Source organism: Amia ocellicauda, chromosome 2, assembly GCF_036373705.1.
Source record: "Amia ocellicauda isolate fAmiCal2 chromosome 2, fAmiCal2.hap1, whole genome shotgun sequence".
Classification (NCBI taxonomy): domain Eukaryota; kingdom Metazoa; phylum Chordata; class Actinopteri; order Amiiformes; family Amiidae; genus Amia; species Amia ocellicauda.
Window position 1 is genome coordinate 56379336 of NC_089851.1, and position 72089 is coordinate 56451424.

General features: G+C 43.3%; 4 non-coding genes across 4 annotated transcripts; all 4 read right to left on the reverse strand.

The window, feature by feature from the left end:
• Positions 1-44065: 44065 nt before the first annotated feature.
• Positions 44066-44139, reverse strand: trnat-ugu (transfer RNA threonine (anticodon UGU)). Its single transcript has one exon. It is a non-coding gene; the product is annotated as a tRNA-Thr (tRNA).
• Positions 44140-44578: 439 nt separating this feature from the next.
• On the reverse strand, positions 44579-44652 carry trnat-agu (transfer RNA threonine (anticodon AGU)). The gene has a single exon. It is a non-coding gene; the product is annotated as a tRNA-Thr (tRNA).
• A 7131-nt stretch (positions 44653-51783) lies between these two features.
• Positions 51784-51857, reverse strand: trnat-ugu (transfer RNA threonine (anticodon UGU)). The gene has a single exon. It is a non-coding gene; the product is annotated as a tRNA-Thr (tRNA).
• Positions 51858-52316: 459 nt separating this feature from the next.
• trnat-agu (transfer RNA threonine (anticodon AGU)) lies at positions 52317-52390 on the reverse strand. The gene has a single exon. It is a non-coding gene; the product is annotated as a tRNA-Thr (tRNA).
• Between the last annotated feature and the right edge of the window lie 19699 nt (positions 52391-72089).

The following is a 72089-nucleotide window of genomic DNA, read 5'->3' on the forward strand; positions in this document are numbered from 1 at the left end:
ACTCTTGATATCTAACTCTCTTGCTTGCTATCGCTCCCCCAATGGTCAGTAGCATAGTAGCATAACAGCAGATCTCGGACCACTGTCAATCAGATGCTTGCCTTGCCGTCCATCCATCCATCTATCTATCTATCTATCTATGACTCTTGATATCTAACTCTCTTGCTTGCTATTGCTCCCCCAATGGTCAGTAGCATTGTAGCATAACAGCAGATCACGGACCAATGTCAATCAGATGCTTGCCTTGCCGTCCATCCATCCATCTATCTATCTATCTATCTATGACTCTCGATATCTAACTCTCTTGCTTGCTATCGCTCCCCCAATGGTCAGTAGCATAGTAGCATAACAGCAGATCACGGACCACTGTCAATCAGATGCTTGCCTTGCCGTCCATCCATCCATCCATCTATCTATCAATCTATCAATGACTCTCGATATCTAACTCTCTTATTTGCTATCGCTCCCCCAATGGTCAGTAGCATAGTAGCATAACAGCAGATCACGGACCACTGTCAATCAGATGCTTGCCTTGCCGTCCATCCATCCATCCATCTATCTATCTATCTATCAATGACTCTCGATATCTAACTCTCTTACTTGCTATCGCTCCCCCAATGGTCAGTAGCATAGTAGCATAACAGCAGATCACGGACCACTGTCAATCAGATGCTTGCCTTGCCGTCCATCCATCCATCTATCTATCTATCTATCTATCTATGACTCTTGATATCTAACTCTCTTGCTTGCTATCGCTCCCCCAATGGTCAGTAGCATAGTAGCATAACAGCAGATCACGGACCACTGTCACTCAGATGCTTGCCTTGCCGTCCATCCATCCATCCATCTATCTATCTATCTATCAATGACTCTCGATATCTAACTCTCTTGCTTGCTATCGCTCCCCCAATGGTCAGTAGCATAGTAGCATAACAGCAGATCACGGACCACTGTCAATCAGATGCTTGCCTTGCCGTCCATCCATCCATCTATCCATCTACCTATCTATGACTCTTGATATCTAACTCTCTTGCTTGCTATCGCTCCCCCAATGGTCAGTAGCATAGTAGCATAACAGCAGATCACGGACCACTGTCACTCAGATGCTTGCCTTGCCGTCCATCCATCCATCCATCTATCTATCTATCTATCAATGACTCTCGATATCTAACTCTCTTGCTTGCTATCGCTCCCCCAATGGTCAGTAGCATAGTAGCATAACAGCAGATCACGGACCACTGTCAATCAGATGCTTGCCTTGCCGTCCATCCATCCATCTATCTATCTATCTATCTATGACTCTTGATATCTAACTCTCTTGCTTGCTATTGCTCCCCCAATGGTCAGTAGCATTGTAGCATAACAGCAGATCACGGACCAATGTCAATCAGATGCTTGCCTTGCCGTCCATCCATCCATCTATCTATCTATCTATCTATGACTCTCGATATCTAACTCTCTTGCTTGCTATCGCTCCCCCAATGGTCAGTAGCATAGTAGCATAACAGCAGATCACGGACCACTGTCAATCAGATGCTTGCCTTGCCGTCCATCCATCCATCCATCTATCTATCAATCTATCAATGACTCTCGATATCTAACTCTCTTACTTGCTATCGCTCCCCCAATGGTCAGTAGCATAGTAGCATAACAGCAGATCACGGACCACTGTCAATCAGATGCTTGCCTTGCCGTCCATCCATCCATCCATCTATCTATCTATCTATCAATGACTCTCGATATCTAACTCTCTTACTTGCTATCGCTCCCCCAATGGTCAGTAGCATAGTAGCATAACAGCAGATCACGGACCACTGTCAATCAGATGCTTGCCTTGCCGTCCATCCATCCATCCATCTATCTATCAATCTATCAATGACTCTCGATATCTAACTCTCTTACTTGCTATCGCTCCCCCAATGGTCAGTAGCATAGTAGCATAACAGCAGATCACGGACCACTGTCAATCAGATGCTTGCCTTGCCGTCCATCCATCCATCCATCTATCTATCTATCTATCAATGACTCTCGATATCTAACTCTCTTACTTGCTATCGCTCCCCCAATGGTCAGTAGCATAGTAGCATAACAGCAGATCACGGACCACTGTCACTCAGATGCTTGCCTTGCCGTCCATCCATCCATCCATCTATCTATCTATCTATCAATGACTCTCGATATCTAACTCTCTTGCTTGCTATCGCTCCCCCAATGGTCAGTAGCATAGTAGCATAACAGCAGATCACGGACCACTGTCAATCAGATGCTTGCCTTGCCGTCCATCCATCCATCTATCTATCTATCTATCTATGACTCTCGATATCTAACTCTCTTGCTTGCTATCGCTCCCCCAATGGTCAGTAGCATAGTAGCATAACAGCAGATCACGGACCACTGTCAATCAGATGCTTGCCTTGCCGTCCATCCATCCATCCATCTATCTATCAATCTATCAATGACTCTCGATATCTAACTCTCTTACTTGCTATCACTCCCCCAATGGTCAGTAGCATAGTAGCATAACAGCAGATCACGGACCACTGTCAATCAGATGCTTGCCTTGCCGTCCATCCATCCATCCATCTATCTATCTATCTATCAATGACTCTCGATATCTAACTCTCTTACTTGCTATCGCTCCCCCAATGGTCAGTAGCATAGTAGCATAACAGCAGATCACGGACCACTGTCAATCAGATGCTTGCCTTGCCGTCCATCCATCCATCTATCTATCTATCTATCTATCTATGACTCTTGATATCTAACTCTCTTGCTTGCTATCGCTCCCCCAATGGTCAGTAGCATAGTAGCATAACAGCAGATCACGGACCACTGTCACTCAGATGCTTGCCTTGCCGTCCATCCATCCATCCATCTATCTATCTATCTATCAATGACTCTCGATATCTAACTCTCTTGCTTGCTATCGCTCCCCCAATGGTCAGTAGCATAGTAGCATAACAGCAGATCACGGACCACTGTCAATCAGATGCTTGCCTTGCCATCCATCCATCCATCTATCCATCTACCTATTTATGACTCTTGATATCTAACTCTCTTGCTTGCTATCGCTCCCCCAATGGTCAGTAGCATAGTAGCATAACAGCAGATCACGGACCACTGTCAATCAGATGCTTGCCTTGCCGTCCATCCATCCATCCATCTATCTATCTATCTATCAATGACTCTCGATATCTAACTCTCTTGCTTGCTATCGCTCCCCCAATGGTCAGTAGCATAGTAGCATAACAGCAGATCACGGACCACTGTCAATCAGATGCTTGCCTTGCCGTCCATCCATCCATCTATCCATCTACCTATCTATGACTCTTGATATCTAACTCTCTTGCTTGCTATCGCTCCCCCAATGGTCAGTAGCATAGTAGCATAACAGCAGATCTCGGACCACTGTCAATCAGATGCTTGCCTTGCCGTCCATCCATCCATCTATCTATCTATCTATCTATGACTCTTGATATCTAACTCTCTTGCTTGCTATTGCTCCCCCAATGGTCAGTAGCATTGTAGCATAACAGCAGATCACGGACCAATGTCAATCAGATGCTTGCCTTTCCGTCCATCCATCCATCTATCTATCTATCTATCTATGACTCTCGATATCTAACTCTCTTACTTGCTATCGCTCCCCCAATGGTCAGTAGCATAGTAGCATAACAGCAGATCACGGACCACTGTCAATCAGATGCTTGCCTTGCCGTCCATCCATCCATCCATCTATCTATCTATCTATCAATGACTCTCGATATCTAACTCTCATACTTGCTATCGCTCCCCCAATGGTCAGTAGCATAGTAGCATAACAGCAGATCACGGACCACTGTCAATCAGATGCTTGCCTTGCCGTCCATCCATCCATCCATCTATCTATCTATCTATCAATGACTCTCGATATCTAACTCTCTTACTTGCTATCGCTCCCCCAATGGTCAGTAGCATAGTAGCATAACAGCAGATCACGGACCACTGTCAATCAGATGCTTGCCTTGCCGTCCATCCATCCACCCATCCATCTACCTATCTATGACTCTTGATATCTAACTCTCTTGCTTGCTATCGCTCCCCCAATGGTCAGTAGCATTGTAGCATAACAGCAGATCACGGACCAATGTCAATCAGATGCTTGCCTTGCCGTCCATCCATCCATCTATCTATCTATCTATCTATCTATGACTCTTGATATCTAACTCTCTTGCTTGCTATCGCTCCCCCAATGGTCAGTAGCATAGTAGCATAACAGCAGATCTCGGACCACTGTCAATCAGATGCTTGCCTTGCCGTCCATCCATCCATCTATCTATCTATCTATCTATGACTCTTGATATCTAACTCTCTTGCTTGCTATTGCTCCCCCAATGGTCAGTAGCATTGTAGCATAACAGCAGATCACGGACCAATGTCAATCAGATGCTTGCCTTGCCGTCCATCCATCCATCTATCTATCTATCTATCTATGACTCTCGATATCTAACTCTCTTGCTTGCTATCGCTCCCCCAATGGTCAGTAACATAGTAGCATAACAGCAGATCACGGACCACTGTCAATCAGATGCTTGCCTTGCCGTCCATCCATCCATCCATCTATCTATCAATCTATCAATGACTCTCGATATCTAACTCTCTTACTTGCTATCGCTCCCCCAATGGTCAGTAGCATAGTAGCATAACAGCAGATCACGGACCACTGTCAATCAGATGCTTGCCTTGCCGTCCATCCATCCATCCATCTATCTATCTATCTATCAATGACTCTCGATATCTAACTCTCTTACTTGCTATCGCTCCCCCAATGGTCAGTAGCATAGTAGCATAACAGCAGATCACGGACCACTGTCAATCAGATGCTTGCCTTGCCGTCCATCCATCCATCCATCTATCTATCTATCTATCAATGACTCTCGATATCTAACTCTCTTACTTGCTATCGCTCCCCCAATGGTCAGTAGCATAGTAGCATAACAGCAGATCACGGACCACTGTCAATCAGATGCTTGCCTTGCCGTCCATCCATCCACCCATCCATCTACCTATCTATGACTCTTGATATCTAACTCTCTTGCTTGCTATTGCTCCCCCAATGGTCAGTAGCATTGTAGCATAACAGCAGATCACGGACCAATGTCAATCAGATGCTTGCCTTGCCGTCCATCCATCCATCCATCTATCTATCTATCTATGACTCTCGATATCTAACTCTCTTGCTTGCTATCGCTCCCCCAATGGTCAGTAGCATAGTAGCATAACAGCAGATCACGGACCACTGTCAATCAGATGCTTGCCTTGCCGTCCATCCATCCATCCATCTATCTATCAATCTATCAATGACTCTCGATATCTAACTCTCTTACTTGCTATCGCTCCCCCAATGGTCAGTAGCATAGTAGCATAACAGCAGATCACGGACCACTGTCAATCAGATGCTTGCCTTGCCGTCCATCCATCCATCCATCTATCTATCTATCTATCAATGACTCTCGATATCTAACTCTCTTACTTGCTATCGCTCCCCCAATGGTCAGTAGCATAGTAGCATATCAGCAGATAACGGACCACTGTCAATCAGATGCTTGCCTTGCCGTCCATCCATCCATCTATCTATCTATCTATCTATCTATGACTCTTGATATCTAACTCTCTTGCTTGCTATCGCTCCCCCAATGGTCAGTAGCATAGTAGCATAACAGCAGATCACGGACCACTGTCACTCAGATGCTTGCCTTGCCGTCCATCCATCCATCCATCTATCTATCTATCTATCAATGACTCTCGATATCTAACTCTCTTACTTGCTATCGCTCCCCCAATGGTCAGTAGCATAGTAGCATAACAGCAGATCACGGACCACTGTCAATCAGATGCTTGCCTTGCCGTCCATCCATCCATCCATCTATCTATCAATCTATCAATGACTCTCGATATCTAACTCTCTTACTTGCTATCGCTCCCCCAATGGTCAGTAGCATAGTAGCATAACAGCAGATCACGGACCACTGTCAATCAGATGCTTGCCTTGCCGTCCATCCATCCATCCATCTATCTATCTATCTATCAATGACTCTCGATATCTAACTCTCTTACTTGCTATCGCTCCCCCAATGGTCAGTAGCATAGTAGCATAACAGCAGATCACGGACCACTGTCACTCAGATGCTTGCCTTGCCGTCCATCCATCCATCCATCTATCTATCTATCTATCAATGACTCTCGATATCTAACTCTCTTGCTTGCTATCGCTCCCCCAATGGTCAGTAGCATAGTAGCATAACAGCAGATCACGGACCACTGTCAATCAGATGCTTGCCTTGCCGTCCATCCATCCATCTATCTATCTATCTATCTATGACTCTCGATATCTAACTCTCTTGCTTGCTATCGCTCCCCCAATGGTCAGTAGCATAGTAGCATAACAGCAGATCACGGACCACTGTCAATCAGATGCTTGCCTTGCCGTCCATCCATCCATCCATCTATCTATCAATCTATCAATGACTCTCGATATCTAACTCTCTTACTTGCTATCACTCCCCCAATGGTCAGTAGCATAGTAGCATAACAGCAGATCACGGACCACTGTCAATCAGATGCTTGCCTTGCCGTCCATCCATCCATCCATCTATCTATCTATCTATCAATGACTCTCGATATCTAACTCTCTTACTTGCTATCGCTCCCCCAATGGTCAGTAGCATAGTAGCATAACAGCAGATCACGGACCACTGTCAATCAGATGCTTGCCTTGCCGTCCATCCATCCATCTATCTATCTATCTATCTATCTATGACTCTTGATATCTAACTCTCTTGCTTGCTATCGCTCCCCCAATGGTCAGTAGCATAGTAGCATAACAGCAGATCACGGACCACTGTCACTCAGATGCTTGCCTTGCCGTCCATCCATCCATCCATCTATCTATCTATCTATCAATGACTCTCGATATCTAACTCTCTTGCTTGCTATCGCTCCCCCAATGGTCAGTAGCATAGTAGCATAACAGCAGATCACGGACCACTGTCAATCAGATGCTTGCCTTGCCGTCCATCCATCCATCTATCCATCTACCTATTTATGACTCTTGATATCTAACTCTCTTGCTTGCTATCGCTCCCCCAATGGTCAGTAGCATAGTAGCATAACAGCAGATCACGGACCACTGTCAATCAGATGCTTGCCTTGCCGTCCATCCATCCATCTATCCATCTACCTATCTATGACTCTTGATATCTAACTCTCTTGCTTGCTATCGCTCCCCCAATGGTCAGTAGCATAGTAGCATAACAGCAGATCACGGACCACTGTCAATCAGATGCTTGCCTTGCCGTCCATCCATCCATCTATCTATCTATCTATCTATGACTCTCGATATCTAACTCTCTTGCTTGCTATCGCTCCCCCAATGGTCAGTAGCATAGTAGCATAACAGCAGATCACGGACCACTGTCAATCAGATGCTTGCCTTGCCGTCCATCCATCCATCCATCTATCTATCAATCTATCAATGACTCTCGATATCTAACTCTCTTACTTGCTATCGCTCCCCCAATGGTCAGTAGCATAGTAGCATAACAGCAGATCACGGACCACTGTCAATCAGATGCTTGCCTTGCCGTCCATCCATCCATCCATCTATCTATCTATCTATCAATGACTCTCGATATCTAACTCTCTTACTTGCTATCGCTCCCCCAATGGTCAGTAGCATAGTAGCATAACAGCAGATCACGGACCACTGTCAATCAGATGCTTGCCTTGCCGTCCATCCATCCATCCATCTATCTATCTATCTATCAATGACTCTCGATATCTAACTCTCTTACTTGCTATCGCTCCCCCAATGGTCAGTAGCATAGTAGCATAACAGCAGATCACGGACCACTGTCACTCAGATGCTTGCCTTGCCGTCCATCCATCCATCCATCTATCTATCTATCTATCAATGACTCTCGATATCTAACTCTCTTGCTTGCTATCGCTCCCCCAATGGTCAGTAGCATAGTAGCATAACAGCAGATCACGGACCACTGTCACTCAGATGCTTGCCTTGCCGTCCATCCATCCATCCATCTATCTATCTATCTATCAATGACTCTCGATATCTAACTCTCTTGCTTGATATCGCTCCCCCAATGGTCAGTAGCATAGTAGCATAACAGCAGATCTCGGACCACTGTCAATCAGATGCTTGCCTTGCCGTCCATCCATCCATCTATCTATCTATCTATCTATGACTCTCGATATCTAACTCTCTTGCTTGCTATCGCTCCCCCAATGGTCAGTAGCATAGTAGCATAACAGCAGATCACGGACCACTGTCAATCAGATGCTTGCCTTGCCGTCCATCCATCCATCCATCTATCTATCAATCTATCAATGACTCTCGATATCTAACTCTCTTACTTGCTATCACTCCCCCAATGGTCAGTAGCATAGTAGCATAACAGCAGATCACGGACCACTGTCAATCAGATGCTTGCCTTGCCGTCCATCCATCCATCCATCTATCTATCTATCTATCAATGACTCTCGATATCTAACTCTCTTACTTGCTATCGCTCCCCCAATGGTCAGTAGCATAGTAGCATAACAGCAGATCACGGACCACTGTCAATCAGATGCTTGCCTTGCCGTCCATCCATCCATCTATCTATCTATCTATCTATCTATGACTCTTGATATCTAACTCTCTTGCTTGCTATCGCTCCCCCAATGGTCAGTAGCATAGTAGCATAACAGCAGATCACGGACCACTGTCACTCAGATGCTTGCCTTGCCGTCCATCCATCCATCCATCTATCTATCTATCTATCAATGACTCTCGATATCTAACTCTCTTGCTTGCTATCGCTCCCCCAATGGTCAGTAGCATAGTAGCATAACAGCAGATCACGGACCACTGTCAATCAGATGCTTGCCTTGCCGTCCATCCATCCATCTATCCATCTACCTATTTATGACTCTTGATATCTAACTCTCTTGCTTGCTATCGCTCCCCCAATGGTCAGTAGCATAGTAGCATAACAGCAGATCACGGACCACTGTCAATCAGATGCTTGCCTTGCCGTCCATCCATCCATCTATCCATCTACCTATCTATGACTCTTGATATCTAACTCTCTTGCTTGCTATCGCTCCCCCAATGGTCAGTAGCATAGTAGCATAACAGCAGATCACGGACCACTGTCAATCAGATGCTTGCCTTGCCGTCCATCCATCCATCTATCTATCTATCTATCTATGACTCTCGATATCTAACTCTCTTGCTTGCTATCGCTCCCCCAATGGTCAGTAGCATAGTAGCATAACAGCAGATCACGGACCACTGTCAATCAGATGCTTGCCTTGCCGTCCATCCATCCATCCATCTATCTATCAATCTATCAATGACTCTCGATATCTAACTCTCTTACTTGCTATCGCTCCCCCAATGGTCAGTAGCATAGTAGCATAACAGCAGATCACGGACCACTGTCAATCAGATGCTTGCCTTGCCGTCCATCCATCCATCCATCTATCTATCTATCTATCAATGACTCTCGATATCTAACTCTCTTACTTGCTATCGCTCCCCCAATGGTCAGTAGCATAGTAGCATAACAGCAGATCACGGACCACTGTCAATCAGATGCTTGCCTTGCCGTCCATCCATCCATCCATCTATCTATCTATCTATCAATGACTCTCGATATCTAACTCTCTTACTTGCTATCGCTCCCCCAATGGTCAGTAGCATAGTAGCATAACAGCAGATCACGGACCACTGTCACTCAGATGCTTGCCTTGCCGTCCATCCATCCATCCATCTATCTATCTATCTATCAATGACTCTCGATATCTAACTCTCTTGCTTGCTATCGCTCCCCCAATGGTCAGTAGCATAGTAGCATAACAGCAGATCACGGACCACTGTCACTCAGATGCTTGCCTTGCCGTCCATCCATCCATCCATCTATCTATCTATCTATCAATGACTCTCGATATCTAACTCTCTTGCTTGATATCGCTCCCCCAATGGTCAGTAGCATAGTAGCATAACAGCAGATCTCGGACCACTGTCAATCAGATGCTTGCCTTGCCGTCCATCCATCCATCTATCTATCTATCTATCTATGACTCTTGATATCTAACTCTCTTGCTTGCTATTGCTCCCCCAATGGTCAGTAGCATTGTAGCATAACAGCAGATCACGGACCAATGTCAATCAGATGCTTGCCTTGCCGTCCATCCATCCATCTATCTATCTATCTATCTATGACTCTCGATATCTAACTCTCTTGCTTGCTATCGCTCCCCCAATGGTCAGTAGCATAGTAGCATAACAGCAGATCACGGACCACTGTCAATCAGATGCTTGCCTTGCCGTTCATCCATCCATCCATCTATCTATCAATCTATCAATGACTCTCGATATCTAACTCTCTTACTTGCTATCGCTCCCCCAATGGTCAGTAGCATAGTAGCATAACAGCAGATCACGGACCACTGTCAATCAGATGCTTGCCTTGCCGTCCATCCATCCATCCATCTATCTATCTATCTATCAATGACTCTCGATATCTAACTCTCTTACTTGCTATCGCTCCCCCAATGGTCAGTAGCATAGTAGCATAACAGCAGATCACGGACCACTGTCAATCAGATGCTTGCCTTGCCGTCCATCCATCCATCTATCTATCTATCTATCTATCTATGACTCTTGATATCTAACTCTCTTGCTTGCTATCGCTCCCCCAATGGTCAGTAGCATAGTAGCATAACAGCAGATCACGGACCACTGTCACTCAGATGCTTGCCTTGCCGTCCATCCATCCATCCATCTATCTATCTATCTATCAATGACTCTCGATATCTAACTCTCTTACTTGCTATCGCTCCCCCAATGGTCAGTAGCATAGTAGCATAACAGCAGATCACGGACCACTGTCAATCAGATGCTTGCCTTGCCGTCCATCCATCCATCCATCTATCTATCAATCTATCAATGACTCTCGATATCTAACTCTCTTACTTGCTATCGCTCCCCCAATGGTCAGTAGCATAGTAGCATAACAGCAGATCACGGACCACTGTCAATCAGATGCTTGCCTTGCCGTCCATCCATCCATCCATCTATCTATCTATCTATCAATGACTCTCGATATCTAACTCTCTTACTTGCTATCGCTCCCCCAATGGTCAGTAGCATAGTAGCATAACAGCAGATCACGGACCACTGTCACTCAGATGCTTGCCTTGCCGTCCATCCATCCATCCATCTATCTATCTATCTATCAATGACTCTCGATATCTAACTCTCTTGCTTGCTATCGCTCCCCCAATGGTCAGTAGCATAGTAGCATAACAGCAGATCACGGACCACTGTCAATCAGATGCTTGCCTTGCCGTCCATCCATCCATCTATCTATCTATCTATCTATGACTCTCGATATCTAACTCTCTTGCTTGCTATCGCTCCCCCAATGGTCAGTAGCATAGTAGCATAACAGCAGATCACGGACCACTGTCAATCAGATGCTTGCCTTGCCGTCCATCCATCCATCCATCTATCTATCAATCTATCAATGACTCTCGATATCTAACTCTCTTACTTGCTATCACTCCCCCAATGGTCAGTAGCATAGTAGCATAACAGCAGATCACGGACCACTGTCAATCAGATGCTTGCCTTGCCGTCCATCCATCCATCCATCTATCTATCTATCTATCAATGACTCTCGATATCTAACTCTCTTACTTGCTATCGCTCCCCCAATGGTCAGTAGCATAGTAGCATAACAGCAGATCACGGACCACTGTCAATCAGATGCTTGCCTTGCCGTCCATCCATCCATCTATCTATCTATCTATCTATCTATCTATGACTCTTGATATCTAACTCTCTTGCTTGCTATCGCTCCCCCAATGGTCAGTAGCATAGTAGCATAACAGCAGATCACGGACCACTGTCACTCAGATGCTTGCCTTGCCGTCCATCCATCCATCCATCTATCTATCTATCTATCAATGACTCTCGATATCTAACTCTCTTGCTTGCTATCGCTCCCCCAATGGTCAGTAGCATAGTAGCATAACAGCAGATCACGGACCACTGTCAATCAGATGCTTGCCTTGCCGTCCATCCATCCATCTATCCATCTACCTATTTATGACTCTTGATATCTAACTCTCTTGCTTGCTATCGCTCCCCCAATGGTCAGTAGCATAGTAGCATAACAGCAGATCACGGACCACTGTCAATCAGATGCTTGCCTTGCCGTCCATCCATCCATCTATCCATCTACCTATCTATGACTCTTGATATCTAACTCTCTTGCTTGCTATCGCTCCCCCAATGGTCAGTAGCATAGTAGCATAACAGCAGATCTCGGACCACTGTCAATCAGATGCTTGCCTTGCCGTCCATCCATCCATCTATCTATCTATCTATCTATGACTCTTGATATCTAACTCTCTTGCTTGCTATTGCTCCCCCAATGGTCAGTAGCATTGTAGCATAACAGCAGATCACGGACCAATGTCAATCAGATGCTTGCCTTGCCGTCCATCCATCCATCTATCTATCTATCTATCTATGACTCTCGATATCTAACTCTCTTGCTTGCTATCGCTCCCCCAATGGTCAGTAGCATAGTAGCATAACAGCAGATCACGGACCACTGTCAATCAGATGCTTGCCTTGCCGTCCATCCATCCATCCATCTATCTATCAATCTATCAATGACTCTCGATATCTAACTCTCTTACTTGCTATCGCTCCCCCAATGGTCAGTAGCATAGTAGCATAACAGCAGATCACGGACCACTGTCAATCAGATGCTTGCCTTGCCGTCCATCCATCCATCCATCTATCTATCTATCTATCAATGACTCTCGATATCTAACTCTCTTACTTGCTATCGCTCCCCCAATGGTCAGTAGCATAGTAGCATAACAGCAGATCACGGACCACTGTCAATCAGATGCTTGCCTTGCCGTCCATCCATCCATCCATCTATCTATCTATCTATCAATGACTCTCGATATCTAACTCTCTTACTTGCTATCGCTCCCCCAATGGTCAGTAGCATAGTAGCATAACAGCAGATCACGGACCACTGTCACTCAGATGCTTGCCTTGCCGTCCATCCATCCATCCATCTATCTATCTATCTATCAATGACTCTCGATATCTAACTCTCTTGCTTGCTATCGCTCCCCCAATGGTCAGTAGCATAGTAGCATAACAGCAGATCACGGACCACTGTCACTCAGATGCTTGCCTTGCCGTCCATCCATCCATCCATCTATCTATCTATCTATCAATGACTCTCGATATCTAACTCTCTTGCTTGATATCGCTCCCCCAATGGTCAGTAGCATAGTAGCATAACAGCAGATCTCGGACCACTGTCAATCAGATGCTTGCCTTGCCGTCCATCCATCCATCTATCTATCTATCTATCTATGACTCTTGATATCTAACTCTCTTGCTTGCTATTGCTCCCCCAATGGTCAGTAGCATTGTAGCATAACAGCAGATCACGGACCAATGTCAATCAGATGCTTGCCTTGCCGTCCATCCATCCATCTATCTATCTATCTATCTATGACTCTCGATATCTAACTCTCTTGCTTGCTATCGCTCCCCCAATGGTCAGTAGCATAGTAGCATAACAGCAGATCACGGACCACTGTCAATCAGATGCTTGCCTTGCCGTCCATCCATCCATCCATCTATCTATCAATCTATCAATGACTCTCGATATCTAACTCTCTTACTTGCTATCGCTCCCCCAATGGTCAGTAGCATAGTAGCATAACAGCAGATCACGGACCACTGTCAATCAGATGCTTGCCTTGCCGTCCATCCATCCATCCATCTATCTATCTATCTATCAATGACTCTCGATATCTAACTCTCTTACTTGCTATCGCTCCCCCAATGGTCAGTAGCATAGTAGCATAACAGCAGATCACGGACCACTGTCAATCAGATGCTTGCCTTGCCGTCCATCCATCCACCCATCCATCTACCTATCTATGACTCTTGATATCTAACTCTCTTGCTTGCTATTGCTCCCCCAATGGTCAGTAGCATTGTAGCATAACAGCAGATCACGGACCAATGTCAATCAGATGCTTGCCTTGCCGTCCATCCATCCATCCATCTATCTATCTATCTATGACTCTCGATATCTAACTCTCTTGCTTGCTATCGCTCCCCCAATGGTCAGTAGCATAGTAGCATAACAGCAGATCACGGACCACTGTCAATCAGATGCTTGCCTTGCCGTCCATCCATCCATCCATCTATCTATCAATCTATCAATGACTCTCGATATCTAACTCTCTTACTTGCTATCGCTCCCCCAATGGTCAGTAGCATAGTAGCATAACAGCAGATCACGGACCACTGTCAATCAGATGCTTGCCTTGCCGTCCATCCATCCATCCATCTATCTATCTATCTATCAATGACTCTCGATATCTAACTCTCTTACTTGCTATCGCTCCCCCAATGGTCAGTAGCATAGTAGCATAACAGCAGATCACGGACCACTGTCAATCAGATGCTTGCCTTGCCGTCCATCCATCCATCTATCTATCTATCTATCTATCTATGACTCTTGATATCTAACTCTCTTGCTTGCTATCGCTCCCCCAATGGTCAGTAGCATAGTAGCATAACAGCAGATCACGGACCACTGTCACTCAGATGCTTGCCTTGCCGTCCATCCATCCATCCATCTATCTATCTATCTATCAATGACTCTCGATATCTAACTCTCTTGCTTGCTATCGCTCCCCCAATGGTCAGTAGCATAGTAGCATAACAGCAGATCACGGACCACTGTCAATCAGATGCTTGCCTTGCCGTCCATCCATCCATCTATCCATCTACCTATCTATGACTCTTGATATCTAACTCTCTTGCTTGCTATCGCTCCCCCAATGGTCAGTAGCATAGTAGCATAACAGCAGATCACGGACCACTGTCAATCAGATGCTTGCCTTGCCGTCCATCCATCCATCCATCTATCTATCTATCTATGACTCTTGATATCTAACTCTCTTGCTTGATATCGCTCCCCCAATGGTCAGTAGCATAGTAGCATAACAGCAGATCACGGACCACTGTCAATCAGATGCTTGCCTTGCCGTCCATCCATCCACCCATCCATCTACCTATCTATGACTCTTGATATCTAACTCTCTTGCTTGCTATCGCTCCCCCAATGGTCAGTAGCATAGTAGCATAACAGCAGATCACGGACCACTGTCAATCAGATGCTTGCCTTGCCGTCCATCCATCCATCCATCTATCTATCTATCTATGACTCTTGATATCTAACTCTCTTGCTTGATATCGCTCCCCCAATGGTCAGTAGCATAGTAGCATAACAGCAGATCTCGGACCACTGTCAATCAGATGCTTGCCTTGCCGTCCATCCATCCATCTATCTATCTATCTATCTATGACTCTTGATATCTAACTCTCTTGCTTGCTATTGCTCCCCCAATGGTCAGTAGCATTGTAGCATAACAGCAGATCACGGACCAATGTCAATCAGATGCTTGCCTTGCCGTCCATCCATCCATCTATCTATCTATCTATCTATCAATGACTCTCGATATCTAACTCTCTTACTTGCTATCGCTCCCCCAATGGTCAGTAGCATAGTAGCATAACAGCAGATCACGGACCACTGTCAATCAGATGCTTGCCTTGCCGTCCATCCATCCATCTATCTATCTATCTATCTATCTATGACTCTTGATATCTAACTCTCTTGCTTGCTATCGCTCCCCCAATGGTCAGTAGCATAGTAGCATAACAGCAGATCACGGACCACTGTCACTCAGATGCTTGCCTTGCCGTCCATCCATCCATCCATCTATCTATCTATCTATCAATGACTCTCGATATCTAACTCTCTTGCTTGCTATCGCTCCCCCAATGGTCAGTAGCATAGTAGCATAACAGCAGATCACGGACCACTGTCAATCAGATGCTTGCCTTGCCGTCCATCCATCCATCTATCCATCTACCTATCTATGACTCTTGATATCTAACTCTCTTGCTTGCTATCGCTCCCCCAATGGTCAGTAGCATAGTAGCATAACAGCAGATCACGGACCACTGTCAATCAGATGCTTGCCTTGCCGTCCATCCATCCATCCATCTATCTATCAATCTATCAATGACTCTCGATATCTAACTCTCTTACTTGCTATCGCTCCCCCAATGGTCAGTAGCATAGTAGCATAACAGCAGATCACGGACCACTGTCAATCAGATGCTTGCCTTGCCGTCCATCCATCCATCTATCCATCTACCTATCTATGACTCTTGATATCTAACTCTCTTGCTTGCTATCGCTCCCCCAATGGTCAGTAGCATAGTAGCATAACAGCAGATCTCGGACCACTGTCAATCAGATGCTTGCCTTGCCGTCCATCCATCCATCTATCTATCTATCTATCTATGACTCTTGATATCTAACTCTCTTGCTTGCTATTGCTCCCCCAATGGTCAGTAGCATTGTAGCATAACAGCAGATCACGGACCAATGTCAATCAGATGCTTGCCTTGCCGTCCATCCATCCATCTATCTATCTATCTATCTATGACTCTCGATATCTAACTCTCTTGCTTGCTATCGCTCCCCCAATGGTCAGTAGCATAGTAGCATAACAGCAGATCACGGACCACTGTCAATCAGATGCTTGCCTTGCCGTCCATCCATCCATCCATCTATCTATCAATCTATCAATGACTCTCGATATCTAACTCTCTTACTTGCTATCGCTCCCCCAATGGTCAGTAGCATAGTAGCATAACAGCAGATCACGGACCACTGTCAATCAGATGCTTGCCTTGCCGTCCATCCATCCATCCATCTATCTATCTATCTATCAATGACTCTCGATATCTAACTCTCTTACTTGCTATCGCTCCCCCAATGGTCAGTAGCATAGTAGCATAACAGCAGATCACGGACCACTGTCAATCAGATGCTTGCCTTGCCGTCCATCCATCCATCTATCTATCTATCTATGACTCTTGATATCTAACTCTCTTGCTTGCTATCGCTCCCCCAATGGTCAGTAGCATAGTAGCATAACAGCAGATCACGGACCACTGTCACTCAGATGCTTGCCTTGCCGTCCATCCATCCATCCATCTATCTATCTATCTATCAATGACTCTCGATATCTAACTCTCTTGCTTGCTATCGCTCCCCCAATGGTCAGTAGCATAGTAGCATAACAGCAGATCACGGACCACTGTCAATCAGATGCTTGCTTTGCCGTCCATCCATCCATCTATGCATCTACCTATCTATGACTCTTGATATCTAACTCTCTTGCTTGCTATCGCTCCCCCAATGGTCAGTAGCATAGTAGCATAACAGCAGATCACGGACCACTGTCACTCAGATGCTTGCCTTGCCGTCCATCCATCCATCCATCTATCTATCTATCTATCAATGACTCTCGATATCTAACTCTCTTGCTTGCTATCGCTCCCCCAATGGTCAGTAGCATAGTAGCATAACAGCAGATCACGGACCACTGTCAATCAGATGCTTGCCTTGCCGTCCATCCATCCATCTATCTATCTATCTATCTATGACTCTTGATATCTAACTCTCTTGCTTGCTATTGCTCCCCCAATGGTCAGTAGCATTGTAGCATAACAGCAGATCACGGACCAATGTCAATCAGATGCTTGCCTTGCCGTCCATCCATCCATCTATCTATCTATCTATCTATGACTCTCGATATCTAACTCTCTTGCTTGCTATCGCTCCCCCAATGGTCAGTAGCATAGTAGCATAACAGCAGATCACGGACCACTGTCAATCAGATGCTTGCCTTGCCGTCCATCCATCCATCCATCTATCTATCAATCTATCAATGACTCTCGATATCTAACTCTCTTGCTTGCTATCGCTCCCCCAATGGTCAGTAGCATAGTAGCATAACAGCAGATCACGGACCACTGTCAATCAGATGCTTGCCTTGCCGTCCATCCATCCATCCATCTATCTATCAATCTATCAATGACTCTCGATATCTAACTCTCTTACTTGCTATCGCTCCCCCAATGGTCAGTAGCATAGTAGCATAACAGCAGATCACGGACCACTGTCAATCAGATGCTTGCCTTGCCGTCCATCCATCCATCTATCCATCTACCTATCTATGACTCTTGATATCTAACTCTCTTGCTTGCTATCGCTCCCCCAATGGTCAGTAGCATAGTAGCATAACAGCAGATCTCGGACCACTGTCAATCAGATGCTTGCCTTGCCGTCCATCCATCCATCTATCCATCTACCTATCTATGACTCTTGATATCTAACTCTCTTGCTTGCTATCGCTCCCCCAATGGTCAGTAGCATAGTAGCATAACAGCAGATCACGGACCACTGTCAATCAGATGCTTGCCTTGCCGTCCATCCATCCATCCATCTATCTATCAATCTATCAATGACTCTCGATATCTAACTCTCTTACTTGCTATCGCTCCCCCAATGGTCAGTAGCATAGTAGCATAACAGCAGATCACGGACCACTGTCAATCAGATGCTTGCCTTGCCGTCCATCCATCCATCTATCCATCTACCTATCTATGACTCTTGATATCTAACTCTCTTGCTTGCTATCGCTCCCCCAATGGTCAGTAGCATAGTAGCATAACAGCAGATCTCGGACCACTGTCAATCAGATGCTTGCCTTGCCGTCCATCCATCCATCTATCTATCTATCTATCTATGACTCTTGATATCTAACTCTCTTGCTTGCTATTGCTCCCCCAATGGTCAGTAGCATTGTAGCATAACAGCAGATCACGGACCAATGTCAATCAGATGCTTGCCTTGCCGTCCATCCATCCATCTATCTATCTATCTATCTATGACTCTCGATATCTAACTCTCTTGCTTGCTATCGCTCCCCCAATGGTCAGTAGCATAGTAGCATAACAGCAGATCACGGACCACTGTCAATCAGATGCTTGCCTTGCCGTCCATCCATCCATCCATCTATCTATCAATCTATCAATGACTCTCGATATCTAACTCTCTTACTTGCTATCGCTCCCCCAATGGTCAGTAGCATAGTAGCATAACAGCAGATCACGGACCACTGTCAATCAGATGCTTGCCTTGCCGTCCATCCATCCATCCATCTATCTATCTATCTATCAATGACTCTCGATATCTAACTCTCTTACTTGCTATCGCTCCCCCAATGGTCAGTAGCATAGTAGCATAACAGCAGATCACGGACCACTGTCAATCAGATGCTTGCCTTGCCGTCCATCCATCCATCTATCTATCTATCTATGACTCTTGATATCTAACTCTCTTGCTTGCTATCGCTCCCCCAATGGTCAGTAGCATAGTAGCTTAACAGCAGATCACGGACCACTGTCACTCAGATGCTTGCCTTGCCGTCCATCCATCCATCCATCTATCTATCTATCTATCAATGACTCTCGATATCTAACTCTCTTGCTTGCTATCGCTCCCCCAATGGTCAGTAGCATAGTAGCATAACAGCAGATCACGGACCACTGTCAATCAGATGCTTGCCTTGCCGTCCATCCATCCATCTATGCATCTACCTATCTATGACTCTTGATATCTAACTCTCTTGCTTGCTATCGCTCCCCCAATGGTCAGTAGCATAGTAGCATAACAGCAGATCACGGACCACTGTCACTCAGATGCTTGCCTTGCCGTCCATCCATCCATCCATCTATCTATCTATCTATCAATGACTCTCGATATCTAACTCTCTTGCTTGCTATCGCTCCCCCAATGGTCAGTAGCATAGTAGCATAACAGCAGATCACGGACCACTGTCAATCAGATGCTTGCCTTGCCGTCCATCCATCCATCTATCTATCTATCTATCTATGACTCTTGATATCTAACTCTCTTGCTTGCTATTGCTCCCCCAATGGTCAGTAGCATTGTAGCATAACAGCAGATCACGGACCAATGTCAATCAGATGCTTGCCTTGCCGTCCATCCATCCATCTATCTATCTATCTATCTATGACTCTCGATATCTAACTCTCTTGCTTGCTATCGCTCCCCCAATGGTCAGTAGCATAGTAGCATAACAGCAGATCACGGACCACTGTCAATCAGATGCTTGCCTTGCCGTCCATCCATCCATCCATCTATCTATCAATCTATCAATGACTCTCGATATCTAACTCTCTTGCTTGCTATCGCTCCCCCAATGGTCAGTAGCATAGTAGCATAACAGCAGATCACGGACCACTGTCAATCAGATGCTTGCCTTGCCGTCCATCCATCCATCCATCTATCTATCAATCTATCAATGACTCTCGATATCTAACTCTCTTACTTGCTATCGCTCCCCCAATGGTCAGTAGCATAGTAGCATAACAGCAGATCACGGACCACTGTCAATCAGATGCTTGCCTTGCCGTCCATCCATCCATCCATCTATCTATCTATCTATCAATGACTCTCGATATCTAACTCTCTTACTTGCTATCGCTCCCCCAATGGTCAGTAGCATAGTAGCATAACAGCAGATCACGGACCACTGTCAATCAGATGCTTGCCTTGCCGTCCATCCATCCATCTATCTATCTATCTATGACTCTTGATATCTAACTCTCTTGCTTGCTATCGCTCCCCCAATGGTCAGTAGCATAGTAGCATAACAGCAGATCACGGACCACTGTCACTCAGATGCTTGCCTTGCCGTCCATCCATCCATCCATCTATCTATCTATCTATCAATGACTCTCGATATCTAACTCTCTTGCTTGCTATCGCTCCCCCAATGGTCAGTAGCATAGTAGCATAACAGCAGATCACGGACCACTGTCAATCAGATGCTTGCTTTGCCGTCCATCCATCCATCTATCCATCTACCTATCTATGACTCTTGATATCTAACTCTCTTGCTTGCTATCGCTCCCCCAATGGTCAGTAGCATAGTAGCATAACAGCAGATCACGGACCACTGTCACTCAGATGCTTGCCTTGCCGTCCATCCATCCATCCATCTATCTATCTATCTATCAATGACTCTCGATATCTAACTCTCTTGCTTGCTATCGCTCCCCCAATGGTCAGTAGCATAGTAGCATAACAGCAGATCACGGACCACTGTCAATCAGATGCTTGCCTTGCCGTCCATCCATCCATCTATCTATCTATCTATCTATGACTCTTGATATCTAACTCTCTTGCTTGCTATTGCTCCCCCAATGGTCAGTAGCATTGTAGCATAACAGCAGATCACGGACCAATGTCAATCAGATGCTTGCCTTGCCGTCCATCCATCCATCTATCTATCTATCTATCTATGACTCTCGATATCTAACTCTCTTGCTTGCTATTGCTCCCCCAATGGTCAGTAGCATTGTAGCATAACAGCAGATCACGGACCAATGTCAATCAGATGCTTGCCTTGCCGTCCATCCATCCATCTATCTATCTATCTATCTATGACTCTCGATATCTAACTCTTTTGCTTGCTATCGCTCCCCCAATGGTCAGTAGCATAGTAGCATAACAGCAGATCACGGACCACTGTCAATCAGATGCTTGCCTTGCCGTCCATCCATCCATCCATCTATCTATCAATCTATCAATGACTCTCGATATCTAACTCTCTTACTTGCTATCGCTCCCCCAATGGTCAGTAGCATAGTAGCATAACAGCAGATCACGGACCACTGTCAATCAGATGCTTGCCTTGCCGTCCATCCATCCATCCATCTATCTATCTATCTATCAATGACTCTCGATATCTAACTCTCTTACTTGCTATCGCTCCCCCAATGGTCAGTAGCATAGTAGCATAACAGCAGATCTCGGACCACTGTCAATCAGATGCTTGCCTTGCCGTCCATCCATCCATCTATCTATCTATCTATCTATGACTCTTGATATCTAACTCTCTTGCTTGCTATTGCTCCCCCAATGGTCAGTAGCATTGTAGCATAACAGCAGATCACGGACCAATGTCAATCAGATGCTTGCCTTGCCGTCCATCCATCCATCTATCTATCTATCTATCTATGACTCTCGATATCTAACTCTCTTGCTTGCTATCGCTCCCCCAATGGTCAGTAGCATAGTAGCATAACAGCAGATCACGGACCACTGTCAATCAGATGCTTGCCTTGCCGTCCATCCATCCATCTATCTATCTATCTATCTATCTATGACTCTTGATATCTAACTCTCTTGCTTGCTATCGCTCCCCCAATGGTCAGTAGCATAGTAGCATAACAGCAGATCACGGACCACTGTCACTCAGATGCTTGCCTTGCCGTCCATCCATCCATCCATCTATCTATCTATCTATCAATGACTCTCGATATCTAACTCTCTTGCTTGCTATCGCTCCCCCAATGGTCAGTAGCATAGTAGCATAACAGCAGATCACGGACCACTGTCAATCAGATGCTTGCCTTGCCGTCCATCCATCCATCTATCCATCTACCTATCTATGACTCTTGATATCTAACTCTCTTGCTTGCTATCGCTCCCCCAATGGTCAGTAGCATAGTAGCATAACAGCAGATCACGGACCACTGTCAATCAGATGCTTGCCTTGCCGTCCATCCATCCATCTATCTATCTATCTATCTATCTATGACTCTTGATATCTAACTCTCTTGCTTGCTATCGCTCCCCCAATGGTCAGTAGCATAGTAGCATAACAGCAGATCACGGACCACTGTCACTCAGATGCTTGCCTTGCCGTCCATCCATCCATCCATCTATCTATCTATCTATCAATGACTCTCGATATCTAACTCTCTTGCTTGCTATCGCTCCCCCAATGGTCAGTAGCATAGTAGCATAACAGCAGATCACGGACCACTGTCAATCAGATGCTTGCCTTGCCGTCCATCCATCCATCTATCCATCTACCTATCTATGACTCTTGATATCTAACTCTCTTGCTTGCTATCGCTCCCCCAATGGTCAGTAGCATAGTAGCATAACAGCAGATCTCGGACCACTGTCAATCAGATGCTTGCCTTGCCGTCCATCCATCCATCTATCTATCTATCTATCTATGACTCTTGATATCTAACTCTCTTGCTTGCTATTGCTCCCCCAATGGTCAGTAGCATTGTAGCATAACAGCAGATCACGGACCAATGTCAATCAGATGCTTGCCTTGCCGTCCATCCATCCATCTATCTATCTATCTATCTATCTATGACTCTCGATATCTAACTCTCTTGCTTGCTATCGCTCCCCCAATGGTCAGTAGCATAGTAGCATAACAGCAGATCACGGACCACTGTCAATCAGATGCTTGCCTTGCCGTCCATCCATCCATCCATCTATCTATCAATCTATCAATGACTCTCGATATCTAACTCTCTTACTTGCTATCGCTCCCCCAATGGTCAGTAGCATAGTAGCATAACAGCAGATCACGGACCACTGTCAATCAGATGCTTGCCTTGCCGTCCATCCATCCATCCATCTATCTATCTATCTATCAATGACTCTCGATATCTAACTCTCTTACTTGCTATCGCTCCCCCAATGGTCAGTAGCATAGTAGCATAACAGCAGATCACGGACCACTGTCAATCAGATGCTTGCCTTGCCGTCCATCCATCCATCTATCTATCTATCTATGACTCTTGATATCTAACTCTCTTGCTTGCTATCGCTCCCCCAATGGTCAGTAGCATAGTAGCATAACAGCAGATCACGGACCACTGTCACTCAGATGCTTGCCTTGCCGTCCATCCATCCATCCATCTATCTATCTATCTATCAATGACTCTCGATATCTAACTCTCTTGCTTGCTATCGCTCCCCCAATGGTCAGTAGCATAGTAGCATAACAGCAGATCACGGACCACTGTCAATCAGATGCTTGCCTTGCCGTCCATCCATCCATCTATCCATCTACCTATCTATGACTCTTGATATCTAACTCTCTTGCTTGCTATCGCTCCCCCAATGGTCAGTAGCATAGTAGCATAACAGCAGATCACGGACCACTGTCACTCAGATGCTTGCCTTGCCGTCCATCCATCCATCCATCTATCTATCTATCTATCAATGACTCTCGATATCTAACTCTCTTGCTTGCTATCGCTCCCCCAATGGTCAGTAGCATAGTAGCATAACAGCAGATCACGGACCTCTGTCAATCAGATGCTTGCCTTGCCGTCCATCCATCCATCTATCTATCTATCTATCTATGACTCTTGATATCTAACTCTCTTGCTTGCTATTGCTCCCCCAATGGTCAGTAGCATTGTAGCATAACAGCAGATCACGGACCAATGTCAATCAGATGCTTGCCTTGCCGTCCATCCATCCATCTATCTATCTATCTATCTATGACTCTCGATATCTAACTCTCTTGCTTGCTATCGCTCCCCCAATGGTCAGTAGCATAGTAGCATAACAGCAGATCACGGACCACTGTCAATCAGATGCTTGCCTTGCCGTCCATCCATCCATCCATCTATCTATCAATCTATCAATGACTCTCGATATCTAACTCTCTTACTTGCTATCGCTCCCCCAATGGTCAGTAGCATAGTAGCATAACAGCAGATCACGGACCACTGTCAATCAGATGCTTGCCTTGCCGTCCATCCATCCATCCATCTATCTATCTATCTATCAATGACTCTCGATATCTAACTCTCTTACTTGCTATCGCTCCCCCAATGGTCAGTAGCATAGTAGCATAACAGCAGATCACGGACCACTGTCACTCAGATGCTTGCCTTGCCGTCCATCCATCCATCTATCTATCTATCTATGACTCTTGATATCTAACTCTCTTGCTTGCTATCGCTCCCCCAATGGTCAGTAGCATAGTAGCATAACAGCAGATCACGGACCACTGTCACTCAGATGCTTGCCTTGCCGTCCATCCATCCATCCATCTATCTATCTATCTATCAATGACTCTCGATATCTAACTCTCTTGCTTGCTATCGCTCCCCCAATGGTCAGTAGCATTGTAGCATAACAGCAGATCACGGACCAATGTCAATCAGATGCTTGCCTTGCCGTCCATCCATCCATCTATCTATCTATCTATCTATGACTCTCGATATCTAACTCTCTTGCTTGCTATCGCTCCCCCAATGGTCAGTAGCATAGTAGCATAACAGCAGATCACGGACCACTGTCAATCAGATGCTTGCCTTGCCGTCCATCCATCCATCTATCTATCTATCTATCTATCTATGACTCTTGATATCTAACTCTCTTGCTTGCTATCGCTCCCCCAATGGTCAGTAGCATAGTAGCATAACAGCAGATCACGGACCACTGTCACTCAGATGCTTGCCTTGCCGTCCATCCATCCATCCATCTATCTATCTATCTATCAATGACTCTCGATATCTAACTCTCTTGCTTGCTATCGCTCCCCCAATGGTCAGTAGCATAGTAGCATAACAGCAGATCACGGACCACTGTCAATCAGATGCTTGCCTTGCCGTCCATCCATCCATCTATCCATCTACCTATCTATGACTCTTGATATCTAACTCTCTTGCTTGCTATCGCTCCCCCAATGGTCAGTAGCATAGTAGCATAACAGCAGATCTCGGACCACTGTCAATCAGATGCTTGCCTTGCCGTCCATCCATCCATCTATCTATCTATCTATCTATGACTCTTGATATCTAACTCTCTTGCTTGCTATTGCTCCCCCAATGGTCAGTAGCATTGTAGCATAACAGCAGATCACGGACCAATGTCAATCAGATGCTTGCCTTGCCGTCCATCCATCCATCTATCTATCTATCTATCTATCTATGACTCTCGATATCTAACTCTCTTGCTTGCTATCGCTCCCCCAATGGTCAGTAGCATAGTAGCATAACAGCAGATCACGGACCACTGTCAATCAGATGCTTGCCTTGCCGTCCATCCATCCATCCATCTATCTATCAATCTATCAATGACTCTCGATATCTAACTCTCTTACTTGCTATCGCTCCCCCAATGGTCAGTAGCATAGTAGCATAACAGCAGATCACGGACCACTGTCAATCAGATGCTTGCCTTGCCGTCCATCCATCCATCCATCTATCTATCTATCTATCAATGACTCTCGATATCTAACTCTCTTACTTGCTATCGCTCCCCCAATGGTCAGTAGCATAGTAGCATAACAGCAGATCACGGACCACTGTCAATCAGATGCTTGCCTTGCCGTCCATCCATCCATCTATCTATCTATCTATGACTCTTGATATCTAACTCTCTTGCTTGCTATCGCTCCCCCAATGGTCAGTAGCATAGTAGCATAACAGCAGATCACGGACCACTGTCACTCAGATGCTTGCCTTGCCGTCCATCCATCCATCCATCTATCTATCTATCTATCAATGACTCTCGATATCTAACTCTCTTGCTTGCTATCGCTCCCCCAATGGTCAGTAGCATAGTAGCATAACAGCAGATCACGGACCACTGTCAATCAGATGCTTGCCTTGCCGTCCATCCATCCATCTATCCATCTACCTATCTATGACTCTTGATATCTAACTCTCTTGCTTGCTATCGCTCCCCCAATGGTCAGTAGCATAGTAGCATAACAGCAGATCACGGACCACTGTCACTCAGATGCTTGCCTTGCCGTCCATCCATCCATCCATCTATCTATCTATCTATCAATGACTCTCGATATCTAACTCTCTTGCTTGCTATCGCTCCCCCAATGGTCAGTAGCATAGTAGCATAACAGCAGATCACGGACCACTGTCAATCAGATGCTTGCCTTGCCGTCCATCCATCCATCTATCTATCTATCTATCTATGACTCTTGATATCTAACTCTCTTGCTTGCTATTGCTCCCCCAATGGTCAGTAGCATTGTAGCATAACAGCAGATCACGGACCAATGTCAATCAGATGCTTGCCTTGCCGTCCATCCATCCATCCATCTATCTATCAATCTATCAATGACTCTCGATATCTAACTCTCTTACTTGCTATCGCTCCCCCAATGGTCAGTAGCATAGTAGCATAACAGCAGATCACGGACCACTGTCAATCAGATGCTTGCCTTGCCGTCCATCCATCCATCCATCCATCTATCTATCTATCTATGACTCTCGATATCTAACTCTCTTACTTGCTTTCGCTCACCCAATGGTCAGTAGCATAGTAGCATAACAGCAGATCACGGACCACTGTCAATCAGGTGCTTGCCTTGCCGTCCATCCATCCATCTATCTATCTATCTATCTATCTATCTATCTATCTATCTATCTATCTATCTATCTATCTATCTATCTATCTATCTATCTATGACTCTCGATATCTAACTCTCTTGCTTGCTATCGCTCCCCCAATGGTCAGTAGCATAGTAGCATAACAGCAGATCACCGACCACTGTCAATCAGATGCTTGCCTTGCCGTCCATCCATCCATCCATCTATCTATCTATCTATCAATGACTCTCGATATCTAACTCTCTTGCTTGCTATCGCTCCCCCAATGGTCAGTAGCATTGTAGCATAACAGCAGATCACGGACCACTGTCAATCAGATGCTTGCCTTGCCGTCCATCCATCCATCTATCTATCTATCTATCTATGACTCTCGATATCCTCTCTTGCTTGCTATCGCTCCCCCAATGGTCAGTAGCATAGTAGCATAACAGCAGATCGCGGACCACTGTCAATCAGATGCTTGCCTTGCCGTCCATCCATCTATCTATCTATCTTTCTATGACTCTTGATATCTAACTCTCTTGCTTGCTATCGCTCCCCCAATGGTCAGTAGCATAGTAGCATAACAGCAAATCACGGACCACTGTCAATCAGATGCTTGCCTTGCCATCCATCCATCTATCTATCTATCTATCTATCTATGACTCTTGATATCTAACTCTCTTGCTTGCTATCGCTCCCCCAATGGTCAGTAGCATAGTAGCATAACAGCAGATCACGGACCACTGTCAATCAGATGCTTGCCTTGCCGTCCATCTATCCATCCATCTATCTATCTATGACTCTTGATATCTAACTCTCTTGCTTGTTATCGCTCCCCCAATGGTAAGTAGCATAGTAGCATAACAGCAGATCACGGACCACTGTCAATCAGATGCTTGCCTTGCCGTCCATCCATCCATCTATCTATCTATCTATCTATGACTCTCGATATCCTCTCTTGCTTGCTATCGCTCCCCCAATGGTCAGTAGCATAGTAGCATAACAGCAGATCACGGACCACTGTCAATCAGATGCTTGCCTTGCCGTCCATCCATCCATCTATCTATCTATCTATCTATGACTCTTGATATCTAACTCTCTTGCTTGCTATCGCTCCCCCAATGGTCAGTAGCATTGTAGCATAACAGCAGATCACGGACCACTGTCAATCAGATGCTTGCCTTGCCGTCCATCCATCCATCTATCTATCTATCTATCTATCTATGACTCTCGATATCTAACTCTCTTGCTTGCTATCGCTCCCCCAATGGTCAGTAGCATAGTAGCATAACAGCAGATCACGGACCACTGTCAATCAGATGCTTGCCTTGCCGTCCATCCATCTATCTATCTATCTATCTATGACTCTTGATATCTAACTCTCTTGCTTGCTATCGCTTCCCCAATGACAGTAGCATAGTAGCATAACAGCAGATCACGGACCACTGTCAATCAGATGCTTGCCTTGCCGTCCATCCATCCATCTCTCTATTTCTCTATCTATCTATGACTCTTGATATCTAACTCTCTTGCTTGCTATCGCTCCCCCAATGGTCAGTAGCATAGTATCATAACAGCAGATCACGGACCACTGTCAATCAGATGCTTGCCTTGCCGTCCATCCATCCATCTATCTATCTATCTATCTATGACTCTTGATATCTAACTCTCTTGCTTGCTATCGCTCCCCCAATGGTCAGTAGCATAGTAGCATAACAGCAGATCACGGACCACTGTCAATCAGATGCTTGCCTTGCCGTCCATCCATCCATCTATCTATCTATCTATCTATGACTCTTGATATCTAACTCTCTTGCTTGCTATCGCTCCCCCAATGGTCAGTAGCATTGTAGCATAACAGCAGATCACGGACCCACTGTCAATCAGATGCTTGCCTTTCCGTCCATCCATCCATCCATCTATCTATCTATCTATCTATGACTCTCGATATCTAACTCTCTTGCTTGCTATCGCTCCCCCAATGGTCAGTAGCATAGTAGCATAACAGCAGATCACGGACCACTGTCAATCAGATGCTTGCCTTGCCGTCCATCCATCCATCCATCTATCTATCTATGACTCTTGATATCTAACTCTCTTGCTTGCTATCGCTCCCCCAATGGTCAGTAGCATAGTAGCATAACAGCAGATCACGGACCACTGTCAATCAGATGCTTGCCTTGCCGTCCATCCATCCATCTATCTATCTATCTATCTATCTATGACTCTTGATATCTAACTCTCTTACTTGCTTTCGCTCACCCAATGGTCAGTAGCATAGTAGCATAACAGCAGATCACGGACCACTGTCAATCAGATGCTTGCCTTGCCGTCCATCCATCCATCTATCTATCTATCTATCTATGACTCTTGATATCTAACTCTCTTGCTTGCTATCGCTCCCCCAATGGTCAGTAGCATAGTAGCATAACAGCAGATCACGGACCACTGTCAATCAGATGCTTGCCTTTCCGTCCATCCATCCATCCATCTATCTATCTATCTATCAATGACTCTCGATATCTAACTCTCTTGCTTGCTATCGCTCCCCCAATGGTCAGTAGCATAGTAGCATAACAGCAGATCACGGACCACTGTCAATCAGATGCTTGCCTTGCCGTCCATCCATCCATCCATCTATCTATCTATCTATGACTCTCGATATCTAACTCTCTTACTTGCTTTCGCTCACCCAATGGTCAGTAGCATAGTAGCATAACAGCAGATCACGGACCACTGTCAATCAGGTGCTTGCCTTGCCGTCCATCCATCCATCTATCTATCTATCTATCTATCTATCTATCTATCTATCTATCTATCTATCTATCTATCTATCTATCTATGACTCTCGATATCTAACTCTCTTGCTTGCTATCGCTCCCCCAATGGTCAGTAGCATAGTAGCATAACAGCAGATCACCGACCACTGTCAATCAGATGCTTGCCTTGCCGTCCATCCATCCATCCATCTATCTATCTATCTATCAATGACTCTCGATATCTAACTCTCTTGCTTGCTATCGCTCCCCCAATGGTCAGTAGCATTGTAGCATAACAGCAGATCACGGACCACTGTCAATCAGATGCTTGCCTTGCCGTCCATCCATCCATCTATCTATCTATCTATCTATGACTCTCGATATCCTCTCTTGCTTGCTATCGCTCCCCCAATGGTCAGTAGCATAGTAGCATAACAGCAGATCGCGGACCACTGTCAATCAGATGCTTGCCTTGCCGTCCATCCATCTATCTATCTATCTTTCTATGACTCTTGATATCTAACTCTCTTGCTTGCTATCGCTCCCCCAATGGTCAGTAGCATAGTAGCATAACAGCAAATCACGGACCACTGTCAATCAGATGCTTGCCTTGCCATCCATCCATCTATCTATCTATCTATCTATCTATGACTCTTGATATCTAACTCTCTTGCTTGCTATCGCTCCCCCAATGGTCAGTAGCATAGTAGCATAACAGCAGATCACGGACCACTGTCAATCAGATGCTTGCCTTGCCGTCCATCTATCCATCCATCTATCTATCTATGACTCTTGATATCTAACTCTCTTGCTTGTTATCGCTCCCCCAATGGTAAGTAGCATAGTAGCATAACAGCAGATCACGGACCACTGTCAATCAGATGCTTGCCTTGCCGTCCATCCATCCATCTATCTATCTATCTATCTATGACTCTCGATATCCTCTCTTGCTTGCTATCGCTCCCCCAATGGTCAGTAGCATAGTAGCATAACAGCAGATCACGGACCACTGTCAATCAGATGCTTGCCTTGCCGTCCATCCATCCATCTATCTATCTATCTATCTATGACTCTTGATATCTAACTCTCTTGCTTGCTATCGCTCCCCCAATGGTCAGTAGCATTGTAGCATAACAGCAGATCACGGACCACTGTCAATCAGATGCTTGCCTTGCCGTCCATCCATCCATCTATCTATCTATCTATCTATCTATGACTCTCGATATCTAACTCTCTTGCTTGCTATCGCTCCCCCAATGGTCAGTAGCATAGTAGCATAACAGCAGATCACGGACCACTGTCAATCAGATGCTTGCCTTGCCGTCCATCCATCTATCTATCTATCTATCTATGACTCTTGATATCTAACTCTCTTGCTTGCTATCGCTTCCCCAATGACAGTAGCATAGTAGCATAACAGCAGATCACGGACCACTGTCAATCAGATGCTTGCCTTGCCGTCCATCCATCCATCTCTCTATTTCTCTATCTATCTATGACTCTTGATATCTAACTCTCTTGCTTGCTATCGCTCCCCCAATGGTCAGTAGCATAGTAGCATAACAGCAGATCACGGACCACTGTCAATCAGATGCTTGCCTTGCCGTCCATCCATCCATCCATCTATCTATCTATCTATCTATGACTCTTGATATCTAACTCTCTTGCTTGCAATCGCTCCCCCAATGGTCAGTAGCATAGTAGCATAACAGCAGATCACGGACCACTGTCAATCAGATGCTTGCCTTGCCGTCCATCCATCTATCTATCTATCTATCTATTTATGACTCTCGATATCTAACTCTCTTGCTTGCTATCGCTCCCCCAATGGTCAGTAGCATTGTAGCATAACAGCAGATCACGGACCACTGTCAATCAGATGCTTGCCTTGCCATCCATCCATCCATCTATCTATCTATCTATCTATGACTCTCGATATCTAACTCTCTTACTTGCTTTCGTTTACCCAATGGTCAGTAGCATAGTAGCATAACAGCAGATCACGGACCACTGTCAATCAGGTGCTTGCCTTGCCGTCCATCCATCCATCTATCTATCTATCTATCTATGACTCTCGATATCTAACTCTCTTACTTGCTTTCGTTTACCCAATGGTCAGTAGCATAGTAGCATAACAGCAGATCACGGACCACTGTCAATCAGGTGCTTGCCTTGCCGTCCATCCATCCATCCATCTATCTATCTATCTATCTATCAATGACTCTCGATATCTAACTCTCTTGCTTGCTATCGCTCCCCCAATGGTCAGTAGCATTGTAGCATAACAGCAGATCACGGACCACTGTCAATCAGATGCTGGCCTTGCCGTCCATCCATCCATCTATCTATCTATCTATCTTTGACTCTTGATATCTAACTCTCTTGCTTGCTATCGCTCCCCCAATGGTCAGTAGCATTGTAGCATAACAGCAGATCACGGACCACTGTCAATCGGATGCTTGCCTTGCCGTCCATCCATCCATCTATCTATCTATCTATCTAAGACTCTTGATATCTAACTCTCTTGCTTGCTATCGCTCCCCCAATGGTCAGTAGCATAGTATCATAACAGCAGATCACGGACCACTGTCAATCAGATGCTTGCCTTGCCGTCCATCCATCCATCTATCTATCTATCTATCTATCTATGACTCTTGATATCTAACTCTCTTGCTTGCTATCGCTCCCCCAATGGTCAGTAGCATTGTAGCATAAGAGCAGATCACGGACCACTGTCAATCAGATGCTTGCCTTGCCGTCCATCCATCCATCTATCTATCTATCTATCTATCTATGACTCTTGATATCTAACTCTCTTACTTGCTTTCGCTCACCCAATGGTCAGTAGCATAGTAGCATAACAGCAGATCACGGACCACTGTCAATCAGATGCTTGCCTTGCCGTCCATCCATCCATCTATCTATCTATCTATCTATGACTCTTGATATCTAACTCTTTTGCTTGCTATCGCTCCCCCAATGGTCAGTAGCATTGTAGCATAACAGCAGATCACGGACCACTGTCAATCAGATGCTTGCCTTTCCGTCCATACATCCATCCATCTATCTATCTATCTATCAATGACTCTCGATATCTAACTCTCTTGCTTGCTATCGCTCCCCCAATGGTCAGTAGCATAGTAGCATAACAGCAGATCACGGACCACTGTCAATCAGATGCTTGCCTTGCCGTCCATCCATCCATCCATCTATCTATCTATGACTCTTGATATCTAACTCTCTTGCTTGCTATCGCTCCCCCAATGGTCAGTAGCATAGTAGCATAACAGCAGATCACGGACCACTGTCAATCAGATGCTTGCCTTGCCGTCCATCCATCCATATATCTATCTATCTATCTACGACTCTTGATATCTAACTCTCTTGCTTGCTATCGCTCCCCCAATGGTCAGTAGCATAGTATCATAACAGCAGATCACGGACCACTGTCAATCAGATGCTTGCCTTGCCGTCCATCCATCCATCTATCTATCTATCTATCTATGACTCTTGATATCTAACTCTCTTGCTTGCTATCGCTCCCCCAATGGTCAGTAGCATAGTAGCATAACAGCAGATCACGGACCACTGTCAATCAGATGCTTGCCTTGCCGTCCATCCATCCATCTATCTATCTATCTATCTATGACTCTTGATATCTAACTCTCTTGCTTGCTATCGCTCCCCCAATGGTCAGTAGCATTGTAGCATAACAGCAGATCACGGACCCACTGTCAATCAGATGCTTGCCTTTCCGTCCATCCATCCATCCATCTATCTATCTATCTATCTATGACTCTCGATATCTAACTCTCTTGCTTGCTATCGCTCCCCCAATGGTCAGTAGCATAGTAGCATAACAGCAGATCACGGACCACTGTCAATCAGATGCTTGCCTTGCCGTCCATCCATCCATCCATCTATCTATCTATGACTCTTGATATCTAACTCTCTTGCTTGCTATCGCTCCCCCAATGGTCAGTAGCATAGTAGCATAACAGCAGATCACGGACCACTGTCAATCAGATGCTTGCCTTGCCGTCCATCCATCCATCTATCTATCTATCTATCTATCTATGACTCTTGATATCTAACTCTCTTACTTGCTTTCGCTCACCCAATGGTCAGTAGCATAGTAGCATAACAGCAGATCACGGACCACTGTCAATCAGATGCTTGCCTTGCCGTCCATCCATCCATCTATCTATCTATCTATCTATGACTCTTGATATCTAACTCTCTTGCTTGCTATCGCTCCCCCAATGGTCAGTAGCATAGTAGCATAACAGCAGATCACGGACCACTGTCAATCAGATGCTTGCCTTTCCGTCCATCCATCCATCCATCTATCTATCTATCTATCAATGACTCTCGATATCTAACTCTCTTGCTTGCTATCGCTCCCCCAATGGTCAGTAGCATAGTAGCATAACAGCAGATCACGGACCACTGTCAATCAGATGCTTGCCTTGCCGTCCATCCATCCATCCATCTATCTATCTATCTATGACTCTCGATATCTAACTCTCTTACTTGCTTTCGCTCACCCAATGGTCAGTAGCATAGTAGCATAACAGCAGATCACGGACCACTGTCAATCAGGTGCTTGCCTTGCCGTCCATCCATCCATCTATCTATCTATCTATCTATGACTCTTGATATCTAACTCTCTTGCTTGCTATCGCTCCCCCAATGGTCAGTAGCATTGTAGCATAACAGCAGATCACGGACCCACTGTCAATCAGATGCTTGCCTTTCCGTCCATCCATCCATCCATCTATCTATCTATCTATCTATGACTCTCGATATCTAACTCTCTTGCTTGCTATCGCTCCCCCAATGGTCAGTAGCATAGTAGCATAACAGCAGATCACGGACCACTGTCAATCAGATGCTTGCCTTGCCGTCCATCCATCCATCCATCTATCTATCTATGACTCTTGATATCTAACTCTCTTGCTTGCTATCGCTCCCCCAATGGTCAGTAGCATAGTAGCATAACAGCAGATCACGGACCACTGTCAATCAGATGCTTGCCTTGCCGTCCATCCATCCATCTATCTATCTATCTATCTATCTATGACTCTTGATATCTAACTCTCTTACTTGCTTTCGCTCACCCAATGGTCAGTAGCATAGTAGCATAACAGCAGATCACGGACCACTGTCAATCAGATGCTTGCCTTGCCGTCCATCCATCCATCTATCTATCTATCTATCTATGACTCTTGATATCTAACTCTCTTGCTTGCTATCGCTCCCCCAATGGTCAGTAGCATAGTAGCATAACAGCAGATCACGGACCACTGTCAATCAGATGCTTGCCTTTCCGTCCATCCATCCATCCATCTATCTATCTATCTATCAATGACTCTCGATATCTAACTCTCTTGCTTGCTATCGCTCCCCCAATGGTCAGTAGCATAGTAGCATAACAGCAGATCACGGACCACTGTCAATCAGATGCTTGCCTTGCCGTCCATCCATCCATCCATCTATCTATCTATCTATGACTCTCGATATCTAACTCTCTTACTTGCTTTCGCTCACCCAATGGTCAGTAGCATAGTAGCATAACAGCAGATCACGGACCACTGTCAATCAGGTGCTTGCCTTGCCGTCCATCCATCCATCTATCTATCTATCTATCTATCTATCTATCTATCTATCTATCTATCTATCTATCTATCTATCTATCTATCTATCTATCTATCTATGACTCTCGATATCTAACTCTCTTGCTTGCTATCGCTCCCCCAATGGTCAGTAGCATAGTAGCATAACAGCAGATCACCGACCACTGTCAATCAGATGCTTGCCTTGCCGTCCATCCATCCATCCATCTATCTATCTATCTATCAATGACTCTCGATATCTAACTCTCTTGCTTGCTATCGCTCCCCCAATGGTCAGTAGCATTGTAGCATAACAGCAGATCACGGACCACTGTCAATCAGATGCTTGCCTTGCCGTCCATCCATCCATCTATCTATCTATCTATCTATGACTCTCGATATCCTCTCTTGCTTGCTATCGCTCCCCCAATGGTCAGTAGCATAGTAGCATAACAGCAGATCGCGGACCACTGTCAATCAGATGCTTGCCTTGCCGTCCATCCATCTATCTATCTATCTTTCTATGACTCTTGATATCTAACTCTCTTGCTTGCTATCGCTCCCCCAATGGTCAGTAGCATAGTAGCATAACAGCAAATCACGGACCACTGTCAATCAGATGCTTGCCTTGCCATCCATCCATCTATCTATCTATCTATCTATCTATGACTCTTGATATCTAACTCTCTTGCTTGCTATCGCTCCCCCAATGGTCAGTAGCATAGTAGCATAACAGCAGATCACGGACCACTGTCAATCAGATGCTTGCCTTGCCGTCCATCTATCCATCCATCTATCTATCTATGACTCTTGATATCTAACTCTCTTGCTTGTTATCGCTCCCCCAATGGTAAGTAGCATAGTAGCATAACAGCAGATCACGGACCACTGTCAATCAGATGCTTGCCTTGCCGTCCATCCATCCATCTATCTATCTATCTATCTATGACTCTCGATATCCTCTCTTGCTTGCTATCGCTCCCCCAATGGTCAGTAGCATAGTAGCATAACAGCAGATCACGGACCACTGTCAATCAGATGCTTGCCTTGCCGTCCATCCATCCATCTATCTATCTATCTATCTATGACTCTTGATATCTAACTCTCTTGCTTGCTATCGCTCCCCCAATGGTCAGTAGCATTGTAGCATAACAGCAGATCACGGACCACTGTCAATCAGATGCTTGCCTTGCCGTCCATCCATCCATCTATCTATCTATCTATCTATCTATGACTCTCGATATCTAACTCTCTTGCTTGCTATCGCTCCCCCAATGGTCAGTAGCATAGTAGCATAACAGCAGATCACGGACCACTGTCAATCAGATGCTTGCCTTGCCGTCCATCCATCTATCTATCTATCTATCTATGACTCTTGATATCTAACTCTCTTGCTTGCTATCGCTTCCCCAATGACAGTAGCATAGTAGCATAACAGCAGATCACGGACCACTGTCAATCAGATGCTTGCCTTGCCGTCCATCCATCCATCTCTCTATTTCTCTATCTATCTATGACTCTTGATATCTAACTCTCTTGCTTGCTATCGCTCCCCCAATGGTCAGTAGCATAGTAGCATAACAGCAGATCACGGACCACTGTCAATCAGATGCTTGCCTTGCCGTCCATCCATCCATCCATCTATCTATCTATCTATCTATGACTCTTGATATCTAACTCTCTTGCTTACAATCGCTCCCCCAATGGTCAGTAGCATAGTAGCATAACAGCAGATCACGGACCACTGTCAATCAGATGCTTGCCTTGCCGTCCATCCATCTATCTATCTATCTATCTATGACTCTTGATATCTAACTCTCTTGCTTGCTATCGCTCCCCCAATGGTCAGTAGCATAGTAGCATAACAGCAGATCACGGACCACTGTCAATCAGATGCTTGCCTTGCCGTCCATCCATCCATCTATCTATCTATCTATCTATGACTCTTGATATCTAACTCTCTTGCTTGCTATCGCTCCCCCAATGGTCAGTAGCATAGTAGCATAACAGCAGATCACGGACCACTGTCAATCAGATGCTTGCCTTGCCGTCCATCCATCCATCTCTCTATTTCTCTATCTATCTATGACTCTTGATATCTAACTCTCTTGCTTGCTATCGCTCCCCCAATGGTCAGTAGCATAGTAGCATAACAGCAGATCACGGACCACTGTCAATCAGATGCTTGCCTTGCCGTCCATCCATCCATCCATCTATCTATCTATCTATCTATGACTCTTGATATCTAACTCTCTTGCTTACAATCGCTCCCCCAATGGTCAGTAGCATAGTAGCATAACAGCAGATCACGGACCACTGTCAATCAGATGCTTGCCTTGCCGTCCATCCATCTATCTATCTATCTATCTATGACTCTTGATATCTAACTCTCTTGCTTGCTATCGCTTCCCCAATGACAGTAGCATAGTAGCATAACAGCAGATCACGGACCACTGTCAATCAGATGCTTGCCTTGCCGTCCATCCATCCATCTATCTATCTATCTATCTATCTATGACTCTTGATATCTAACTCTCTTGCTTGCTATCGCTCCCCCAATGGTCAGTAGCATAGTAGCATAACAGCAGATCACGGACCACTGTCAATCAGATGCTTGCCTTGCCGTCCATCCATCCATCCATCTATCTATCTATCTATCTATGACTCTTGATATCTAACTCTCTAGCTTGCTATCGCTCCCCCAATGGTCAGTAGCATAGTAGCATAACAGCAGATCACGGACCACTGTCAATCAGATGCTTGCCTTGCCGTCCATCTATCCATCCATCTATCTATCTATGACTCTTGATATCTAACTCTCTTGCTTGTTATCGCTCCCCCGATGGTAAGTAGCATAGTAGCATAACAGCAGATCACGGACCACTGTCAATCAGATGCTTGCCTTGCCGTCCATCCATCCATCTATCTATCTATCTATCTATGACTCTCGATATCCTCTCTTGCTTGCTATCGCTCCCCCAATGGTCAGTAGCATAGTAGCATAACAGCAGATCACGGACCACTGTCAATCAGATGCTTGCCTTGCCGTCCATCCATCCATCTATCTATCTATCTATCTATGACTCTTGATATCTAACTCTCTTGCTTGCTATCGCTCCCCCAATGGTCAGTAGCATTGTAGCATAACAGCAGATCACGGACCACTGTCAATCAGATGCTTGCCTTGCCGTCCATCCATCCATCTATCTATCTATCTATCTATCTATGACTCTCGATATCTAACTCTCTTGCTTGCTATCGCTCCCCCAATGGTCAGTAGCATAGTAGCATAACAGCAGATCACGGACCACTGTCAATCAGATGCTTGCCTTGCCGTCCATCCATCTATCTATCTATCTATCTATGACTCTTGATATCTAACTCTCTTGCTTGCTATCGCTTCCCCAATGACAGTAGCATAGTAGCATAACAGCAGATCACGGACCACTGTCAATCAGATGCTTGCCTTGCCGTCCATCCATCCATCTCTCTATTTCTCTATCTATCTATGACTCTTGATATCTAACTCTCTTGCTTGCTATCGCTCCCCCAATGGTCAGTAGCATAGTAGCATAACAGCAGATCACGGACCACTGTCAATCAGATGCTTGCCTTGCCGTCCATCCATCCATCCATCTATCTATCTATCTATCTATGACTCTTGATATCTAACTCTCTTGCTTACAATCGCTCCCCCAATGGTCAGTAGCATAGTAGCATAACAGCAGATCACGGACCACTGTCAATCAGATGCTTGCCTTGCCGTCCATCCATCTATCTATCTATCTATCTATGACTCTTGATATCTAACTCTCTTGCTTGCTATCGCTCCCCCAATGGTCAGTAGCATAGTAGCATAACAGCAGATCACGGACCACTGTCAATCAGATGCTTGCCTTGCCGTCCATCCATCCATCTATCTATCTATCTATCTATGACTCTTGATATCTAACTCTCTTGCTTGCTATCGCTCCCCCAATGGTCAGTAGCATAGTAGCATAACAGCAGATCACGGACCACTGTCAATCAGATGCTTGCCTTGCCGTCCATCCATCCATCTATCTATCTATCTATCTATGACTCTTGATATCTAACTCTCTTGCTTGCTATCGCTCCCCCAATGGTCAGTAGCATTGTAGCATAACAGCAGATCACGGACCACTGTCAATCAGATGCTTGCCTTGCCGTCCATCCATCCATCTATCTATCTATCTATCTATGACTCTCGATATCTAACTCTCTTGCTTGCTATCGCTCCCCCAATGGTCAGTAGCATAGTAGCATAACAGCAGATCACGGACCACTGTCAATCAGATGCTTGCCTTGCCGTCCATCCATCTATCTATCTATCTATCTATGACTCTTGATATCTAACTCTCTTGCTTGCTATCGCTTCCCCAATGACAGTAGCATAGTAGCATAACAGCAGATCACGGACCACTGTCAATCAGATGCTTGCCTTGCCGTCCATCCATCCATCTATCTATCTATCTATCTATCTATCTATGACTCTTGATATCTAACTCTCTTGCTTGCTATCGCTCCCCCAATGGTCAGTAGCATAGTAGCATAACAGCAGATCACGGACCACTGTCAATCAGATGCTTGCCTTGCCGTCCATCCATCCATCCATCTATCTATCTATCTATCTATGACTCTTGATATCTAACTCTCTAGCTTGCTATCGCTCCCCCAATGGTCAGTAGCATAGTAGCATAACAGCAGATCACGGACCACTGTCAATCAGATGCTTGCCTTGCCGTCCATCTATCCATCCATCTATCTATCTATGACTCTTGATATCTAACTCTCTTGCTTGTTATCGCTCCCCCGATGGTAAGTAGCATAGTAGCATAACAGCAGATCACGGACCACTGTCAATCAGATGCTTGCCTTGCCGTCCATCCATCCATCTATCTATCTATCTATCTATGACTCTTGATATCTAACTCTCTTGCTTGCTATCGCTCCCCCAATGGTCAGTAGCATTGTAGCATAACAGCAGATCACGGACCACTGTCAATCAGATGCTTGCCTTGCCGTCCATCCATCCATCTATCTATCTATCTATTTATGACTCTCGATATCTAACTCTCTTGCTTGCTATCGCTCCCCCAATGGTAGGTAGCATAGTAGCATAACAGCAGATCACGGACCACTGTCAATCAGATGCTTGCCTTGCCGTCCATCCATCCATCCATCTATCTATCTATCTATCTATCAATGACTCTCGATATCTAACTCTCTTGCTTGCTATCACTCCCCCAATGGTCAGTAGCATAGTAGCATAACAGCAGATCACGGACCACTGTCAATCAGATGCTTGCCTTGCCGTCCATCCATCTATCTATCTATCTATCTATGACTCTTGATATCTAACTCTCTTGCTTGCTATCGCTCCCCCAATGGTCAGTAGCATAGTAGCATAACAGCAGATCACGGACCACTGTCAATCAGATGCTTGCCTTGCCGTCCATCCATCCATCTATCTATCTATCTATCTATGACTCTTGATATCTAACTCTCTTGCTTGCTATCGCTCCCCCAATGGTCAGTAGCATTGTAGCATAACAGCAGATCACGGACCACTGTCAATCGGATGCTTGCCTTGCCGTCCATCCATCCATCTATCTATCTATCTATCTAAGACTCTTGATATCTAACTCTCTTGCTTGCTATCGCTCCCCCAATGGTCAGTAGCATAGTATCATAACAGCAGATCACGGACCACTGTCAATCAGATGCTTGCCTTGCCATCCATCCATCCATCTATCTATCTATCAATCTATGACTCTTGATATCTAACTCTCTTGCTTGCTATCGCTCCCCCAATGGTCAGTAGCATTGTAGCATAACAGCAGATCACGGACCACTGTCAATCAGATGCTTGCCTTGCCATCCATCCATCCATCTATCTATCTATCTATCTATGACTCTCGATATCTAACTCTCTTACTTGCTTTCGTTTACCCAATGGTCAGTAGCATAGTAGCATAACAGCAGATCACGGACCACTGTCAATCAGGTGCTTGCCTTGCCGTCCATCCATCCATCCATCTATCTATCTATCTATCTATCAATGACTCTCGATATCTAACTCTCTTGCTTGCTATCGCTCCCCCAATGGTCAGTAGCATTGTAGCATAACAGCAGATCACGGACCACTGTCAATCAGATGCTGGCCTTGCCGTCCTTCCATCCATCTATCTATCTATCTATCTTTGACTCTTGATATCTAACTCTCTTGCTTGCTATCGCTCCCCCAATGGTCAGTAGCATTGTAGCATAACAGCAGATCACGGACCACTGTCAATCGGATGCTTGCCTTGCCGTCCATCCATCCATCTATCTATCTATCTATCTAAGACTCTTGATATCTAACTCTCTTGCTTGCTATCGCTCCCCCAATGGTCAGTAGCATAGTATCATAACAGCAGATCACGGACCACTGTCAATCAGATGCTTGCCTTGCCATCCATCCATCCATCTATCTATCTATCAATCTATGACTCTTGATATCTAACTCTCTTGCTTGCTATCGCTCCCCCAATGGTCAGTAGCATTGTAGCATAACAGCAGATCACGGACCACTGTCAATCAGATGCTTGCCTTGCCATCCATCCATCCATCTATCTATCTATCTATCTATGACTCTCGATATCTAACTCTCTTACTTGCTTTCGTTTACCCAATGGTCAGTAGCATAGTAGCATAACAGCAGATCACGGACCACTGTCAATCAGGTGCTTGCCTTGCCGTCCATCCATCCATCCATCTATCTATCTATCTATCTATCAATGACTCTCGATATCTAACTCTCTTGCTTGCTATCGCTCCCCCAATGGTCAGTAGCATTGTAGCATAACAGCAGATCACGGACCACTGTCAATCAGATGCTGGCCTTGCCGTCCTTCCATCCATCTATCTATCTATCTATCTTTGACTCTTGATATCTAACTCTCTTGCTTGCTATCGCTCCCCCAATGGTCAGTAGCATTGTAGCATAACAGCAGATCACGGACCACTGTCAATCGGATGCTTGCCTTGCCGTCCATCCATCCATCTATCTATCTATCTATCTAAGACTCTTGATATCTAACTCTCTTGCTTGCTATCGCTCCCCCAATGGTCAGTAGCATAGTATCATAACAGCAGATCACGGACCACTGTCAATCAGATGCTTGCCTTGCCGTCCATCCATCCATCTATCTATCTATCTATCTATCTATGACTCTTGATATCTAACTCTCTTACTTGCTTTCGCTCACCCAATGGTCAGTAGCATAGTAGCATAACAGCAGATCACGGACCACTGTCAATCAGATGCTTGCCTTGCCGTCCATCCATCCATCTATCTATCTATCTATCTATGACTCTTGATATCTAACTCTCTTGCTTGCTATCGCTCCCCCATTGGTCAGTAGCATAGTAGCATAACAGCAGATCACGGACCACTGTCAATCAGATGCTTGCCTTGCCGTCCATCCATCCATCTATCTATCTATCTATCTATGACTCTTGATATCTAACTCTCTTGCTTGCTATCGCTCCCCCAATGGTCAGTAGCATTGTAGCATAACAGCAGATCACGGACCCACTGTCAATCAGATGCTTGCCTTGCCGTCCATCCATCCATCTATCTATCTATCTATCTAAGACTCTTGATATCTAACTCTCTTGCTTGCTATCGCTCCCCCAATGGTCAGTAGCATAGTATCATAACAGCAGATCACGGACCACTGTCAATCAGATGCTTGCCTTGCCGTCCATCCATCCATCTATCTATCTATCTATCTATCTATGACTCTTGATATCTAACTCTCTTGCTTGCTATCGCTCCCCCAATGGTCAGTAGCATTGTAGCATAACAGCAGATCATGGACCACTGTCAATCAGATGCTTGCCTTGCCGTCCATCCATCCATCTATCTATCTATCTATCTATGACTCTTGATATCTAACTCTCTTACTTGCTTTCAGTCACCCAATGGTCAGTAGCATAGTAGCATAACAGCAGATCACGGACCACTGTCAATCAGATGCTTGCCTTGCCGTCCATCCATCCATCTATCTATCTATCTATCTATGACTCTTGATATCTAACTCTCTTGCTTGCTATCGCTCCCCCAATGGTCACGTATGTTGCATTCAATGACAAAGAAAATCATGTGCTGGAAATGATTTTTGGCAACTGTGAAGGAACTGCACGAGTGCAGTGACCACAACACTTCTCTGTGGTGCAATCAGTCAGTGCGTTTGGCTGTTAAGTGAAAGGATGTTGGTTCGAATCCACCAAGGGACGGCCCACTTTTCCCCCCGCCCCTTGTTATTGTTTCTACTTCTGGCGGTCAGCTTGCCAGACTGCGGCTACAGTAACCTTAAGCTGCTTGCTGCGGACGGCCATCTTGCAAAAATGTATTGAGCGTTTAGAAACTTCCTTTCCATTGCCTAGGCCAACATAAACCAAGGCACTGCTGGGAGTCGAACCCAGGGTTTCCTGTTTACAAGACAGGCGCTTTGACCAACTAAGCCACGGTGCCAGGACTCTCCCATTCCCCAGTGCCTACACTCAGGCGTAAGGCACAAAACAAAACAAAACAAAACAAAACAAAACAAAACAAAACAAAACAAAACAAAACAAAACAAAACAAAACAAAACAAAACAAAACAAAACAAAACAAAACAAAACAAAATCTGGATGCAGGCTGCAACAAAGGAAGCACACAGAGGTGAAAACGTAAGGTTGACGGGAGCAACAAGCTCCCTGTTGCGACTGTCCAGGGGCGGCAATGGGAATTGGACGTTGGCCGTAGCGCGTGTCCTTTGGGTTCTGGATCTTCTTTACAAACCGGCGTCTGTCCAGTTGGCTTTCCGGTTCATTACGTCCTCTGATGGCTTTACGATAAGCCTATCTTGCTAAAACTGATGGTCGACAAAGCGGAAGCACAAGCTTCGCAAGGAGCACAGAAAGCCGGCCTAAGGCACCGCTGGGATTTGAACCCAGGACCTCCTGTTTACTAGACAGGCGCTTTAACCAACTAAGCCACGGCGCCAAATCTGCCTGTGCTGCTGCTGATAGTAGAATAACAGCAGATCACGGACCACTGTCAATCAGATGCTTGCCTTGCCGTCCATCCATCCATCCATCCATCTATCTATCTATCTATCTATCTATCTATCTATCTATCTATCTATCTATCTATCTATCTATCTATCTATCTATCTATCTATGACTCTTGATATCTAACTCTCTTGCTTGCTATCGCTCCCCCAATGGTCAGTAGCATTGTAGCATAACAGCAGATCACGGACCAATGTCAATCAGATGCTTGCCTTGCCGTCCATCCATCCATCTATCTATCTATCTATCCATGACTCTCGATATCTAACTCTCTTGCTTGCTATCGCCCCCCCAATGGTCAGTAGCATAGTAGCATAACAGCAGATCACGGACCACTGTCAATCAGATGCTTGCCTTGCCGTCCATCCATCCACCCATCCATCTACCTATCTATGACTCTTGATATCTAACTCTCTTGCTTGCTATCGCTCCCCCAATGGTCAGTAGCATAGTAGCATAACAGCAGATCACGGACCACTGTCAATCAGATGCTTGCCTTGCCGTCCATCCATCCATCCATCTATCTATCTATCTATCTATGACTCTTGATATCTAACTCTCTTGCTTACAATCGCTCCCCCAATGGTCAGTAGCATAGTAGCATAACAGCAGATCACGGACCACTGTCAATCAGATGCTTGCCTTGCCGTCCATCCATCTATCTATCTATCTATCTATGACTCTTGATATCTAACTCTCTTGCTTGCTATCGCTCCCCCAATGGTCAGTAGCATAGTAGCATAACAGCAGATCACGGACCACTGTCAATCAGATGCTTGCCTTGCCGTCCATCCATCCATCTATCTATCTATCTATCTATGACTCTTGATATCTAACTCTCTTGCTTGCTATCGCTCCCCCAATGGTCAGTAGCATAGTAGCATAACAGCAGATCACGGACCACTGTCAATCAGATGCTTGCCTTGCCGTCCATCCATCCATCTCTCTATTTCTCTATCTATCTATGACTCTTGATATCTAACTCTCTTGCTTGCTATCGCTCCCCCAATGGTCAGTAGCATAGTAGCATAACAGCAGATCACGGACCACTGTCAATCAGATGCTTGCCTTGCCGTCCATCCATCCATCCATCTATCTATCTATCTATCTATGACTCTTGATATCTAACTCTCTTGCTTACAATCGCTCCCCCAATGGTCAGTAGCATAGTAGCATAACAGCAGATCACGGACCACTGTCAATCAGATGCTTGCCTTGCCGTCCATCCATCTATCTATCTATCTATCTATGACTCTTGATATCTAACTCTCTTGCTTGCTATCGCTTCCCCAATGACAGTAGCATAGTAGCATAACAGCAGATCACGGACCACTGTCAATCAGATGCTTGCCTTGCCGTCCATCCATCCATCTATCTATCTATCTATCTATCTATGACTCTTGATATCTAACTCTCTTGCTTGCTATCGCTCCCCCAATGGTCAGTAGCATAGTAGCATAACAGCAGATCACGGACCACTGTCAATCAGATGCTTGCCTTGCCGTCCATCCATCCATCTATCTATCTATCTATCTATGACTCTTGATATCTAACTCTCTTGCTTGCTATCGCTCCCCCAATGGTCAGTAGCATAGTAGCATAACAGCAGATCACGGACCACTGTCAATCAGATGCTTGCCTTGCCGTCCATCCATCCATCTCTCTATTTCTCTATCTATCTATGACTCTTGATATCTAACTCTCTTGCTTGCTATCGCTCCCCCAATGGTCAGTAGCATAGTAGCATAACAGCAGATCACGGACCACTGTCAATCAGATGCTTGCCTTGCCGTCCATCCATCCATCCATCTATCTATCTATCTATCTATGACTCTTGATATCTAACTCTCTTGCTTACAATCGCTCCCCCAATGGTCAGTAGCATAGTAGCATAACAGCAGATCACGGACCACTGTCAATCAGATGCTTGCCTTGCCGTCCATCCATCTATCTATCTATCTATCTATGACTCTTGATATCTAACTCTCTTGCTTGCTATCGCTTCCCCAATGACAGTAGCATAGTAGCATAACAGCAGATCACGGACCACTGTGAATCAGATGCTTGCCTTGCCGTCCATCCATCCATCTATCTATCTATCTATCTATCTATGACTCTTGATATCTAACTCTCTTGCTTGCTATCGCTCCCCCAATGGTCAGTAGCATAGTAGCATAACAGCAGATCACGGACCACTGTCAATCAGATGCTTGCCTTGCCGTCCATCCATCCATCCATCTATCTATCTATCTATCTATGACTCTTGATATCTAACTCTCTAGCTTGCTATCGCTCCCCCAATGGTCAGTAGCATAGTAGCATAACAGCAGATCACGGACCACTGTCAATCAGATGCTTGCCTTGCCGTCCATCTATCCATCCATCTATCTATCTATGACTCTTGATATCTAACTCTCTTGCTTGTTATCGCTCCCCCGATGGTAAGTAGCATAGTAGCATAACAGCAGATCACGGACCACTGTCAATCAGATGCTTGCCTTGCCGTCCATCCATCCATCTATCTATCTATCTATCTATGACTCTCGATATCCTCTCTTGCTTGCTATCGCTCCCCCAATGGTCAGTAGCATAGTAGCATAACAGCAGATCACGGACCACTGTCAATCAGATGCTTGCCTTGCCGTCCATCCATCCATCTATCTATCTATCTATCTATGACTCTTGATATCTAACTCTCTTGCTTGCTATCGCTCCCCCAATGGTCAGTAGCATTGTAGCATAACAGCAGATCACGGACCACTGTCAATCAGATGCTTGCCTTGCCGTCCATCCATCCATCTATCTATCTATCTATCTATCTATGACTCTCGATATCTAACTCTCTTGCTTGCTATCGCTCCCCCAATGGTCAGTAGCATAGTAGCATAACAGCAGATCACGGACCACTGTCAATCAGATGCTTGCCTTGCCGTCCATCCATCTATCTATCTATCTATCTATGACTCTTGATATCTAACTCTCTTGCTTGCTATCGCTTCCCCAATGACAGTAGCATAGTAGCATAACAGCAGATCACGGACCACTGTCAATCAGATGCTTGCCTTGCCGTCCATCCATCCATCTCTCTATTTCTCTATCTATCTATGACTCTTGATATCTAACTCTCTTGCTTGCTATCGCTCCCCCAATGGTCAGTAGCATAGTAGCATAACAGCAGATCACGGACCACTGTCAATCAGATGCTTGCCTTGCCGTCCATCCATCCATCCATCTATCTATCTATCTATCTATGACTCTTGATATCTAACTCTCTTGCTTACAATCGCTCCCCCAATGGTCAGTAGCATAGTAGCATAACAGCAGATCACGGACCACTGTCAATCAGATGCTTGCCTTGCCGTCCATCCATCTATCTATCTATCTATCTATGACTCTTGATATCTAACTCTCTTGCTTGCTATCGCTCCCCCAATGGTCAGTAGCATAGTAGCATAACAGCAGATCACGGACCACTGTCAATCAGATGCTTGCCTTGCCGTCCATCCATCCATCTATCTATCTATCTATCTATGACTCTTGATATCTAACTCTCTTGCTTGCTATCGCTCCCCCAATGGTCAGTAGCATAGTAGCATAACAGCAGATCACGGACCACTGTCAATCAGATGCTTGCCTTGCCGTCCATCCATCCATCTATCTATCTATCTATCTATGACTCTTGATATCTAACTCTCTTGCTTGCTATCGCTCCCCCAATGGTCAGTAGCATTGTAGCATAACAGCAGATCACGGACCACTGTCAATCAGATGCTTGCCTTGCCGTCCATCCATCCATCTATCTATCTATCTATCTATGACTCTCGATATCTAACTCTCTTGCTTGCTATCGCTCCCCCAATGGTCAGTAGCATAGTAGCATAACAGCAGATCACGGACCACTGTCAATCAGATGCTTGCCTTGCCGTCCATCCATCTATCTATCTATCTATCTATGACTCTTGATATCTAACTCTCTTGCTTGCTATCGCTTCCCCAATGACAGTAGCATAGTAGCATAACAGCAGATCACGGACCACTGTCAATCAGATGCTTGCCTTGCCGTCCATCCATCCATCTATCTATCTATCTATCTATCTATCTATCTATCTATGACTCTTGATATCTAACTCTCTTGCTTGCTATCGCTCCCCCAATGGTCAGTAGCATAGTAGCATAACAGCAGATCACGGACCACTGTCAATCAGATGCTTGCCTTGCCGTCCATCCATCCATCCATCTATCTATCTATCTATCTATGACTCTTGATATCTAACTCTCTAGCTTGCTATCGCTCCCCCAATGGTCAGTAGCATAGTAGCATAACAGCAGATCACGGACCACTGTCAATCAGATGCTTGCCTTGCCGTCCATCTATCCATCCATCTATCTATCTATGACTCTTGATATCTAACTCTCTTGCTTGTTATCGCTCCCCCGATGGTAAGTAGCATAGTAGCATAACAGCAGATCACGGACCACTGTCAATCAGATGCTTGCCTTGCCGTCCATCCATCCATCTATCTATCTATCTATCTATGACTCTTGATATCTAACTCTCTTGCTTGCTATCGCTCCCCCAATGGTCAGTAGCATTGTAGCATAACAGCAGATCACGGACCACTGTCAATCAGATGCTTGCCTTGCCGTCCATCCATCCATCTATCTATCTATCTATTTATGACTCTCGATATCTAACTCTCTTGCTTGCTATCGCTCCCCCAATGGTAGGTAGCATAGTAGCATAACAGCAGATCACGGACCACTGTCAATCAGATGCTTGCCTTGCCGTCCATCCATCCATCCATCTATCTATCTATCTATCTATCAATGACTCTCGATATCTAACTCTCTTGCTTGCTATCACTCCCCCAATGGTCAGTAGCATAGTAGCATAACAGCAGATCACGGACCACTGTCAATCAGATGCTTGCCTTGCCGTCCATCCATCTATCTATCTATCTATCTATGACTCTTGATATCTAACTCTCTTGCTTGCTATCGCTCCCCCAATGGTCAGTAGCATAGTAGCATAACAGCAGATCACGGACCACTGTCAATCAGATGCTTGCCTTGCCGTCCATCCATCCATCTATCTATCTATCTATCTATGACTCTTGATATCTAACTCTCTTGCTTGCTATCGCTCCCCCAATGGTCAGTAGCATTGTAGCATAACAGCAGATCACGGACCACTGTCAATCGGATGCTTGCCTTGCCGTCCATCCATCCATCTATCTATCTATCTATCTAAGACTCTTGATATCTAACTCTCTTGCTTGCTATCGCTCCCCCAATGGTCAGTAGCATAGTATCATAACAGCAGATCACGGACCACTGTCAATCAGATGCTTGCCTTGCCATCCATCCATCCATCTATCTATCTATCAATCTATGACTCTTGATATCTAACTCTCTTGCTTGCTATCGCTCCCCCAATGGTCAGTAGCATTGTAGCATAACAGCAGATCACGGACCACTGTCAATCAGATGCTTGCCTTGCCATCCATCCATCCATCTATCTATCTATCTATCTATGACTCTCGATATCTAACTCTCTTACTTGCTTTCGTTTACCCAATGGTCAGTAGCATAGTAGCATAACAGCAGATCACGGACCACTGTCAATCAGGTGCTTGCCTTGCCGTCCATCCATCCATCCATCTATCTATCTATCTATCTATCAATGACTCTCGATATCTAACTCTCTTGCTTGCTATCGCTCCCCCAATGGTCAGTAGCATTGTAGCATAACAGCAGATCACGGACCACTGTCAATCAGATGCTGGCCTTGCCGTCCTTCCATCCATCTATCTATCTATCTATCTTTGACTCTTGATATCTAACTCTCTTGCTTGCTATCGCTCCCCCAATGGTCAGTAGCATTGTAGCATAACAGCAGATCACGGACCACTGTCAATCGGATGCTTGCCTTGCCGTCCATCCATCCATCTATCTATCTATCTATCTAAGACTCTTGATATCTAACTCTCTTGCTTGCTATCGCTCCCCCAATGGTCAGTAGCATAGTATCATAACAGCAGATCACGGACCACTGTCAATCAGATGCTTGCCTTGCCATCCATCCATCCATCTATCTATCTATCAATCTATGACTCTTGATATCTAACTCTCTTGCTTGCTATCGCTCCCCCAATGGTCAGTAGCATTGTAGCATAACAGCAGATCACGGACCCACTGTCAATCAGATGCTTGCCTTGCCGTCCATCCATCCATCTATCTATCTATCTATCTAAGACTCTTGATATCTAACTCTCTTGCTTGCTATCGCTCCCCCAATGGTCAGTAGCATAGTATCATAACAGCAGATCACGGACCACTGTCAATCAGATGCTTGCCTTGCCGTCCATCCATCCATCTATCTATCTATCTATCTATCTATGACTCTTGATATCTAACTCTCTTGCTTGCTATCGCTCCCCCAATGGTCAGTAGCATTGTAGCATAACAGCAGATCATGGACCACTGTCAATCAGATGCTTGCCTTGCCGTCCATCCATCCATCTATCTATCTATCTATCTATGACTCTTGATATCTAACTCTCTTACTTGCTTTCAGTCACCCAATGGTCAGTAGCATAGTAGCATAACAGCAGATCACGGACCACTGTCAATCAGATGCTTGCCTTGCCGTCCATCCATCCATCTATCTATCTATCTATCTATGACTCTTGATATCTAACTCTCTTGCTTGCTATCGCTCCCCCAATGGTCACGTATGTTGCATTCAATGACAAAGAAAATCATGTGCTGGAAATGATTTTTGGCAACTGTGAAGGAACTGCACGAGTGCAGTGACCACAACACCTCTCTGTGGTGCAATCAGTCAGTGCGTTTGGCTGTTAAGTGAAAGGATGTTGGTTCGAATCCACCAAGGGACGGCCCACTTTTCCCCCCGCCCCTTGTTATTGTTTCTACTTCTGGCGGTCAGCTTGCCAGACTGCGGCTACAGTAACCTTAAGCTGCTTGCTGCGGACGGCCATCTTGCAAAAATGTATTGAGCGTTTAGAAACTTCCTTTCCATTGCCTAGGCCAACATAAACCAAGGCACTGCTGGGAGTCGAACCCAGGGTTTCCTGTTTACAAGACAGGCGCTTTGACCAACTAAGCCACGGTGCCAGGACTCTCCCATTCCCCAGTGCCTACACTCAGGCGTAAGGCACAAAACAAAACAAAACAAAACAAAACAAAACAAAACAAAACAAAACAAAACAAAACAAAACAAAACAAAACAAAACAAAACAAAACAAAACAAAACAAAACAAAACAAAACAAAACAAAACAAAACAAAATCTGGATGCAGGCTGCAACAAAGGAAGCACACAGAGGTGAAAACGTAAGGTTGACGGGAGCAACAAGCTCCCTGTTGCGACTGTCCAGGGGCGGCAATGGGAATTGGACGTTGGCCGTAGCGCGTGTCCTTTGGGTTCTGGATCTTCTTTACAAACCGGCGTCTGTCCAGTTGGCTTTCCGGTTCATTACGTCCTCTGATGGCTTTACGATAAGCCTATCTTGCTAAAACTGATGGTCGACAAAGCGGAAGCACAAGCTTCGCAAGGAGCACAGAAAGCCGGCCTAAGGCACCGCTGGGATTTGAACCCAGGACCTCCTGTTTACTAGACAGGCGCTTTAACCAACTAAGCCACGGCGCCAAATCTGCCTGTGCTGCTGCTGATAGTAGAATAACAGCAGATCACGGACCACTGTCAATCAGATGCTTGCCTTGCCGTCCATCCATCCATCTATCTATCTATCTATCTATCTATCTATCTATCTATCTATCTATCTATCTATCTATCTATCTATCTATCTATCTATCTATCTATCTATCTATGACTCTTGATATCTAACTCTCTTGCTTGCTATCGCTCCCCCAATGGTCAGTAGCATTGTAGCATAACAGCAGATCACGGACCAATGTCAATCAGATGCTTGCCTTGCCGTCCATCCATCCATCTATCTATCTATCTATCCATGACTCTCGATATCTAACTCTCTTGCTTGCTATCGCCCCCCCAATGGTCAGTAGCATAGTAGCATAACAGCAGATCACGGACCACTGTCAATCAGATGCTTGCCTTGCCGTCCATCCATCCACCCATCCATCTACCTATCTATGACTCTTGATATCTAACTCTCTTGCTTGCTATCGCTCCCCCAATGGTCAGTAGCATAGTAGCATAACAGCAGATCACGGACCACTGTCAATCAGATGCTTGCCTTGCCGTCCATCCATCCATCTATCTATCTATCTATCTATGACTCTTGATATCTAACTCTCTGGCTTGCTATCGCTCCCCCAATGGTCAGTAGCATAGTAGCATAACAGCAGATCACGGACCACTGTCACTCAGATGCTTGCCTTGCCGTCCATCCATCCATCCATCTATCTATCTATCTATCAATGACTCTCGATATCTAACTCTCTTGCTTGCTATCGCTCCCCCAATGGTCAGTAGCATAGTAGCATAACAGCAGATCACGGACCACTGTCAATCAGATGCTTGCCTTGCCGTCCATCCATCCATCTATCTATCTATCTATCTATGACTCTTGATATCTAACTCTCTTGCTTGCTATCGCCCCCCCAATGGTCAGTAGCATAGTAGCATAACAGCAGATCACGGACCACTGTCAATCAGATGCTTGCCTTGCCGTCCATCCATCCATCCATCTATCTATCAATCTATCAATGACTCTCGATATCTAACTCTCTTACTTGCTATCGCTCCCCCAATGGTCAGTAGCATAGTAGCATAACAGCAGATCACGGACCACTGTCAATCAGATGCTTGCCTTGCCGTCCATCCATCCATCCATCTATCTATCTATCTATCAATGACTCTCGATATCTAACTCTCTTACTTGCTATCGCTCCCCCAATGGTCAGTAGCATAGTAGCATAACAGCAGATCACGGACCACTGTCAATCAGATGCTTGCCTTGCCGTCCATCCATCCATCTATCTATCTATCTATCTATGACTCTTGATATCTAACTCTCTTGCTTGCTATCGCCCCCCCAATGGTCAGTAGCATAGTAGCATAACAGCAGATCACGGACCACTGTCAATCAGATGCTTGCCTTGCCGTCCATCCATTCATCCATCTATCTATCAATCTATCAATGACTCTCGATATCTAACTCTCTTACTTGCTATCGCTCCCCCAATGGTCAGTAGCATAGTAGCATAACAGCAGATCACGGACCACTGTCAATCAGATGCTTGCCTTGCCGTCCATCCATCCATCTATCTATCTATCTATCTATGACTCTTGATATCTAACTCTCTGGCTTGCTATCGCTCCCCCAATGGTCAGTAGCATAGTAGCATAACAGCAGATCACGGACCACTGTCACTCAGATGCTTGCCTTGCCGTCCATCCATCCATCCATCTATCTATCTATCTATCAATGACTCTCGATATCTAACTCTCTTGCTTGCTATCGCTCCCCCAATGGTCAGTAGCATAGTAGCATAACAGCAGATCACGGACCACTGTCAATCAGATGCTTGCCTTGCCGTCCATCCATCCATCTATCTATCTATCTATCTATGACTCTTGATATCTAACTCTCTTGCTTGCTATCGCCCCCCCAATGGTCAGTAGCATAGTAGCATAACAGCAGATCACGGACCACTGTCAATCAGATGCTTGCCTTGCCGTCCATCCATCCATCCATCTATCTATCAATCTATCAATGACTCTCGATATCTAACTCTCTTACTTGCTATCGCTCCCCCAATGGTCAGTAGCATAGTAGCATAACAGCAGATCACGGACCACTGTCAATCAGATGCTTGCCTTGCCGTCCATCCATCCATCCATCTATCTATCTATCTATCAATGACTCTCGATATCTAACTCTCTTGCTTGCTATCACTCCCCCAATGGTCAGTAGCATAGTAGCATAACAGCAGATCACGGACCACTGTCACTCAGATGCTTGCCTTGCCGTCCATCCATCCATCCATCTATCTATCTATCTATCAATGACTCTCGATATCTAACTCTCTTGCTTGCTATCGCTCCCCCAATGGTCAGTAGCATAGTAGCATAACAGCAGATCACGGACCACTGTCAATCAGATGCTTGCCTTGCCGTCCATCCATCCATCTATCTATCTATCTATGACTCTTGATATCTAACTCTCTTGCTTGCTATCGCTCCCCCAATGGTCAGTAGCATTGTAGCATAACAGCAGATCACGGACCACTGTCAATCAGATGCTTGCCTTGCCGTCCATCCATTCATCCATCCATCTATCTATCTATCTATCAATGACTCTCGATATCTAACTCTCTTACTTGCTATCGCTCCCCCAATGGTCAGTAGCATAGTAGCATAACAGCAGATCACGGACCACTGTCAATCAGATGCTTGCCTTGCCGTCCATCCATCTATCTATCTATCTATCTATCTATGACTCTCGATATCTAACTCTCTTGCTTGCTATCGCTCCCCCAATGGTCAGTAGCATAGTAGCATAACAGCAGATCACGGACCACTGTCACTCAGATGCTTGCCTTGCCGTCCATCCATCCATCCATCTATCTATCTATCTATCAATGACTCTCGATATCTAACTCTCTTGCTTGCTATCGCTCCCCCAATGGTCAGTAGCATAGTAGCATAACAGCAGATCACGGACCACTGTCAATCAGATGCTTGCCTTGCCGTCCATCCATCCATCTATCTATCTATCTATCTATCTATGACTCTCGATATCTAACTCACTTGCTTGCTATCGCTCCCCCAATGGTCAGTAGCATAGTAGCATAACAGCAGATCACGGACCACTGTCAATCAGATGCTTGCCTTGCCGTCCATCCATCCATCTATCTATCTATCTATCTATGACTCTTGATATCTAACTCACTTGCTTGCTATCGCTCCCCCAATGGTCAGTAGCATTGTAGCATAACAGCAGATCACGGACCACTGTCAATCAGATGCTTGCCTTGCCGTCCATCCATCCATCTATCTATCTATCTAGCTAGCTATCTATCTATGACTCTCGATATCTAACTCTCTTGCTTGCTGTCGCTCCCCCAATGGTCACGTATGTTGCATTCAACGACAAAGAAAATCGTGTGCTGGAAATGATTTTTGGCAACTGTGAAGGAACTGCACGACTGCAGCAACCACAACACCTCTGTCTGTGTCTGTGGCGCAATCGGTCAGCGTGTTTGGCTGTTAACCAAAAGGATTGTGGTTTGATTCCACCCAGGGACGGCCCACTTTTCCCCCCGCCCCTTGTTATTGTTTCTACTTCTGGCGGTCAGCTTGCCAGACTGCGGCTACAGTAACCTTAAGCTGCTTGCTGCGGACGGCTATCTTGCAAAAATGTATTGAGCGTTTAGAAACTTCCTTTCCATTGCCTAGGCCAACATAAACCAAGGCACTGCTGGGCGTCGAACCCAGGGTTTCCTGTTTACAAGGCAGGCACTTTGACCAACTAAGCCACGGTGCCAGGACTCTCCCATTCTCCAGTACCTACACCCAGGCGTAAGAAACAAAACAACTGCTTGAGGCAGACCCTCACCTGATCACCACATGTGGTTACACTTTAAGAAGGGGTGAGTTTAAGGTCATCGGTAACATCACAAAGGTTGGCAGCATTTTACATGAATATGTAAAGTAAAAAACACACACTACATGTAAATAAGCCATAATACTTGTTTAGTGTATGTAAGCTCGTTCTGTAATCATACATCATCCATACTAGTATTTAATAATTGAATTAACTATACACAACCTACTTGCTCAATTCACTCTTGTTACCGTGTAATTACAGTGCAAGTAAATTGTAATAATTGTAGCTTTGTATATTGGGCCATATTTTACATGTAACTATATATTTCATATTTGTCCAATTAATGTACATTTGTCTTTGTTTTTTTTAGCTGGTACCAAAACATTGGTCTCTGGAACTAAAAGGTCGGAAATTGGAAGAACTATTAATGACAAATGAATGACCGCTGATACAAGTAAATAGTGTTTCCTCAAATCTAAAGTGAGACCTTTTTGAATGAATCTGTAATACATGCCCTATACACTCACCTAAAGGATTATTAGGAACACCTGTTCAATTTCTCATTAATGCAATTATCTAACCAACCAATCACATGGCAGTTGCTTCAATGCATTTAGGGGTGTGGTCCTGGTCAAGACAATCTCCTGAACTCCAAACTGAATGTCTGAATGGGAAAGAAAGGTGATTTAAGCCATTTTGAGCGTGGCATGGTTGTTGGTGCCAGACGGGCCGGTCTGAGTATTTCACAATCTGCTCAGTTACTGGGATTTTCACGCACAACCATTTCTAGGGTTTACAAAGAATGGTGTGAAAAGGGAAAAACATCCAGTATGCGGCAGTCCTGTGGGCGAAAATGCCTTGTTGATGCTAGAGGTCAGAGGAGAATGGGCCGACTGATTCAAGCTGATAGAAGAGCAACTTTGACTGAAATAACCACTCGTTACAACCGAGGTATGCAGCAAAGCATTTGTGAAGCCACAACACGTACAACCTTGAGGCGGATGGGCTACAACAGCAGAAGACCCCACCGGGTACCACTCATCTCCACTACAAATAGGAGAAAGAGGCTACAATTTGCACAAGCTCACCAAAATTGGACAGTTGAAGACTGAAAAAATGTTGCCTGGTCTGATGAGTCTCGATTTCTGTTGAGACATTCAGATGGTAGAGTCAGAATTTGGCGTAAACAGAATGAGAACATGGATCCATCATGCCTTGTTACCACTGTGCAGGCTGGTGGTGGTGGGGGATGTTTTCTTGGCACACTTTATGCCCCTTATTGCCAATTGGGCATCGTTTAAATGCCACGGCCTACCTGAGCATTGTTTCTGACCATGTCCATCCCTTTATGACCACCATGTACCCATCCTCTGATGGCTACTTCCAGCAGGATAATGCACCATGTCACAAAGGTCGAATCATTTCAAATTGGTTTCTTGAACATGACAATGAGTTCACTGTACTAAACTGGCCCCCACAGTTACCAGATCTCAGCCCAATAGAGCATCTTTGGGATGTGGTGGAACGGGAGCTTTGTGCCCTGGATGTGCATCCCACAAATCTCCATCAATTGCAAGATGCTATCCTATCAATATGGGCCAACATTTCTAAAGAATGCTTTCAGCACCTTGTTGAATCAATGCCACGTAGAATTAAGGCAGTTCTGAAGGCAAAAGTGGGTCAAACACCAAGTGAGTACCAAGTGAAATCTATTAAAGTATTGAAGTATCCCAATGTTATAAGTTACACTTCATGTATACATGTGTTTGGAAGTTTATCCAAATATATTCTACCAGTATATTTAGAATGCAACATTTTTGCAGTCTAATATATTCACAGTATACAATACATGCAATATGAGATTGTTGTGTATTTAGCAGTATACTAAATGTATATTATAAGGAGACATATATGTATGCATTTTTATATATTTAGTATAAAATACATGTGTAGATGTTACAGTATATTTGCATATAATTATATATATTAAAAACAAGTTTACATATAATTCTGAATATACTTAAGTTATATTAAGCAATATTTGTATTGTATAATATAGTGTATTTGACCATATTTATGTATCAAGTGACATACTAAAACTGCAATTGATATTTAAAAGTATATTTTCACCATATATTATACTGTTTCCTCAATATATTAATAATAAACTGTTTTATTTTTTTCTGCAAAATAAGTAAAGTTTACTTATTTATTTCTGGAGAAATAAGTAATAGTTACTCATTCCTTATTTCTGTTTCCCTGTTTTTTCACAAAATAAGTAATGGTTATTTCAAAAATCCCTGTTTACAAATGTAAGGACTTATAGGACAACAGCATTACATACAGATAGATAACATACATTAGTTATTATGCTAACAAGTGTCCATTATAAACAATCTATTAACAAATTATTGATTATGTTATTGTTATATGATTATTACAAATTATACATATATTAGACATTTTTATTTAAACATTTTTGCTATACTATGTAGTTTGCATGTTCTCCCCGTGTCCACGTGGGTTTCCTCCCACCGTCCAAAGACATGTGGGTTAGGTTAATTGGCTTCTCTAAATTGCCCTGTATGTGGGTGTGTCTGCGTGTGTGTGTGTGTGTGTGTGTTGCCCAGCGATGGACTGGGGTCCCGTCCTGGGTGTATTCCTGCCTTGTGCCCTTTGCCTGCCGGGATCAGTGCTCGGCGACCTTCGCCAGGATAACTGGTTTCAAAAATGGATGGATAATAGCAGTAATTAACTGGCATGGCAGTTAATGATAATAGATTGATATCGGTGTGCGAATGTCATGTTATTATACCCTTTATTAAATATGTTATTAAATACCTTAAAACATATTATAGCAAAAAAGTTTAAAAATGTCTAATATATTTATAATTTGTAAAATTAATCATATAATAATAACATAACATGTTAATAGATTGTTTATAATGGACACTTAAAATAAAGCATTACGATTATTCTTAATACATGGATACAAGATAATCAACAACATGGGAGGGCTTGAGAATCTGCTATGGCTTTGTTCAAGGAAATTTGGCACTGAATAAATGTTGGCTACGGCAAACATGCGCTGCTGTACAGGCTGACAGAGACACTGTGATGCATTTCTTCAATGAGTGATGCTTACTTAATCTTTATTTCCATTTCCCAGTTTAAGAACACTTATCTCTACAGCATTACTTCAGTAGTTCACGCAGCCCCCTATAGAAGTCAGCGGAAGATGTAGTGATTGAAGTAATGGAGGTATCTTGGCCTGTACACACTTGGCAGAGGGAACGACAGCCTGGCCATGGAACACCTACCCCCAGCTCCATCTTGAGATTAGCGATTGTTCTCTTGATTGTTGACATTGACACAGATACGCCTACCTCCTGGAGGGTATTCTTGATCTGGCCAACTATTGTGAAGGGGTTTTCCTCACCAGGGAAAATATTCTGTCATCCACCACAGTTGTTTTCCGTGGTGTTCCTGGCCTTTTGGTGTTCCTGCGCTCACCAGTACGTTCTTATTAGTGGATTTGGCCCCACCTAATGTTTTTGCTCTCTGATTGGTTTGTTTTGATATCTAAGGCAAAACACCCCAAGAACAAGCAGGATCTAAAGACAGCTGTAGTGCAGGCCTGGCATAGCATCACCAGGGAAGAAACCCAGCATCTGGTGATGTCTATGGGTTCCAGACTTCAGGCAGTCATTGACTGCAAAGGATTTGCAACTGATAGGGAGACATTTTACTCCCTCAATAAACAGGCGGACAAGGAATACTCAGGACCCGATTTAACTGAAATAATACCAAAATAGTTTATTCAGCTACAACTAAGTGCTCTGGAGATGGTCAGTCAGCAAGACACATCTAAGGTTTTTCTAAAGAACATGCTATCATATACAAGATGACTCCCTTTGATTGCTGGGCAACTGGATGACGTCAATGATGTACCCCAAACTTGATCACAGACTTCTCCTTTGTCTTCTGTTTTCTCTATAGCCTTGGATGAAAATGTTTTTCTAAAAATCAGCTACACAGAACTACTGCACCTGTCCTCTGCGGAGCAATACACAAAGCTTAAATTCATACATGGGTTACACAATCTTACTGCAACAATGGTGCAAATATATTTGGCATTCGGACAGGCCACTGTCCCGCATCACAACCAAGTATTGAAACTCACAATTTAATTAATGATTATGTTAGTTTGTCCAAATACTTTTGAGCCCCTAAAATTGGGGGGACCACATAAAAATTGGTTTAATTCCTACACCATTCACCCGATTTGGATGTAACTATCCTCCAATTAAAGATGAAAGTCTACACTTAAAGCACATCTTGATTGTTTCCTTTCCAATCCATTGTGATGGTGTACAGAGCCAAATTGACAATTGGGTCTGTCCAAATATTTATGGACCAGACTGTATACCTGTAAAGAAGGACTGCCATGGCGGGGAACCCAGGTGCGGAGTGAGAGGTGGTCAGAAACAGGCTGTGGTCAATGCCGGCAAACCGTAATGTCCAGGGAAATCCACAAGTCCTGGTCGATAAGACAAGCAGGGGGTCAATGATCAGGCAAACAGGCTGGTAGGGAGAATACGGGAATTGGTGGAGGAACACGTGGAGGTTGTAAACAATCAATAACAAAAGGATACAAGACATAGCAGTGAATTAAAGTCACAGAGGGGTTTATATGTGTAGCAGAGAGGAGCAGAGGACGGCGAAGGAGAGTGCTGGTACAATGGGAGTTCGAGGATGATAGAACAAGTGCACATGGTGCCGAGGAATGTTAAGTGGCTGATTGCTGGGGAATGTGAGGGTTTAGAATTCCGGTGATGCTGACCTCTGCAGGGGAGCTTGTGAATTGCGGGATGTGTGGGATAAAACAGTGACAATACCACTTGTTATTGTGTGTTTGAGTTTACTTGCATGGATTGTCTATTCATGTCAATATAAAAATTCCAAAGCATAACATTTATTCACAACATGCTTTAGTGTTAAATGTTTAATATGGCAGCGCATATAAAGGTGTATACAGCTCTGGAAAAAATTAAGAGACCAGTGCACAATTATCAATTTCTCTGGTTTACTATTTATAGGTATATGTTTTGGTAAAATGAACATTTTTGTTTTATTCTATAAACTGCTGAAAACATTTTTCCCAAATTCCAAATAAAAATATTGTCATTTAGAGCATTTATTTGCAGAAATTTACAACTGGACAAAATTACAAAAAAGATGCAGTGTTGTCAGACCTCAAATAATGCAAAGAAAATAAGTTCATATTAATTTTTAAAAAACATAATACTAATGTTTTAACTTACAAAGAGTTCAGAAATTAATATTTGGTGATTTTCAATCACAGCATTCATGCGTCTTGGCATGCTCTCCACCAGTCTTTCACATCGCTGTTGGGTGACTTTATGCCACTCCTGGCGCACAAATTCAAGCAACTCGGCTTTGATTGATGCGTCCTTCACAAAGACAAATCTGCATCTCTTCCTGCTTGTCTGCTATCTCTGCCTGGATGCACTCACACCACCTCAAGCTCAACCTCTCCAAATCTTTTTTACATTCCGTTAATTCCTTTAGAAATCAGGATAAATTGGGTAAAACCAGAAAAGCATCTAATTAATTCTCATTCAGGAGTCAACATAAAAAACAGAAAAGAAACAGAAAACCATCCTGAGGTTCTGTGACACCGAAGAAGGTTTCCTACTGTTCACAGAGAAAGGGGAGCAATTGCTTGCCCCAGTGGAGGACCTTCTACGGCAGATGGGATTGAAGACTGTGGAGGAGATCGAACAGCTTCTCCCTGTAGTAGCAGACATAACTATCCAAAGTAAAAAAAAAATGCAATCTATCTATTGCAATTAGCAATGAGGAGTAGCATTTAGTGCTATTGTTTGGCTCCAAACCAGAAGCCTATTGGATGATGTGTTATTTTAAATAAGTATGTATAATATAAAAATAGTAACAGACTGATTTGTTTTTTTGTATACACATATTTTACTGTTTTAGTTTTTAATTTACTTTTTTTTAATTAAGTTAATTACATGCAATTAAATGTATGTGTATATATATGTTTCCAATTTTGTTTACTTTTTAACAAAATTAAAGTGTTCCGAAGCCCAACCCTGCAGCAACACCAGTCTATCACAAGGCAACTCTAATTATCTCTAATTAAGGACACAAGTCTAACACAGGGTAACTCTAATTCTAATGTTTGTTATATTTCTTTTTGATAATTTTCAAGATAAGAAAATGTACAAACAAATGATATATGCCAATATTCAGTAAATAATTATCCATTAAGTTTAATCTGAGGATTTTTACAGCTTTTCTTCTACCCCCAAAATTCCAACTCCTGTTACAACTTTGGTAGAAACATAGTATACATACCAGCCAATTAATTCCCTATATTATCCTTATCTAATAGCCTTAGCTTATTTTCCTTAAACACCTTTTTCAAATCATTTAACGTTTCGATTATTTTCAAAAACTACTACTAGTAGCTTACTACTGTTAACAATAACTTACATGTACTTATAGTAACTTACATACTGTAGCATTGGAGGGGCATTTTATTGGTTATTATGAATTATTATTTATTATTTTGTTTTGTAAGGATAAGGGTGTCTGCCAAGAGATAAATAATAATAATAATTTAATTATTGAAACAGCGATACACAGCAGACCGACACTGTACACACTGCCGGTTTTTCTGCCGCTCACGCTTGGCTGCCTGAAGAGCTGGAGTCTCTGGCCTGCGCCCCCTCCTCCCCTGTCTGCTGGCCAGGAGCCGTAAGTGTCCATCCTCATTTCTGATGCCAACGTAGTATTTTCAGCGGGGGAAAACAAGTAGCCCACAAATCGCTTGCTTACTTGCTGCTAGATTTATTGAAGAAAAAAACTACGCGCCTCTTGCCCAGAAGAAGTTCACACAGTTCCAGGTGTTGCTCCGCACACGTGGTCACCAACTCTAAAACCCCTGCACACACCCTAATAAACCCCAGCTACCTTACCTAAATTAGCATAACACATTTTTAAATAAATTAAACTGAGCACTTTATCTCCGTTGTTACACATACATAGTATTAATAATTATACTGTTCTTACCATATGTAAATCCTGCAATAAATCATTCCCCAGCGTGAAGTAATTTTCACAAAACGAAATCCAAATATAAATTTTTGCTAGTCTTTAGATGTGCCCAGCAAATGTAGTCTGTAACTCTAAGTTAAAACTTTAATAACACTCATGTATTACAATCAAACTTGAAAAATAGGGCATCCAAAACAGGAATGTCACAAAATGTTGTATCACTATATTAAAATAATATCATATGAAAGCTGTTGGGACTGAGGGACGGAAGCTCAGTTCGTTAGCTTTGCCCCTCATATTAGGAATTGGGGGTGCACAAAATGTACTAATTTATGTTTAATCTTAATTGTAAACTACTGTAAATAAATGAATAAACATATCAAGATGGCTTCCTTTGATCTACTGGCAGAGGTCTGGTCTCATAGTTCTCAAAGCAACTGTTGATCAATAATGATGAGGTGACCTCTCCAGCCACAGATTAGCCACAGAAATCTTGAAGGAGATGCTGGGAGTGTCAGAACAGCCTTGCTAAAATTTGCTTGCTTGACAATTAATACAATTGGCTCTGTTGACATGTTTTTCAATCATTAATATAAAACATTATACAGTTTATACAAAACATTAATACCGGCTCTTCAAAAAGTTTTACATTTATATTTATAAATGTTATTTTGTATACTGGTAAGTTAGCCTTGATTGGTCTTTGTTCACATATTTTTCTTTTTAAGCTGTTTAAAGCAAAATATTCCATACCTCTGTTTTGGATAGCGTACAGTTGCTAATAATAATACAAACCATACATTTCATTACAATAACACACACACATATATATTAAGGCTGTCAGGCCATTCAAATATTTGATCGGTTAATCAATGGGCAATTGCTGATTAATCGGGCACTTATTAAAATAAAAACAACGCTGTAACATGAATGGTAAAATATATATATATATATATATAGGAATATATATTTAAAAAACACCAAATCATTATAATAAGCAAACTAAATTATAATTGCTACAGCAAATGGGTGCTCACAAATTATACTGTAAACTACACTGCTCTTGTAAGAAAAGCATTGCATGCAAATGAAACAGAAAACCTTTCCTTGTCTTCAATATTTCCTTACAAATCGAGTTTGAATCCAAAGTTTAGTTTCCCATTAGCGGCTTGTGACCCTGTAGTTTGTGTGCTGATACTGTACACGTGATGTGATCTTTTGCATGATTTGCCATTATAATTTAACTCTAGAAGTGCACGGCTGGTCAGTTTGACTGATTTAATTTGAATTACTATGTGTTCCTGAATACACTATGGATACCAATTCCTGACTTTTCCTAAATATATGTATTAAATATGCCTACAGCATTTTAGCTTTTTTTATTAAGTTTTTTATTTGATCATTATTATACTATAGTTTTGGCTCTTGTAGGTAGTTTGAAATGTCGGTGCTTCTAGTGTGTACTGTATAATAGCCAGTCATTATAATAGACATTTTTAATTTGTTTAAATCTGCTTGATAAATGATCTTTTAAGAACTATACTGTGATGATTATATATATATATATATATATATATATATATATATATATATATACTGTGTCATTTATGTTGTTGTAACTTACCATTACATATAGTGTGCCTTCCAGATGTATGCATACCCCTGATTCAATGTAACAAAAATAGTTTTAGCAAAGAAAAGAGAACAATGTTGTTTTTTGTTTGTTTTTGTTTTGTTTAAATACATGCACACATGAAACAATGTAGGACTATCAGTGTTAGATATCGCAAAAATATTAAAGTACAAGTTTTGAACAAATATGCAAATATGTTTTTGCGAAGTACAGTACTGAAACTAGTATTGCTTTCATTAATTTCTGCAACAAATACTGAGTGTACACTTGCATAGATGTGAGTGAAGCCATCTTCTTTTTGCCAATGTACAGCATGGCAGAAGCTGCCATAACTAAATATTCCTATACATATTTACACTCTTGATCTTGCTTTTCTCTTTCAAAACTCAAAACTTCACCATGTAGTCTCGCTCCCAAACACCCTTTATATAGCATGCAATTGCATCACAATTTAATCTGTATTCACCTGATTAAATCATGCAATTTCATGCATTCGGATTTCATGAAATCCAACGAAATTGAACACATTCGGATTCCATGGAAATTTCATAGTGTATCGCAAAGCTCTTTACAAGAAAATATAGTTAATTAAATATTAAAACTACAATTAAGATAGACAATAAAACAATACAATTATACTATAGTACTTACTACAGTAGTACAACAAATACTGTAGGACACTGTTGTATACCACACTAAACTTTTATACTATGGTATACTGAATAATGTGTGACATACGATAGTACAATGTTATACTACAGTATACTCTTGTTACGTGATATACTATAGTATCTTGTAATGTACTATAGTGCCTCCTACGGTACTTAGACAAATATTGAACTACCCTGTTGTATACTATAGTTTACTGTAGTACCATGTGATGTACTATAGTACTTAATATATTACATGTACACTGAAACATACTGCTTACTGTACTTCCACAATGTTTCTCATGGAACTTTAGCATTCTAGTTATAAATAATATCATCATTATTATTATGCTTTTACTTTGTATTGCCTACAGGTCTTACACATACTAGTACAGACTGTTACCGAGGGTCTGGTGGAGAGAAAATGGCCACCTATTCCTTAAGAAAATCATATTAATAAATATATCTTCACTTCAGACATTTGTGACATTGCTATATTTAAAACAATTTATACAAATAACAGAATTAAGATAAAATTGTGGTGCAGTTCCCCTTAAAGTTTAAGAAAAACTTATTTTAGCAAATACATTGTTTATTCATTACTTGAATCGCTTCACATTACATAAATAAATGAATAAATGTAGTAGTGTTGACATAAATAAATGTCCATTTGAACATGTATTTATGTATTAATGTATTGATTATTTTCACTGTAATTAAAATTTAAAACAAATTCACAGTGAAAATAATAAATAAATGTTGAAATAAATAAATACATGTTCTAATAAATACATGGAGATTTATTTATTATTGTATTTAATTCAAAATCTGTTTATTTATCCATCTATTTATTTCCACATTAATTCATGTATTTATTATTTTCTCCATGTATTTATTTTTAATTTTGTCATGGATAGTATGGAGGATAATTTGTGCCAAAATGTAAAAAAAAAAAAAAAAAACAATGTATAAATAAATAAATAAATATGTAGATAGTAAAGACGTTAATTCCGTTCGGAACTTAAAATGGTGTCCAGACTGTTCCTATTGCACAGACCTCCTGATGTGCCTTGTCCTAATGGATAATTTCTGTAATGGATAATTTAATCGCTGGATCTATAGAGTTGAACATAAGACAACATACGGACATACGGACATACTCGGTCAGGCGCAATAGTAAAAACTAATTGGAGCTATTTGCTCCTTAGTGATATACTTTGCTTTTCCAGCTGTAAATATATATAACACATACATCAGAAATCAACGTGATAACTATATGAAACACCAGGTATGCAACTAAATAAGCTTGAGAAGGTAAATGGAAAAATGGAGAGCAGCAGCAATCTAAAGCTACTTAAATGGTTAGATTGTGTTTTAAAGTACACAAAATGAAACTTAGAGAATAAAGTGTTTACTACTATATTATGATATTAGAAGTATTGATGGTACTACTAATGTAATTAAATTGATACATTTCAATCAAATAAGTGTAGATGGTTTATTGAGATTGAAATGGCTTGTTCCTTAAAATATTAGACCACAAGAGGGGGAACTTGACCTTGAATACTCTACTTACCAAAACCTTTAAGCAACAATTGTTGTCAACATGTGTCTTCATCTGATTCATATTTTTATGAGTCTGAAGCCATACATTTCTCGACTCCAAGCACCTGGAAGCCTCAAAAGTTGGGGGCCAAGCAACGAAGTTGCTGGAACCCTATTGTTAGGATTATTATTTTTCAGCAGTATCTTTTCAAAAGCCTATAGAAACCAATGCTTGATGAAAACTCATGAAACTTCATACAGTGATAGATGGCTATGTAGTACTATGCCATATTCAATATGGAGGCCATATGTCACATGGTCTGGTGGCCATAGTGGCTTAAGTGACACATTTTGGAAAATATACAAAAATCTTCTTCTCCGAAACCGCAGACGGGACAGATGTGAAACTTGGTGTGTGATGTTATGTTATGGCCTAAATTCAGATTTGTTCAAAACAAGTCAATAAGTCATATGGTTTGGCAGCCATATTGGATTGGCCAAGAATCTTCAAAGATCTTCATCTCCGAAATGGTTGGTCTGATTGATATGAAATTTTGTACACATGACCTTGGCTAGCTCCTCTATCAGATTTGTTCAAGGCAAGTTGATTGAGAAAACAAAATGGCCGCCATGAGCCAATCAAATTTCAGAGATGGTCAAGTTGCAAATAAATGCATATGGTGCAGTATGGAACTATGTTAGAATGTATTGGACTGATTGTTACTTGACAGAATTGATCCCATAAGCAATGTGGTGGTCACTGGTCATTATTATTATTATTATTATACTTATTTTTTCTTCTCTTCCACCAGAATATGTTCAAATGCCTATAACTTTTGAACCGCAGTCAAAAAAGTCACCAGACTTTGAATGGATGTAGGGGTCTATGGCATGGTCACTAGATCGCAAAATGGCGGCATAATGTCACATGGTTTGGTAGCCATCTTGATTGTAGTCCAGGCAAAAAATTACAGTTTTCAAACATAGTTTTCTCATGAACGGGATAGATATTGTACATATTGCGCTTATGAGTAGTAATGATGGCACTTTATGTCAAAGTGTCAGGTGGCCCCACCCCTACCCAGAAGCCCCATGGGCTGGGAAGCCCCGCCTTGCCAGGAAGCCCCTCCTTACCCTGTACCCTTTGATCCTCTCCAGTCAGCCAACTTGTTAGGTTACAGGTTTTACCCTTTGACCCTCTCCTGTCAGCCATCTTGTTTGGATGACCGTAATCTTGTTAGGATGACAGCCATCTTGTTTGGATGACCTCCATCTTGTTAGGATGACAGGCATTTTGGAAAGGGCACAGGTCATCTTGACAAGTGTTTACTGCCATCTCACCCTGATGGTGTATGTGTGTGTGTGTGTGTAATGTTTAAGAGTTTAAACTTATTATTATTTGTGTTAGGTTATGTTTTATGATTAGGTTTGTTATGATAAGTTGTTAGCAAAATAAAATACATTAAAATAAAAAGAGAACAACAACATAAAGTTTTAATAAAAAAGTATTTTAAACTGTGTTTAGTGATGTGCGTGTGATGATTTTAGGTTATATATTTTATGATTATTTTTGGGGTGGTACAGTGTTGGAAAAATAAAAGAGAAAGAAAAGGTATAGACATTCAAAATATGAGACTCAGTAAAATATATTTCAATGTCAATATTTTATTGTGACAGCTCTAAAAATGACAACAAGGCATCAAGTCAGATGTAGACAGTGAGATTAGATACTGACTCGGGTGACCAATGATCCCGCTTCCCCAACACCTACAGCAGCCAGGAAGAAACAACTGAACTGTACTGCACTAGCTACTCCCTCTACTTGTTTATTGGCCAGGGCAGTGACACTATTCTGTCTAGCACAGTGTAGAAATTGGGTTTGGTCATGATAGGGATAGTATTTCCAAAAGAACTCTGCAGGACTTTTTGGACAGATGTAAAAGCAGATTCACCAGGATGTGTCTCTTTATACAGCATTCTCTTGAGCACATTGGGGAGGGACGCCACTGTTTTTTCAACATCAGCAACTAGCGATTTCACATCAGAATTACCAGTATCATACAAATCACCAAACTTGTGAGCTATTAGAGTGAGGATGACATCTTCAAACATAGATTCCTCAAACATACGTAAACGTAATTCCAGGGGCCCCGGGGGTTTCTTTCTCTGAAAAAATATAGGAATTAATATAATGTCTTATTGCACAGAAAAGCAGAGCAGGCACAAACAGTATTTTATTTATGTTTGTAAAACACTTGATAAGCCTTGTTTTTTATAACCTTCTCAACTATTTGCATTACTTTCTCATCCACACTTTCTAACAAGTCACTAAACCATCTTGAAGGTAGAGTGCATGTTTCAGAGAAAAGCACGCAGTAAGACAGCCCGCTACTGTAAAAAGAGGTAAGCAGACAAATAGCACAGTTAACCCCACTCCGAGTGTGCATAAAGAGATAGACAGGTCAGGTGAACAAATACCCTGTACAGGCATTCAGACCTCTGATGATTCTAGGGCCCTGTTGTTTAGTAAAATATGTCACATTTGTTGGCAACTGGTAGAAGATTTACACACAGCTCATAGAAAAATACATGTTTTGACAAATGTGTTAAAACAAAAAGGGTATAACATCGAGTTTGCTGAATCATCACACTGTGAGTGAAAACCGCAATTAACAAATAATGAAACAAGTAAGACACAAAGACACTCGGTCTGCACGTATCACGGCAGTACTGATAAAGAATATTAATGTAGCCAAAAGAATGCTGCGTAGGCTTAAATCTAGAATGGATGTGTCACAATTAGCAGGATCACAGACACCATTACAGCACAGTGGCGGTTGATGACCACCCAGCAAACTTGGAAATTCAGGAATATATTGATTTGATTGTGTCTGATGAATTAGCATTAGAAGCTGATAATAATAACCAACCAGACTTGGAAATTCAGGAATATATAGATTTGCACATGTCTGATGGGTAAGCATTAGAAGCGAATAATAATGATAATCAGATTGGGGGTGGTGATATAGCAATGTTAGAGGTGAATAATGAAAATGCTGAACAAATGGTTGAGTGTGGTAATGGCGGGGACCCGCCTCGGGTGTTTTTGGAGCGTATTCGTCACTATGACCGGGAACTTAACAGGTTCCGGGGAATGGAGTTTTATGAAGAATTCAGGTTTGTGAATCTGGATCTGGTAGAATCGTACTGGTGCTGTGCAAGGGCTGTTAAATGAAATATCACACAATGTGGGTCCTAATGATTTTGTACAGCTTAGACTGAGCTCGGGGTCATTAAATAATGCTTTCTGTTAGAGGAGGCAACATTTGGGGGAGCTGGATGAAACAGATTTCCTAGAGAGCATAGCTAATTTACTGCAAAGTCACACCGAAATCCTAATATGCAAGGTGGGGTACGGAGACGTATAAAAGGTATTTTGTTTTGCAAGATAATAGACAAGAAAAGGGCATGCCTCACTGATTTCAAAAACCAAGGTAACAATTTATGTTTTGCCGCCAGTGTGTACCGCCTGTGGAAAGGGAAAGAATGCACAGATGTTTGTTTTACTTCACAAACAGCATTACTACGGGGTTTTAAACATCAGAACATTTATAGGTGTTAACTATTTCTGTGATTATTGCCACGCAGTATATGGGCATAAAAATAGTCACACGTGTCGGAATTTGTGCAGAGCGTGTTTAGACCCCCACTGTTTTGAGGTTAAAGAGACCATCACCAGATGCGATGTATGTAAAATATTCTGTAGAGGTGGTGTCTGTCTCAGGAGACTCAAGGCTAAAGCTGCCACCAAAGAGATTCAGTGTGTTCAACACTTTTACTGTACAGAGTGCCGGACTTTTCTCCCAATAATGCATACTTGCGAAGAAAAGCTGTTTCCGCGCTGTAAAAGTGTTATCCAGACACCTGACAATCATGTATGCTACATGAGCGTAATAAACATCCCCAAACAATCGGAAAAATACATTTTTTTTGATTTTGAATGCATGCAAGAAACAGGACACACATCCCAAATTATGTTTATGCCTCACACATAAACAACAAACGCACATGGGAGTTTTATGGGGATTCTTGCTTATCTGACTTTGTGAAATGTTTCATTGACACATGTTTTAAAAACTACACTTTTATTTCACACAATGGTAAAGGCTATGATAACTACTTGGTCATTAGAGAGCTCATACGTGAAAAGGTTGCTACACACTTCATCACACAAGGAGGTAAAATTATGTGCATGACAGTGACCGCTCTGAACATCAGGTTCATTGATTCATTACATTTCTTGCTTCTGAAACTGAGCAATATGCCAAAAGCAATGGGGTTTGAGGGTGAGAAAGGCCATTTCCCACACTTCTTTAACACGGTCGCAAACCAAAATTATGTAGGACCCTTACCCGCTGAACAATTTTACGGGGTAGACTACATGATGGGTGCTGATAAAACACAGTTTCAGGAATGGTACGATGAGCACAAACTCGATGAATTGAAGCGGTAATGTAGACAGGACGTGGACATACTGAGACAAGCTTGTACTACATTTAGAAACGAGATATTAAGTATGACAGATGAGATACGTCTGAAGTGTCCGTCTGACCCTGATTCAGACCTGATTAAAGTCAGTCTTGACCCGTTTCAGTACATCACATTAGCCTCTGTGTGTATGACCATGTACCGGTACATGTTTCTCAGACCGCAGACCATAGCATTAGTCCCGCACGACAATTATCACAACCAGAAAAAGCGGTTCTCGACCCCCGCTATTCAGTGGCTCATGTATACTGAACACACAGACAACATCAGTATACAACACGCACTAAAGCTGGGTGGTGAGCATAAATTTGGCCCGTACTATCTAGATGGTTT